Source organism: Adiantum capillus-veneris, chromosome 19 (genome assembly GCF_014529385.1).
Source record: "Adiantum capillus-veneris isolate H3 chromosome 19, ASM1452938v2, whole genome shotgun sequence".
NCBI classification, from domain to species: Eukaryota; Viridiplantae; Streptophyta; class Polypodiopsida; order Polypodiales; family Pteridaceae; genus Adiantum; species Adiantum capillus-veneris.
The window spans coordinates 153,358,394-153,430,482 of NC_140949.1; positions in this window are offsets into that span (position 1 = coordinate 153,358,394).

A 72,089-nucleotide genomic window follows, 5' to 3' on the forward strand; every position below is an offset into this window, starting at 1 on the left:
GAGAGTCAAGACCAAATCACGATGGATTCCAAAACGACTATTAGAAGCCCAAGGCTACTATGATGGAAATGATCAAATTTGGGTACCTAAACGTAAAATGTGTCTTTCCTTATCACCTAAAGAACCATGTGAGTCAAGCCAATGGCAAACCGTGGAAAGGGAAAGATCACAAAATGCTACACACCTATTCCAGAGCTAGTTTGGGTTCCAAGGAAAAACCAAATTATTCCACCTAGCTCAAGAAGGGGGGAGTCCCATGAAGCTTCTAGCTCCTAATGTAATGCATCCATAGAGGTAAAAGCTTCTCCACAGCCTCCATCTACAATAGTGGACCTCCATGAAGCTACAAAGGAATGCACACCTCCCAGTGTTCAAGAATCACCTGATGAACCACTTCAAGTTCGATCGTGGGAGAGTACCATACCACCCTTGCAACTCGATGAGGCACATAAGGTAATAGAAAACTAATGGCAAAAATCCTCACCGATTACCAACTGGAACAATTGGTTTCAAAGGGTGATGAGCACATTTCAAACAGTATGACCTACCCATGGAAGGGGGGAGTCCTCACTCACGTCAATATTTTGGATCCCCATCCTCTTAAATTTTCTTCCTTGACATCTGAACTCTGCAATTGAGGGACTGTATATACATAGCCTTATACTAGTTCTAGCAAACAAACAAAAAAAATAAAAAAACAAAACAAATGGTAAAAGAGCAAGAGCGACTAGCAACGAGAGAGCAGCCTATCAGATCCTACTCATAAGTCCAAATTCGCCATGTCACATCAAACAACACACAAAAACAACTCTTATGTTTTAAAGACCTAACCAAATCTATCTATATTCTCAGAGATGGCTAGTTCACCAGAGGCATGCGCTTCTATTTTTGAAGAAAGGTACCCTTTTTATTTTTCTCAAGTGTTTCACATCTGCTACCCTATTCTTTCTTGTGAATGGGATTTGGTAGAGAGACTTGCATGTGAGAGACATTTTAAGGAGTTAGAATGGCTGATACGTCTATGGATAACTAGTGATCCCTACCCAATAGCAAATTTTTCTCCAGTGTGTGGCACATGCTTATTCTTTTGCACAAGATGAGTATCCACGCATAGCGAGGTTCTTGATTAACATGCTTGCGCAAGAGGATGATGAAGAAGAAATAATAGAGATCGAGGAAGACTATGGCCTCACAAAAAATGATTTTGTTTATCTAGATGATGAGGATAGAGGCCTAGCCTTAGGGATGCCACCCGCTTTATATAATATCCTCTTTCCTTGATTCTAAAAGGGATGACAGATAGGTAGGTTAGGGGTCTGGATTGTGTTTTGAGTTTGTTTTCTAGGAGTTTTAATTTTTTTACACTGACATGCCTCCTCGAGGTATAGTGCCTTGTTGTTTGATATTGTTATGTAGGACTTATATGGATTTCCATCCACATGGCTGAGAACATCTGCTTCGACAAAATGAGCAACTCCATACCTCTAGGTATACTACTTTCGATGATTCATGCTGGTGGATATGTATAATTGCTGATTGTGGTTTTTCATGGTTTGTTTGAGTGCAATAGTTATGTTTGTTATTTGCCATTATAGATGTATAAATTTCTCTTTGCTTAAGTTGATTGAACTAGAGTTTAATCTTATAAATGAGCCTTGAGATTAGGAGACCGTGACTTTAGGTTACTCATTTACTTGACCACTAATCCTAGTTGATAAAATTATCTGAGTGTTTGAGACCTTATAGAGAAGCTTGCTTACTTAAACAACAAAAGACACTAGTGAGAATACCATAAGTGCCAATTTGAAAAATCTTACACTAGAAGAGAAATCTTGGCTTGATTTGGTACTTCACTCACATGTATTGTCTATGGTACTAGAGCCCTAGAGGTTCCCAGTGTGGGTGCTTTTACTTGAGAAGCAAAAGGCCCCAGACATATAAAATAAGCACACACGTCAAATGATTGTGAACAAAAGTAAAAGAATAAAGAAAAAAAATGGCATTTAAAAGACTTCCATTGACCTTACATTAAAATTTCAAGCTTTTGTTGGAGTTGTGAGAGCTAGTTGGCTAATCAAAGTTGAAAAGCACAATTAGGGAATCTTGCATTTAGATAATCTTCTTAGCTTAGCTAGTACTAGAGTAGTTGTTTTAACCTTATTCATAGCTAACTAATTGATAAACTCACCCATAAGCTCAAAACTCTTGATTAATTAATTTCATCAAAGTGAAATTTATTTGTCCTTAATGGCAGTCTAGCATTTCATAAATCTTGCATTTACTCATTTCCACATGTACTTTACATTCCTCTCATGAATTATTGCCATATAATTCTTCTTGCATAAAACAGTGACTTTGTCTTGCAGATTCAAATCTTGAGGCTCTACAACATGGACAAAACGGGATTTCTCTCACTAGCTTCCGAGGGTGGAATCTACATTAGGAAGGGGGGCATGTTACCACTAAGCGACCACCTTTTATGTAGCCATGGGCTGGGTTTGTTGGACCTACTAGTAGTGTATTATGTTATTGGTCGGGCTTGTCAGTTAGGTAGGAATGGTTAAGAGTGATCACCGATGAGAGGCGCACTCTAAAACTAGAACCTACAATGTTTGGGTAAGATTGGCTAAGTGTAAGCACCCAAATGTGAACGGGCAAGCCCATATAAAAGTCAATCTAAACCTAAAATACCTCATTCTCTCATTTGTGCTATGCAAGAAGAGTGCTCTTGCTCCATCTCCTTCTTCGTCTCCTTTGCATACTTGTGTGTGTGCTTGAGAGAGAGAGAGAGAGAGAGAGAGAGAGAGAGAGAGAGAGAGAGAGAGAGAGAGAGAGAGAGAGAGAGAGAGAGAGAGATCGAGCATTGCAGTGATGCAACGGCGGCTCCCTCTTCTTCGCGGGCGAGGAATCCTCCACGACAGCAAGCGTAGAGCGATGAGTGACACACCATTGTCATCTTTATAGGCTAGCTGCATGCTTGGAGCCATCTATGGCTTGCACATAGTGTTAGGCAAGTCCCTTGCTTCGATACGTGTGGCAAAAGCCCACACCTACTTTGTAGGATTCCCACACAGGATTTAAAGCTTGGTAATCAAAGAGTTTAGTCAATTATTTGGACTAGAATACTTTACAGTATCAAAAGTGCTTTAATTTAAAATAAATAAATAAATGACCATAACATATGACCACTTCAAATCTCAAGTTACACTTTAAGAATAACCATAGGTAAACCATACATGTCAAAATTAAACATATATGTCAAAGTTAGGTATAACATGAGATTTATCTACAATATTTAGCACATACATGCAACATCTCTCTCTCTCTCTCTATCACACACACACACACACACACACACACACACACACACACACACACACACACACACACACACACACACACACACACACACACACACACACACACACACACACACACAAACACACACAACTTAAGAACAAATGCCATGGCTTCTAATTTGGATAGAAACTGCACATATAGTCAATTTGTCGAATCGAATGTACTTATATAGAGTTGTATCATCCTACTCAAAGAGACAACTCCTAAAACTAAAAATGTCTCTAAATGATGCTTACAAAATAATACTCATTGGAATTTTATTTTATAGTTTTTTTAATGGCTTTTTTTGCATCATTAACCTAGAGGATTCAGGAACCAACATCTCAATAAAAAGGGGCACCCCAGTCAAGAATGAATCACAATCACTGACCCAAGGCAAGACCACCAAAAAGGAGTATGCATCATAGATAAGTGTATATGCAGAAAGGATTTAACTTCATGTTTGCTCAACGCAGCCCCAAGCTTCTTGGCCTTGGCTCTTGCCCTGTCCACGTCCACACTTAGAATCTTCTCCAATCAATAAACTTTAAGCAACTACATCCCATATATGAAATGCCACAAATTTATCATTTTGTAAAGCCTAAAGTACTATGTTAAGCAACATATTATTAATTTATAAATTACGGTTATGAGAGTTTTGGGGGATACCCGTATTGTATACGTTTATGCACACTTACGAAAATCCCCCCTATTGTACACTCACGTGGTACCATATGAAACACACTAGTGGATCCCCCTGGGTGTCACTAATGCATCAAAAAGTTACTTCTTGAGACCCCAACACTTGATGTTTCCCACATTACACATGTTCTTAAATGCATAATATGCTCTCTTTACCGCTTTCAAATGATGCATAGCACATTTAAGCCACTTGTGATTGGACAGAACCTCAAGGACAAGGTACTTAAAACTCTCAACAACTTCAAGTGTCTCATTGTTTTACACAATGCATGGCTTCTCCTTATGGTTGGTTTTCACAAGCATCACCTTTGTTTTGGATTCATTCACAATCAGCCCACTATGCAAGCAAAAGACCTCAAGGACAACCATAAGCTTTTGTGAATCTTCTAAAGTGTGTGCTAGAAGCACTACATCATCCGCATACAGCAAAATCATGATTACTGCATTGCAAATATTGACCTCTTCAATGCCTTCTTCTTCAAGTACCATGCGTTCCAATTGATCAATGCATAGACCAAAGAGAGTTGGTGAGAACGAAAATCCTTGTTTGACCCCAATAGTGCTTACAATTTTTTTTGAAATTCCTCTTCCCATGCGTAATTGACACATCACCTTCTCATAGATTCGAGAAACCGCAAGCATAAACTCACTTGGCACTTGGAGTTCTTCCATCCTTCTCCACAAATTGTTACATGGAATCATATCAAAAAATTTCTTAAAGTCCACAAAACAACAATAAATTTCTTGTCTTTCAACCGACTTTCCTCCATGAGAACACAAAGAGTGACAGGATGATCAATGGTGCTATGACATCGACAAAAACCCGCTTGTCCTTTTGCACACTTTTCATTCTCTTCAACCCAATCACTCAATATCATCTCCATTATGCACCTAACAACTTTGCCATAAGAGACCCAATAATTATAGTCCGGTAGTTGTTTGCATTCTTTACACCCCCTCCTTTATGCAAAGGCTTAACCCAATTAGTACTCGAATCATAAGGCATACCATGTTGAAATGCAAGATTGAACATATCACACATCCACTCATGGGTAAAATTTCACATCCATTTGATCATCTCCGGCTTGATACCTTGAAGATATCCCACTTTGCGAGTGGCCAACTTTTCAAGTCCACTGTATACATCCTCAATAGTAAAAAAAGATGGCATACATGGGAGTGAACTATAAAATGGTATTTTCTCAGCATTTGGTTGCTCATATAATTGCCTACAATGTGTGAACATATCCACATACTCAAGTTACAAAAATTCTCAACCCGCTTGCCTCTTAAGTTTCTTTAAAATCTTCCACATGCACATACCTTTTCTTGGACTTGAGAAAGTTGTTGCTTTACTTCCCATCTTCTTTGCTTCTTTTGAATCAATGCCTTGTATGTATGCAAATGACTTTGATAGTTTTCTTTGTCCATATTTGCATCAAGCTTTATCAATTTGAGCATCTTGACATTCTTTATCAAACCACCTTTTGCGTGATCTATATTTGTTGATAACATGGAGATGCTTTATGGCAAAGCATTCTTCGGCACAAGAACAAATAACTTTCTAGAAAGCTTCCCATTTAGTTTCCAATGGTGAGTCATATTGAACCTTTGTCATCCATAACTTTTGCTCAATCCATACATAGTGATAACTTCTCTTCCCTTTGGCTGAGATTATCATGCTTAGTTGCTTCTCCACATACAAGGTCAATACATAAGGTTCGATGGTCTGATTCCGGGGTCCATTGGCCAAACATAAAAGTCTTTATGCAATACATGAAGGATTCAGAGAGTAACATATAGTCAATCACACTATCCCCATTATGTTTTCTACATGTAAATCCATTGGTTCCACTCCACAAAGATACACCATTGGCAATGAGCATACTTGTGCTATTACACATGTGTAGAAGTAACTTTCCATAGTGATCCGGCTCTTTCTCATCCATTGAAGTACAATCATACAAGTGAACTTCCTCAAACTCCCTTGAAATGTATGGCATATTAAATTGTTGAGTATCATGTTGCAATGTTTTTGTGCAGAATTCATATCCCCAAATACAATAACATCACCTTCGCCTTTGAAATAAGCAATGTCCTCTTCTAAATAAAAAAATGACTAATCTCTATCTTACGCAAGCATAAAAGGGGAAATCATGATGAGGAATGTAGCAACCGACTACAAAAATGGATGCTCTTTTTAGTGTCATAATTTTATGCCATACATAACATTTGTACTTGTCATCTTTCACAATTGATACAAAATCTTCCAATCCATTCTTAACCATACATGCTACCCCTCCTTGCCCTCTTCGTTGCTTGAGATTCTTTGACCACATCAATGAATGTACATTGTAATATTCCTCCAAGCCATTAATCCTTTGTGTATCATGCTCCCAAGTTTCCACAAGAAGAACAACATCGGCTTTGCTTGTTAGTTCATCAATGCCAACCTCCACATTCCATGGGTATCCATTTGAATTCCAAAAACATAATTTCAATTGTAACTCGGCCTCATAGATCGCGCATCCCTATTTACTCGAGGGACTTGCCTCCTCCATGGGCACATTTTCTTCTCATGAGAGATCTACTTATTTTTCTTATTCTTTTCCTCGTATGTCTTGCGACACATATATTGTTGCTTAATAGTGCAATATTCACATACAAAACATTTTGTATCCCTCAAACAGATCCAACTATTATCAAGGATAATCTTTTGTTTGGTCTCATCAGGCATCGTGCATACAATTGGCCATTCTCCCTAGCGAGGAGCTCCTTGCTTACCTACTCTAGGTGCTCCATAGACCATAACTACGGACATGCCAAACTGGGTTTTGTTGGGGTATAAAGCCTAATGTGGTCGCCCAGGTAAGTGGGCAGGCCGCCAGGTATGTACACATATTCTTTTGTAAAAACCTAATAAGAACTCACTATGCTCTACACATTACAGTAGAGTGAGTTCACCATATCGTCGTGCTCTTCTTCTTGCACTCTCTCTCGCGTCGCACTTTCGTTCGTAATCCTTCAACTGGTATCAGAGCTCAGATCGAGGCTCAGGGCAGCATTTGCAGGTAGCCAGAGTCACCTGCTCACATTGGAGTGAGATTCGACAGGCGAAGACACGGCTCCAAATCCTGTGGGGCAGCCCGAAGGACTTGGTGTTCTCAGAATTTCATTCTGAGGTCATCCTGGCCACTGTTCGGCTTCGACAAAGTTCTGCACGGCCATTTTCAATTACGTGGTCTTGGTGGGTGCAGATCCGACTCTGCAAATTTGGGGTTTCGGCCTACGACTGCAAGTGCTGAGGATATCTGCACTTCCAGAGTGCTGATTTGTGGCTGTCTACACATCGAAGAACCTACACACAGACTGTAGGCGACACCACTAGTTCATCAGGTAGCTTGTGTTTACTGCTTGATATTCCAAATTTCATCCTGAAATTGCAGGTACTTCCACATGGGATGTATTGTCAGAGATGATGTATGTCTGTTGAGGGTTTGCTGGCTGTGAGTCACGTAGCAAACAACCGCCACAACGATTACAGCATATAGTGGAAAATTTGTGGATGTATGACTTTGTGGGAAGTCTATGTATTGTCAGATTTACTGCAGCCTTTGTTGAGGGTCGAGTGAGGTTTTATTGAGCTGGGGGATTCTCGAATGTTGAGATCCTTTCGGTGATACAGGTCTTGGAGCGATCCCTCGAGTACCCTTAGATAGGCAGCTAGGATGTATTGACTGTGAGTTAGACAGTTGGGATTGCATCTTTGCTTTACTGCCGTTGAGGCATTGTCGTAGTTTATGCTTACAGGACAGTGACACGACAGTGAGAGACAGTACAAGTGGAGGACAGGTTTACCCATAGCTTACAGTGTTAGAGAGATAGTGGTTTTTTGAGTTGTTTTTGGTTTGTTTTTTGAGTACACCAGAGCCATTTTACAAAGGAGACTCTGCCGAAATTTATGCAGAATCTGAAGCTTTCTTGGTTCATTTGACAGGTTGATATTGGTTCAGAGGTCAGTTTACAGGGGAAACTCTGCTGAATTTTTCCCAGGAAAGTAAACTACTGTGAAGCGTAGCTATGGCTGGATCACAGGACACTGCTCTTTACAATATCAAGAAGCTGGATGGAACCAATTTCCCATTGTGGAAGAAGCAGATTTGGCACGTGTTGGTACAAAAGAAGCAGATAAAACCTATAAAGCTCAAGGGGATTAAACCAGAACATATGGACGAAGATGAATGGAGCGAAATGGATGAATTGGCACTTTCTACTAGTATGCTGACTTTGGAAGAAAGTGTTTACTTCAATGTAGCAGACGAGATATCGGCTTATGAAGCATGGACAAAGCTGAGTGATCTTTATGAGAAGCAGAGTGCAGCTTCACAGGTATACTAGCTTAAGAAGCTTGTTGACTTGAAGATGAAAGAAGGGACACCTATATCCAATCATCTGAATGAATTCAACACCATCTACAGTCAGTTGTAAGCTCAAGGTGTCAAGTTTGATGAACCTGGTAGAGCTATGTTCGTGTTGATCACATTGCCGGAAATTTGGGACACTTTTCGCACAGCTTTGAGTAATTCTGCACCTCCAGATGGTTTGACCATAGCAGGTGTAGAAGGCAGTCGGCTTATTGAAGAAACCAACAGAAAGACAATGGACAAAGGCAAAGGAACAACCTTAGTTGTCAGGGGAAGGACCAAAGAAAAGTACAAAGGTGGAAAGAGGAATCAGTCTCGTAGCAAGTCCCGCAGTGCTAAAGGCAAGAGTGACATAGAATGCTACCATTGTGGCAAGAAGGGTCACATGAAAAGAGACTGCAGAGAATGGAAAGCAGAAAAAGGCAAAGAGAAAGCTGAAGACCATGGTGAGAAGAACAAGTCCTCACTGAAGATTCAAGAAATAAATGTGACAAACACTGTTGCAGAGGATGACAGTCAAGTGTCAGGAGACATCTACTTCTTGAAGAATACAATGGACTCAGCTCTTCTTACAGCATCTGATGGAAATGAATTGAGTGATTGGATTATAGACTCAGGGGCATCACTTCATGTGTCTCCAAACAAGGAGTGGTTTACCTCTTATGTGACCACTAAAGATCATGTTCAGCTAGGCAATGGGAAGACATGTGAGATCTTAGGTGTTGGAGATGTTCAATTGAAGTTTCAGAATGGCTCTTCTTTCACGTTGAAAAATGTGAGACATGTTCCCGCTATTACAAAGAGCTTGATCAGCACAGGTTTACTTGATGATGCTGGATACGTCACCACTTTTGGACAAAACATGTGGAAGATATCCAAGGGTTCTATGACAGTAGCACATGGAGTAAAGTCTGGAGGACTTTACATGATTATGTATCAAATGTCTCTAAAAATGTAATCAATGTAACCGAGCAGCCGAATGTTTCTTTGTGGCATAGCCGGTTAGGACATATGTCCAAGAAGGGAATGGAAATCTTGTCTCGTTCTGGTTATTTGCGTGGATTTTCATTTAAAGATTTTGAATTCTGTGAACATTGTCTGTATGGTAAGCAAACACAGTAGCCACATAAGCATAGAAGCAGTAGAAGAGATACACAGTTGACACTTGTTCATAGTGATTTGTGTGGACCTATGCCAAATATCATTCTAAACCAGAGAGGGTTGAGGAGATTAGAAGAGTTGTCTTCCAAGAAGATGGACGTGCATGTGCAAGACAAAATGTCAAGGCTCAAGATGAGCAAGGACAGGATAGATTGGAACCACAGGTTGTGGATGAGCCTGAGCCACCTATTTTGCGTAGATCTGGATGTATCCCGTGACCTCCTGATCAGTTTGTTCCATCTATGAACTATGTCATGCTGAATGATTGCAATGAGCTTTCATGTTACAAGAAAGCAGTGCAAATGAAGGACTCCGGGAATTGGCAATTGGCCATGCAGTCAGAGATGACAGCTCTGCATAAAAACCAGACATGGAAGCTAGTTAAATTACCACAGGGCAAAAAGGCTCTACCTTGTAAATGGGTTTACAGGTATAAGATCACCGCTCACGATAGTCAGCCAAAGTACAAAGCAAGGCTTGTTGCCAAGGGCTTTAAGCAAGAACAAGGCATTGACTTTGATGAAGTATTCTCTCCAGTGGTCAAGATGACTACATTGAGATGCTTTCTTGCATTGGTTGCCATATTAGATTTGGTGTTGCACCAAATGGATGTCAAGACAGCGTTCTTGCATGGTGATTTAGATGTGGAAATTTACATGCAGCAGCCAGATGGGTTTGTTGAGAAAGGCAAGGAAGATTTGGTATGCCAGTTGTTAAAGAGTCTTTATGGCTTAAGACGATCACCAAGGGAATGGTACCATAAATTCCACAAGTTTATGCGTTCTCAAGGCTACAAACGTAGTGAGTTCGATCACTGTCTATATACAAAGAAGGCTAAGGATGGCAGTTGGCTGATCCTTATTTTGTATGTGGATGACATGTTGATTGCTGGCAAGCACTTGGAAGAAATTTTAGCTTTGAAGTCAAAGATGGAAAAATCGTTTGACATGAAAGACATGGGGGAGGCAAGTCATATACTTGGTATGCGCATTGAGAGAGACAGATCAAAGAAGTTGATTTGGTTATCTCAAACAGAGTATATTGACAAGGTTTTGCAACGTTTCAATATGGAGAAGGGAAAGGCATTGAGTGTTCCACTGCCACCATATGTGAAACTTAGCAAACAAGATTGTCTTGTGTCTGAGGAAGAACATGCTGAAATGGATAAGATTCCATATGCGTCTGCAGTGGGTAGTTTGATGTATGCAATGATTGCTACTCGCCCAGACATTGCATTTGCAATGGGAGTAGTGAGTCGATACATGTCAAACCCAGGCAAGAAACATTGGGAGGCAGTGAAAGGAATATTGAGATACCTGAAAGCTACAAAGAGTATGCGTATATGCTATGGGAGTCAGGAGCTAAGTGTAAAGGGTTTTACAGACTCAGATTATGCAGGTGACTTAGACAACCGAAGGTCTACGTCAGGGTATGTTTTTAGATTGGCTGGTGGAGCAGTATCATGGCGTTCTAGATTACAAGATTGTGTTACTCAGTCTACTACAGAGGCTGAATATGTTGCAGCATCAGAGGCATGCAAAGAGTCAATTTGGCTTAATCGACTAGTAACAGATTTGGGAATCAAAGAAGAGATGCCTGTGTTATATTGTGATAGTCAGAGTGCTATACAATTGGCTCGCAATCCAGTTTGTCACTCAAAGACAAAGCATGTGGATGTGAAGTATCATTTCATCAGGGAAATGCTCGAGGATAAGGGAATTCAGCTTGTCAAAGTTCACACCACAGAAAATCCTGCTGATCTACTTACAAAAGGACTTCCCTCAGAGAGCTTTGTGCATTTTCGCAAGCAATTAGGTGTAGGGTAGTACATCACTTCTCTACATCTCTTGTATATTAGCTTGTATAGTAGCTTCTCTCACACTTAAAGTACCACATTGGACTTTAAGTGGGAGGTTGTTGGGGTATAAAGCCCAATGTGGTCACCCAGGTAAGTGGGCGGGCCACCAGGTATGTACACATATTCTTTTGTAAAAACCTAATAAGAACTCACTATGCTCTACACATTACAGTAGAGCGAGTTCACCATATCGTCGTGCTCTTCTTCTCGCACTCTCTCTCGCGTCGCACTTCCGCTCGTACTCCTTCAGGTTTGAAGAAATCTTCGATAACAATGGCGAGAGAAGGAGGCATCTCTAACTTCTCTTTGGGAAATCCACGAATAACAATGTTCTTGGAACGTCGCTCCCATTCCTTCAACTCCTCCACATCCACATTCTCAACATTCTTTGTTTGTGCCATTGACGGAGGAATTAGGAATCACATTGTTACCACATACATCAGCCCAAGACTTGTTGGTGCATACATTCCCGGCTCATGGTGTCAAATTTCTCCTCTTTCAATACATGGTCATGCTCTACTTTGCTCATGTGCTCCTTCAAAGCATTCCAGTCCACAAGAGAGCGTTTACATTCCTTGACTTCCTCTTCAAGTTACATCAAACGTGTTGTTTGCATGTCAAGTGTCCTCTTGAGATTCTCATTAGGAAGCACATTGTTACCACATACATCAGCCCAAGACTTGTTGGTGCATACATTCCCGGCTCATGGTGTCAAATTTCTCCTCTTTCAATACATGGTCATGCTCTACTTTTCTCATGTGCTCCTTCAAAGCATTCCAGTCCACAAGAGAGCGTTTACATTCCTTGACTTCCTCTTCAAGTTACATCAAATGTGTTGTTTGCATGTCAAGTGTCCTCTTGAGATTCTCATTAGGAAGCACATTGTTACCACATACATCAGCCCAAGACTTGTTGGTGCATACATTTCCGGCTCATGGTGTCAAATTTCTCCTCTTTCAATACATGGTCATGCTCTACTTTGCTCATGTGCTCCTTCAAAGAATTCCAGTCCACAAGAGAGCGTTTAAATTCCTTGACTTCCTCTTCAAGTTACATCAAACGTGTTGTTTGCATGTCAAGTGTCCTCTTGAGATTCTCATTCTCAACCACAAGTACCCTTAGCGTGTCATTCTCCATTGCAAGTGCCCGTAAGTATGCCATGATCATGGTTTCCGATGTCGTTGGTCAAGTGGTTGTGTTGCTATCTCCACACTTAGGAGATTTGGGATCATTTTTCACAATGGTTGTGGACCTTGTTGAAGAAGAAGAACCATTGCAAGTGCTAAAAGACATTGTATATAAAATAATGATGATTAAAGGCAACTTTCTTGAACCTATTCACTTCAAAAATACTGATACAAAAGCGTCTTCCATAACTCTAAATTTTTTTACCTTTACATTAATTTGTAGACGGCGTCGTGCTCTTTGATTGAGGCTATAGATCACCCAAATCGAAATTTGGATGAAGAAGTTATGATCAAAAGAGTGAACTGTTGTCTACTAGGTCAAAAAACAGCTGCAAGAGAGAGAGAGAGAGAGAGAGAGAGAGAGAGAGAGAGAGAGAGAGAGAGAGAGAGAGAGAGCACATGCAACACCATGCATTGAGTATGCAATACTTTCCCCCTTCCTCCATAGCTACCTCCTCCACCAAGCTTTGATACCAATTTAAGAAACCCAAGAACTCTTGTAAAGGATTCTCTACCCTACCACCGATAATATAGGCCCTTGGCCATCCATAGTTAGAATCCCTTGTCCACAACTAGCAGCTAGCCCTTGGCCTGGGTCCCTAATCCCCCTTGGGTTTGCCCTTGGCATTACACCTTGAGGGAGTGTTTGGGTGTGGTGCAAAGAATCGTGAGGTGGTTTTTGAGAGATATTTCTCCCCAAAGGTCTATGCAAAAATTACAAAATTTATAATTTTATACAATTTAAATATATATCAGAGTTACGGAAGAGTTTGCATAGGGGAGGAGTCCTCAACGCCTGACTTGGAGTTTAAGCCATGAGTCGGAATGCATCCAGAGGTACGTGGCGACTAGTGCTACCCCTTAATGAGTGTTATGAATGGAATGGTACTCCAAAAAATGACCAAGTGGAGGGTGAATCTCTATGTACATTGCATTGGGAGGAGAGAGAGAGAGAGAGAGAGAGAGAGAGAGAGAGAGAGAGAGAGAGAGAGAGAGAGAGAGAGAGAAGGAGAAATAGAATGCTTAGAGACATAGGAGAATGACAAAAGAGAATTTTTAAATGCCCCATCTAAATGAAACAGACAACCATGAATTAATGAAAATAAAAAATTTGGGTATACCATAACTTCAAGAAAATTTAAATGACTAGTAGAAGCACCAAAACCTATGTAGGGATTGACTGGTCTACCCATCCACTTTTGCTTCTTTTATGGACAATGGAATTTTACTTCGGAAGGAGCAAGTCAGAACACCTCCAACTTACCTGAGCCAAATATAAGATGAGGTTGCTTCAACTCCCTCCATGAACACAAGCTTTGAAAGGATTCCAAATACCGACAAGTGGTAGGGAATCAATACCAACCATACCAATTTAGGTGCCAGGCCTCTTTGATGCCCAACGTCGGGTGTTTAGGCAAATCCAAGGCAAAATCCCGGACACATTAACCATATAGTTTGTTCAACCCCTGACACACTAACCATGTAGATGAGCCTAAGAAAAAAGAAGAAGATCTAAGCAACACCCACAATCCAACAAAGCCCCAGGTCATCGACACTTTCAGCTAAGTCTAAACGATGTAGGCCATCCTAATCGTGTAGTGATATTGTCATGAAAAACATAACACATGAGTTCAATCAAAATAGCTTCTTGCATATGCACAAACAATTTTTTCCAGGCAGTTAGACTGTCTAGAAATTCTATCTCTCCACATACACGATAAACCATCAAGACCACATCATAATCCATTCCAAAGTGGAAAAACATAATCCAATCCCACCACCTGGGTGAGCACTCCAGCAAACTCAGGGTGATGCACATCCAACCTGCAAACCACTTTAGCACATAACATTGTTGTAATGTTTTTGGCAACACAACCATATTTATTAAAAAAAAGATCCAAAATCCACGTCAGCTTCCACCATAAAAAAATCACAACCGTAATCCATGAGGAGTCTCAACCCTTTACAATAACCATATTCCTTACTGAGCCAACTCCCACACTTGGAGTTTGACCATACGCATTGCAATCAATCGAGCCAACACACACATGGCCCTTAAAGAGTGAACTTTTTGTGCACAAAATAAGTCTGACCAACAACTAAACATAACTTCAATACCCCCTTTGGATAATGTTTAACCATGCATAAATGACGCAATATGATCGCACCTCATCCCCTAGCACATAGAGCTAGTTTTTGACCTTGGAAGGGTGGAAAACAGTATACACATGCACAAAAGACATTCATATCCATCCATGAGTTTCCATACATCATATGACATTATCCCATCAACACAACCATGATACAAAATAGCCCCACTACTTTGATCAGGCATATGCCATAACATCACATATATGTGAAAAACAACTTTTTACTATTTTGAGTGTGTGTATGACATGTACACAAGTATTTGATCTCAAATCAATGCATCAAATTCAGCCCCATAACATAGAATAACACCTTATCACATCACTTATCCCATATGATACTTATGTGAACAACCGTAACACGAAGGAAAGCCACTTTATTCATATTTTCCTGTACGTTTTCAATTGACTAACCATTACCCCCATAAAAGTTTATGGACATCAAACACGTGAAATCAAACCACCAAAGCAAACTATAAAACATATATGAAGCACCGATCAAACTCATGATGTCATAGGGTACTCCCCCTAGGTAGCAACCCTACACGCGATGATAACCCCGTATAAGGAACGCTTAATAACTCACACTTCAAGAAGTGATACTGGCAATTTAAATACATTTGTCAGCAAGTTTTATCAAGGTTTTAATTTAACTAAGTGGGTTCATTCACCCAATGAATCTATATAGTGGTTCTTCAAGGAGCCTGGTGTATGAATGTGTAGTGGGCAAAAAGCTGTATTTTGACCATAACTCTTTGCTCATGCGGAATTTTCACGTGACACATAAGAGAGAAAATGATCTAAATGATGTGTTTAATCTCTACTTAAAAGGGTTTGACATGATTCATGGTGGTTTTGGAGGTACAATCAAAGCAATGTCCCTATCACATATGTGACGTGAAATAATAAACACTTTTTATGCACCTACGTGACCATTAGCGCACTGTGTCCATGAATCAACGTGCTAAATATGATGAAACAAACATGGAGCATCCTTCTACAAATAAAAAAATCCTATACATGTCCTCATATACAAAAAACAAACCACCAAGAGGATAGTTACTAAGAAACGAAGCAGAGAGAGAAAGAGATGATAGCTATGGAGTTTACAGTTTCTTACTGTGCTTGAGAAGTGATTACGGGTTGTCAAAAGGTTTCTTGCTTTTCCGCAAGAAGTGAGCGATAATGAGATCTATGTAGAGGTTTCTGACACAAAGTCGTTGAAGAGCGCGTATATCGCAAAAAGAGAAGAGAGAATAGTAAGCAAGTAGAGAGAGAGAGAGTGTTCTTCTTATTCTTGTTCCCACAAACAAGAGAGAAGCTCTTATGGAGATGGTAATGGAGAGCTCGCACCACTATATACAATACGTACGTATAACTGTGTGGTAGTACACACAACTGTCGGCACTGAAAATTGAGCACTAAAGCTGCTTATAGGCACTCTGCCAAGCCGGAATGTTGCCCAAGCCAGTAGCTAGTGCCCTCTCTCAGCTTGGAATAGTCCCCCAGCTTTTGGGAAAAGACTCCACTCTTTTGTAAAAACAAGGATTTGCTTTTGGTGGTCAACTCTTCTCATTTTCTTTCAATTTTAACCACAAAATTGATTAAATAAACGATATCCCGGTAACTAATGTGATCGTGATGCCTTATTGATTATGACTTTCCTGTACTGCCTTGACTTAATGGTGCTTCTTTGTAGCTTCTCTTGCATTGTGATGAGACACACTACCTACTTTGTTGTGCTGAATTAATTAACTCTCTCCCTTGTTGCCACTCTCTCTCTCTCTCTCTCTCTCTCTCTCTCTCTCTCTTCCCCCCTAGCATATGTGATACGTTAAACCAAATCACAAAAAGTAAGTGGAGGTTTACGATGCATTCTATGAATGTACTATATTAATAGAATGTGGACATGTGTGAATGCTTGATTTGTTATAGTATTGTGCATGGTGCCAATGGTCCAATAATTAATTGAGTGCACCGTCTATCTCTCTTTCTCTCTCCCAGCCGAGAGAGAGAGAGAGAGAGAGAGAGAGAGAGAGAGAGAGAGAGAGAGAGAGAGAGAGAGAGAGAGAGAGAGAGAGAGAGAGAGAGAGTTAAACGTCTACTAGAGGTAGTGTTGTGGCACACACACACACACACTAATCACACCAAAAGTCAAAGAGAGAGAGAGAGAGAAAGACATCACACCAAGAGTCAAAGAGAGAAAGAAAGAGAGAGATCTTGTGATTGCCTAGGTCTCTCAATCAACTAGACAGTGAACCACACAATCCACAAGATCCCAAAGCCAAAGTTTACGCTATGTCAAGCCCCAAAAAAGGTATTTCTTTCATTCTCTTATACATTTGTTGGTTTTTAGATAATGGGACATTGGGGACACTTTCTTTGAGTCCCTATGCACCTCTGCATGCCATAGGAAGTTTTTTTCTTTGCTTTTCTTTACGGCACACTAGGGACACTTTCCTTGAGTCACTATGCTTCTTCACAGACCATAGGAAGTTTGAAGATTGTCAATGTAATCAATTAGTGAACATTAGTGTGTGTGTGTGTCTGTGTTAACACTAGGTTGGTAACCTAACAGGACATAAAAGTGTCCTTTCATGGTTTTGAAAAAAACCTCCAAAACCATAGTAGATCCACTCATTTTGTAAAATCCTTTCATGAGGTTATAGTTCAAGGCCTACTACACATGTAAAAAATAAGAAACTTGTAAAATTTCTCATCTTTTGGTCACACCAAGCCTCCAAAGTTGATGGACGAGTACATTTTCACTAAAACAGTCATTTCTTATGTTTTGTTGCATAAAAATAAGATTAGGGATTTTTGTAGGACTTGAGATAAATTCCCTAGTTAAATTCAATGGGTTGGTGATCAGAACATATGATTGCTTCTCACTCACTATTTTTCGTTTTGCCAAAAGAAATAGGTACAAAAAAGTTGAATTTTTACGATTCTGCAAACCTATCATCAAAGTTTCTATAGCCATGCTCAATACAAATAATATATGCATGTTTTCTTAGTTCCCTATTGTCCTTTAGGTTCATAAGGAGCCATGGAGCATGTCAAAAGAATAATATATCTCTTACCAAGGGGAATCTTGGGGACAAAGATGAAGTGCTAAATACAGCAAACATGAAAAAACTGGGTTCAACATTATGAGTTGTAAAATCCCATAGAAACTATTCAATATCTAGCCAAATTTGATCCTTATGACTAGATATGGTTACTACCTACAAAATGCATGTAGTTGTCACAAGAAACTAACAATATTGAAAAAGCTATACTTGATATACTAGAATGTTTCGTTTTCTTCTATAATTGAAAATCAACCATCGTTGTCTACTATGCAAAATAGGGTATTAGGTGCCCCAAAACTCAAGGAATATTAGCTTTATGTTACAATATGCAACATAGAAAATCAAAACTGCATTTGGATATCATGAAAGCCACCAAAAAAATCATAGAAGAGCTAAAATTGGCTAAAAAGCAGGATTTGACAATTTTTGTAATTTGGTCATAACTTACAACTTTAACATTTATTTCTCCCTAGAAGCATCAGGACATGTTGAGGACTACTAAAGATAGTTCTCTAGCATTATAGACCTCACAAATATGAATTCTAGAGTGGTATAGTTGCAAAAAGCCAAAAACAGGACCCGTTTTTTCACATAGTTTAGGTTGTGAAATGTTGTGCAAGGACAAGGTAAAAGATGGAATTGATATTGCAAAAAAATGTCAAGTTTTTTTCAGCTCATGAGACAACTTTCTAGACAGATAGAACCTCAAAATATATTTTTAAACTCTTGACATAATTCAAGGAAAATGGTCACTCAACAGGACATAAAAATGTCCCAAGACATAAAAGTGTCCCATTACCAACCTAGTGTTAACAAGGATGATATACATAGTTATATAGTTATAAATGTTACATCCATGTGCCTTTGTGTTTTCATTGTTTCCATTTAGACACAGGTTGAATGGAAATATGTATTTGCTTTACATTTTTGAAAATGATCTTTAATATGATTGCTAGGCAGCTCATACAAGAAGAGATGCAAAATAGACCCAAAGTGTTTGCTTGGGGACTAGCACATAGCTACCTCTTCACGTCAAAAGGTTCATTGAAGAGAAATGTTGACTTCAGTGAGCCTTTATAGATTCTTGGTATGGCAACAGAGGAGCTTGCCATGAGCCCAGATGTGGATGCTGCAGAGATAGAGTCAAGACCTTCTGCAAGTCAAGAGGTCACTGCACCCCCCAAGCTTCAAGTTCTCAACTCACTAAAGAGGAAGGTGGATTTTTCAACCACTTTCTGTGGGCCACCTACAAAGTGCAGCACAAAAGAATAGAGGAAAAGAGACAATTATTGAAGCAGACCCTGCAGTCATCAATGAAAGGATTTTTGACTTTGCAATATCTTCAGCAGAGCTACTGATAAATTTCATAAGGTATGTGATGTCTTTAATGCCACCTTTAATCTTGATGATATTCTAGCTCAACACGGCAACTTCTTAAAGCCTGAAAGAGATAGGTTTGAGATAGAGGTGCAAAAGGGCAGGGTCATCCTTGATAACATGGTGGTTGTTCACTTCAGAGATTGTGATCCTAAAGGACGTTCGTACAAAAAATACACTTAGTTGCCACTGTTAGTTGAAAATTGCAAGACCTATAGAGTAGTATCAACAAACACAGACACAACAACCTGTAGTACCTCTTCAATTGCTAGGGAGACATCAACAAAATGTAGAGCTTCTACTTCAATCACAAAAAATGTTGATCAAGCAGTTGAGAAAATTATATGGAGAATGAATCAAGCTTGCTGACAAAATTCAAACCTACGACAATAATCGTTGTAAGCAGTAAATGTACCAAGAGCATTGAAGTAATGCACAATCGAACAAAAATATACCAACCAAGAGACAAATTCGTGTTTTTACAACCAAAATTACATGAGGGAAAGGCCATATGGACCTCTAAGGGTGCAACCTTTGCCACCACACCGAGGTACCAAATAGGATCGAAAAACACAGCACAAGGGGGAGATAATCCACAAACCGTGTTGGGCCAAAAAATCCCTTTACCTCAAGACAATAGGGCCATTGTTTGTTATACACAACCAGTGGAACCACTCATGAGTCAACATATGTTACCACTAGATTCCTATTATGAAGAGCGGGTGGGAACTCACGAGAAAGAGCATGAAGGAGTGACCTATACCACTGACAACTGTCCTTTTTGGGTTATCCTAGATGAGGCTACAGAAACTTCATATGTGGCTCAAACAACAAAAAACCATTATGTGATGGATGAAAACATGATCATGTTCATAGCGAACCAAAACTACAAACCGAGAGGATATCCTCCTAGGACAGGACAACCAATGGAGGCACCACCAACCGCTCAACCAAAACATCCTTGCTATGAATGTGGAGGCAACCACTGGGCACAAGTTTTTCCATAGAAGGGTGAGAGAACAAAGATATTTGGATTTTGTGAAAGCTGTGGAAAATATCACATGATCCAACACTGTGCAAAGAACCCAGATAACAAGGGAAATGTGACTGTGAATTTCATTGGGGTTTTTCCTTGTTGAAGTGGATCTAAGTCAGAGACAACCATTCCTATCAATGTAATAACTAGAGATCAAGCTCAAGAAGCTGTAAGAAACATGTCGGTAGTAGACGTGCACAAAAATGAAGTAGTATGCATGCTTAGATCAAGTTTGCAGAGACGACGTCTCCCAAACACCAAGTAGAGATTTTCACTCTACTATGGAAGATTGATAGGACTAATGTGCAGACATGCGTGCGGTAGCTTTGGCTCTCAAGCGCCAAATGGACTAGTCATCCATTCTGGAAAGATGTGGTAGGGCAACATAGGGATCCTCTACCCGCTAGGAAAAGGACTAATGAATATGCTTTATCTTCTCTTCCCATAGTCGAGGACGACTATGATTTCAAGAGAGAGTTAATTTCATAATAATCAATATCTAATTCTCCTAAATATTTTTCTCATGTTAAACTGATCATTTAATATGGGGAAGTGCTAGGGGAGAAAAAGCTAGAATATTGGTTAAGCTAGCAGACCGGCCACAGTAGGGATCCGAAGGAGGGAAAATAGGGATCCAAAGGGGGGGGCATTTGCAAAAGAGAAATGTTGCAACATTGGGCTTAAAAGACCCTAAGGTTCAGCCCATTAAGACTTCCAAAATGCTAAGGTTCCAAAATTCAAAGGTTGTGTCCAAAGGTCAAACATTAGGGGAATTGGATGCTTTGAGTGTGTCCCAAAAAGTCTTTGTCAAGCCCTAAATAGGAGAGGCTGAGCCCGAGAAGTAGGGTATGAGAGAGAAACACCCACAAACACTCACAAGCTTCATTTGTACACAAGGGGAAAGAGGGACACATGTTAGCTCCCTAGGCCAGATGCCCAAAAGGTGTACTCAAATCCTATTGGATGGCCATGGATGTGGACCAATGAGAATTAGGCTAGAGTAAATCTAGTTTAATTAATTTAAAAACACTTAAATAAAAGAACCAATAAGAATTATGCTCTCTAGAAGACTATTCAACAATCTCCCAAGGGGACCAATGAGCATTCAGCAGCCCAATGGCTTGCCTGATTCCTATTGGCCAAGAGGAAAAGGGGTCCAATGAGAGTTTAGTTGCATTTATTAATTACCTAAAGCTCTCACAAAAGGGGAAAGGGGGACACATGTCAGAAATCTATCACTTATGCTGCTTAATTTCCATTGGCTGAGGTTGGGGACGTCCAATAGGGCTGTAGCATGAGTAATTAGCAAGGGGGGTCGACCAAGAGAGAGAGGGGGCTGATTTTTGCAAGGCATTATCACACACACACTGACACAATCTCATGTGAGAAGCAAAGAAGACTCTCTATCCTTCTCAAGCTTTAATGGAAATCTTACCACCTACTCCAAGCTTGTGAGAAGGGAGGCCTACACCAACAACTCTTGGCTTTGTGATGCAAATCCAACCAAGGGCCAAGCTTCGATGCATGCTCACCTCCTCTACCATGCTAATTACTAAGCTAAGCTATGCTAATATGAGTGATTATGTGAGGAGATGTACATATTTCTTGTAAGAATACTCCTTCTTCCTCTCAATCTAGTCTCATACCCCACTAGCTCTCACCATCTTCGAAGGTGTGTGAGGTCTTGGGTTTGAGACCGTGAGGGAATTGATGTTGTGTTTGATGAGTGTTTTTCTTAGTGCATGAAGTTTCCATCTTCATTGCACTAGCTAGTATTGAAGGAACACAAAGAATTGTATTGTAAAATGTCTCTCTTGATGGGAGAAACCATAATACAAATCCTTGTGGAGGGGGGACCGGCTCCATGAAAATCTGGTCCTCAACTGTTGTCAATTGCTTAATTTCTCTCTCTTTTGAAGTATTGTTCATGCTATCTAACTAGGTGTTATGCTTTTTGTTTCTCTCTCCACCCAAGAACTCTTGTTAATCTCATTAGGAATCTATTCTAATGAAATGCTCACTATGTTCATGCTATCTTCCGCTATACACAAGTTACTAGGCCATTAAATATTACAATTTGTCTTGGCCAATGCACCTACCACATTCCAGAGGCTAATGAGTCACGCGTTCAAAGAGTATCTAAGACAATTCTTAGAAATTTATATGGATGACTTATGTGTGCATTCCCTCATGAGAAACGACCACGTAGAGCATTTGAAAAAGATCTTTCAGAAGTGCAGAACTTATCAAATTTGCTTATTCCAAAAAAAGGTGTCTTCATGGTAAGACAAGGGAATATTTTATGGCATATTGTGTCAAAAAATGGCATTTCTACAGATCTTTTTACAAGATATAAGTTATTTCAACAATGGCCCAATGGCCCATATTTACTGTTTCTTTCATGTCCACATAGATGCATGGATGCATTCTAGCACAACCTGAAGAAACAATATGGAATTTTCCATATGTTACTCCAGCAAACAACTCAATAGTGCGGAAATAAATCAAATGACCATGAAAAGAGAAGGATTGGGACTATGCCGTTTATACACTACCTTCTCGTGAACAAGTTTGTATTTTTTTTGGACCGTCAAGAACTATTATACTTGGTGAACAAACCATGCCATACAGGACAAATTGTGCAATGATTTATTATATTGCTTTGATTTGATTTCACCATAGTAGTAAAAAAGGAGACTTTGCATCAGAGGGCATACCATTTTTCTCAATTGACTCATAGAGAATCACCTCTTAGGGTTGACAATGATCTACCTGACTTGTATCTATTCAATATTAGGATGGTACAAAGGAAACATGTAATACCATTACTCACCATTAACTCCCTACAGATTAAAAGGCAATCATCAGTCATTAAGCAAACACACTCACTTGTGCTAATACTGGGACGACTATATAAGCATGGTCATGATGGAATACTTAGGCAATGTATAGAGCCGATGGAGAAAAATGTGTACTTGAGGTAGGCTCATGTACAAACGACGGGGATTCACAATGCAAAAATGCAAACATTTTAGAGATTGATAAGATTTGGAGAATACTGGCCTCATATGCAGCGGAGTGTTCATGACTATGTTAGTTCATGTGATGCTTGTGTGATTAAGACACCGGTAGAACATGCTACAATGTTCAGGATATCAACTGCACCCAAGTGGGATAACTATATTGTGGATTACCTAGAAAAAGGAGTCCTACGAGAAAACATAAGTAGATCCATACAAAATCAATCCAGAAGGAAGTGGAAAACTATGTGATAATTGAGAATAACCTTTATCGGAGAGGAAATAATAACCATTTACAAAGTTGTGTCGTGGAAAGCGAGTACCTACCAATCCTTGGGCAAGCACATGCCATATTGATAAGAGTCAGTTTTTTGAGATAAAACTGCAAAAAGAGATACTTCTTGTAGGAATTTGGTTGTCAACCCTGTACATGGATGCAGAACTATGTGAAATGATGTGATGATTACGAGTGTACCAAAGCATCTATGAGATGTAATGAAATTCCATTACAGCCGATTATGGGTGCACGGGCCTTTGCCAAGTGGGGGATAGATTTTGTCGGACCTATTTCACCACATGCTTATAGGACGTACGCTCAATATATCATAGTGGCCACAAATTATTTAACCAAGTGGGTAGAAGCCAAAGCAATGCAATAAAACGATGCCAGAATGACAATGTAGTTCTTATAGGAGAACATCTTCACGAGATATGGGCTTCCGATTGAAATAGTGAGTGATCAAGGGACTCACTTTGTAAACAACATGATTGATCTTCTATTGCAAGAGTTCATGGTGCTCCATTCAAAGTCAACACCATATCACCCTCAAGCAAACACATGACCAGAGAGAACAAACAAAGTTCTATGTACGATGCTCACCAAAATTGTAGATGAGTCAAGAGTAGATTGGAACCAGAAGCTACATTCAACTCTTTGAGTGTATAGGGTAGCATACAAAACAAAACAGGGTACAACACCTTTCAATTTGGTGTTTGGGATCAATGCCATATTGCCCCTAGAATTCTTGGTTCCCACACTATGTTAGGAAATAAGACGTAGCTAAATAGATAATTGAGTATATTACTCAATGGAGAGAGACAAATTTACATACACAAGATTATAGAGTAGAGAGAGAGAGAGAGAGAGAGAGAGAGAGAGAGAGAGAGAGAGAGAGAGAGTACACACGATATACGTGGTTCACCCAATGTGGGCTACGTCCACGGGAAAGAAGCCACTCAATGACTTTAGTACTTCAAAACAAGAAGTAGTTTACAAAGGGATTATACCCTTAATGGAGCTCCCGCCTTGCTTCACTCTCACCACCTCACACTCACATTGTTGCATCAACTTCACACTATATAATGTGTGTAGAAATGGCCTTCTTTTATAGGCCAAAAGGGCTGCCCTCTCTTATGAGAGGAACCCATGTGTAGCCACCCTTGTGTAGATAAGTCCAAATTGGACCCTTCAATCCGCCCATGTGTGGCCGCCCTTGAGAAGACAAGTCCGCTTTTGAATTCGGCCACCGGCCACCGGCCATTGACTTCCGACCACCGGCCACCATCCACCAGCCATTGACTACCGGCCACCGCCAACCGACGGTTGTTTTCCGACCACTTTCCGGCCGCTGTCCGGCCATAATATTCCGGCGAGGGAAAAAAAAAACCAGTTGCCCCTGGTTTTTGACTGTGAAAATTTTGGTTTTCGGTGAGTGATTTACCTTCACGCACGATGGCTTCTCCTCATAATGGGGGCCTTACAAATGTGCGCTTTTACCACAGAAAATTACAAGGGTAAATCAAGCTCCATACTTAACAATCTCCCACTTGGAGACTGATCTCCAAACCAAACCTGTGACTGCTTTCCATCCTGGCTTCTTATCCTTGAATGCTGATTGAAGATGAGCAAAATCTCAAATTCTCCTTGTTGACCACCTTTGTAAACTCGTCTGTAGGATTTTCACTTGTATGCACCTTTCCTAGCTTTAGTTGTCCCTCTTCCAAAAGAGTGCGTATGAAGTGATATCTCACCTCAATGTGCTTTGTCCTTGAATGAAAGGCTGAGTTCTTCGCAAGATGGATAGCGCTTTGGCTATCACTGCACAAGACACAATTGTCTTGTTTGAATCCAAGCTCTTCTAAGAATTTGTGAAGCCACAGAATTTCTTTGCTTGCCTCCGTCATTGCTACATACTTTGCTTCCGTGGTAGAAAGTGAAACCACTTTCTGTAGCTTTGAAGCCCAGCTTACTGCTGTGCCTCAAACCGTGAACACAAAAGAACGAGAAAGAAGTGAGTCTCCTGTCATCTCAAGGAAGATGGCTCCACGAAGACGGTGGGCAAAACACTCTCCAACACCCCCTAAACGGAGAAGACCATCGCACACTTCTCCACACCATAAATCAAAGAGGGATGACAGAAAACAAGAGAAGAAAAAGGTGAGAAAGAGGTCACCCTCTTCTCCATCTTCTTCATCCTCTTCCTCTTATGAAGAAAGTGATGGTGTAGACAAGGAGGAACAAGGGAAGAAAAAGGCAAGAAAGAGGTCATCCTCTTCTCCATCCTCCTCAAATTCTTCCTCCTTTGAAAAAAGTGATTGGTGCAACTTTCGAACCACTTAAAAGAAGAGGCCATAGAAAATTCTATGTGTCAGGACAAGGGTCCTACGGGGCAAGGCCAAACCTAGGGGGTCAGGGACCTAGGCCAAGGTCCGGCTGGACCAGTGGGACTGGGGATCCGCTTAGGGCAAGTGCTAGGAGCTAGCCTATATAAGGGGCAGTAGAGAGGAGGATCCTATGTTCAGTTACCCTAGGTCTTACACTGGTATCAGAGCTAGGGGAGAAGGAGCCATGGAGGACGGGGCAAGGTTGCATGAAGCATGCCACATCTCTCTCTCTCTCTCTCTCTCTCTCTCTCTCTCTCTCTCTCTCTCTCTCTCTCTCTCTTCTTCATCCGAACTCCGATTTGGGTGATCTATAGCCTCAATCGAAGAGCACGAAGTCCTCTACGCATTGATGTAAAGACAGAAATTTTCAGAGTTATGGAAGGCGTTTCTGTAGCAGCATTTCAAAAGTGAACAGGTTCAACAAAATTGATTCTCATCTCCTATTTTACATACAATGTCTTCCGGCACTCGCAAGGGTTCTTCTTCTTCAACAAGGTCCACAACCATTGTGGAAAATGATCCAAAATCTCCTAAGTGTGGAGATAGCAACACAACCACCCAACCAACGACATCGGAAACCATGATCATGGCGTACTTGGTATCATTGAAAGAGACCGTAAACAAACAAGGTGAAGACTTACGAGCACTTGCAATGGAGAATGGCACACTAAGGGTACTTGTGGTTGAGAATGAGAATCTCAAGAGGACACTGGAGATGCAAACAACACGTTTGATGCAACTTGAAGAGGAAGTCAAGGAATGTAAACGCTCTCTTGTGGACTTGAATGCTTTGAAGGAGCGGATGAGCAAAGTAGAGCATGACCATGTATTGAAAGAGGAGAAATTTGACACTATGAGCCGGGATGTATGCGACATGAAAAATGTATGCATAAACAAGTCTTGGGCTGATGTATGTGGTAGCAATGTGGTTTCTAATTCCTCACTCATGCAAGCTATGGTTCAAACAAAGAATGTTGAGAATGTGGATGTGGAGGAGTTGAAGGAACGGGAGCGACGTTCCAAGAACATTGTTATTCGTGGAATTCCCGAAGAGAAGTTAGAGACACCTCCTTCTCTTGCCATTGTTATTGAAGATTTCTTCAAAACCCACTTTGGCATGTCCGGAGTTATGGTCTATGGAGCACATAGAGTGGGGAAGCAAAGAGCTCCTTGCTCGGGAGAACGGCCAATTGTATGCACCATGCCGGATGAGACCAAGCGAAAGATTATCCTTGATAATAGTTGGATCTATTTGAGGGATACAAAATGTTTTGTATGTGAAGATCGCACTATTAAGCAACAAAATATGCGTCGCAAGGCATATGAGGAAAAGAATAATAAAAACAAGGAGATATCTCATAAAGAAAATGTGCCCAAGGAGGAGGCAAGTCTCTCAAGCAAATAGGGATGCGTGACCTATGAGACCGAGTTACAATTGAAAATATGCTTTTGGAATTGTAATGGATACCCATGGAATGCGGGGGTTGGCATTGATGAACTAACAAGCAAAGCCGATGTTGTACTTCTTGTTGAAACTTGGGAGCATGATACACAAAGGATTAACGGCTTGGAGGATTACAATGTACATTCATTGATGTGGTCAAAGAATCTCAAGCAACGAAGAGGACAAGGAGGGTTAGCATGTATGGTTAAGAAAGGATTGGAATATTTTGTATCAATTGTGAAAGATGACAAGTACAAACGTTATGTATGGCTGAAAATTATGACACCAAAAAGAGCACCCATTTTTGTAGCCGGTTGCTACATTCCTCATCATGATTCTCCCTTTTATGCTTGCATGGATAGAGATCAACCATTTTCTGATTTGGAAGAGGACATTGCTTATTTCAAAGGTGAAGGTGATGTTATTGTATTTGGGGATATGAATGCTCGCACAAAAACATTGCAACATGATACTCAACAATTTGATATGCCATACATTTCAAGGGAGTTGGAGGAAGTTCACTTGTATGATCGTACTTCAATGGATGAGAAAGAGCCGGATCACTATGGAAAGTTACTTTTACACATGTGTAATAGTACGGGTATGCTCATTGCCAATGGTGTATCTTTGTGGAGTGGAACCAATGGATTTACATGTAGAAGACATAATGGGGATAGTGTGATTGACTATATGCTACTCTCTGAAGCCATCATGTATCGCATAAAGAGTTTTATGTTTGGTCAATGGACCCCGGAATCCGACCATCGCACCTTATGTATTGACCTTTCATGTGGAGAAGCAACTAAGCATGATAATCTCAGCCAAAGGAAAGAGAAGTTATCACTATGTATGGATTTCAAACGGGGACCAATGTACATTGAAATGGTTGAGCAAAAATTATGGATGACAAAGCTTCAATGTGATGCACCATTGGAAACTAAATGGGAAGCTTTCAAGAAAGCTATTTGTTCTTGTGCGGAAGAATGCTTTGCCATAAAGCATCTCCATGGTATCAACAAAGATAGATCACGCAAAAGGTGGTTTGATAAAGAATGTCAAGATGCTCGAAAGTTCGAGAGTCTGAGTACCACACACTACTAGAGTGCTCAGCTTTTGATCACATCCGAACTTGCTTCTCTCACATTTTCAGCCATAACTTAGACCTACACACTTTCCTCTCCCAGCCAAAGTGTGGGCTCTCCATTGCGACTCTCATCACTACAATTTTGGAGCATCGAGAGTCACTCATCAGCCATACACATACTACATCACATGTAACTTTGGTCCCATAGGTCATATTTGACCTCCGAGGACGATAATAAAATCTATCTATCTCTCTCTCTCTCTCTCTCTCTCTCTCTCTCTCTCTCTCTCTCTCTCTCTCTCTCTCTCTCTCTCTCTCTCTCTCTCTCTCTCTCTCTCTCTCTCTCTCTCTCTCGATCGAGGCATCCATCTCTCCCTCGTTACAGCAGCAAAAACGTGCATGGTCTTGCCTAAGAGTGCAAGCCATGGTGTGCAAGCTGCTAAGCAAGAGGACGGGGTCGAAGTGCAGCCAGGCTTGACAAGCCGAGGTCGAAGACCCATGGGCAAGGGGGCTTGTGTCGAGGAGACGGGCAGCTCGAGGTGCACGAAATTGAAGGGGGCGCGGCTCGTCAGGTTCGCGAGGCCCCAGGCAGTAATTTTCGACACGGGGCTAGGCTCTGGTTTGCCATGCTCCTCCTCGTTTTCTGCTTGCTGCGCCCTGTGCCCTGAACACCATCGCTATGCAGCTATTTTCTACTTTGAATTATTTTGGGTGTTCTCACCTGGCCGCCCACGGTAGGGCAAAGCCCTTGATTAAAAGGGTTAAGGAGGGGTGCCCACGGCCGGCCCCCATCCTCTCCTTCTGTACTTCGTCGCCACTGCCAAGGCGTAGAATTTTTGCAATCTCAGCAAAATCAAAACACATTCACAAATATGCAGCGCTTCAGTCTTGCGCAATCATGAAAGATGACAAAGACTTTGCTGGTGCAGGGGTAGCATGCAAGCATAAGGCAACGACATCTGACCTTGAGGTTTCCTCGGTGTTTCCTTTGATTAGTACGACAATAAAACTGGGCGGCAAGAGCACTTACTGAGGTAAGGAGTATCTTTCAATTTGCCCTTTACTTTCGAATTGGTTATGTCATCGTTTGCATTTTGTTCGGTTTGTGAATACCAATTTATGCCATGATGGCCGCCCAAGGGGTAGGTTGGACTTTATCAAGCAAGGCTTGATTGTCAATCCAACATGGCTAATATTAACTTTAGTCACTTACACTTCTTGGCATGGAAGATTAGCTAATATTCCTGATCATTCATGTACAAAATGCATACGCCTTCAGCATGGGACATATTTATCATTGGAAGGTTTGTTTTATGCATGCCATGTTGCATCCATTATTGGCATAAGACCCATGCTTCCCTTGCCAACTTGAATCAAGCATGGCTTGAGTATGACATGGTTATGATGTTTCTAACAGCAAGGCTGTGTATGGCTTAGGAAGCGTATTCTTCAGATAGAGGAAGTATCACCTCTATTGCATATCTCTACATGCATCACAGAAAGTGCGTCTTCTGCACTCCAAGCACAAGTATGGCCTGTGACAGTTATTTGAAACATTAAATTTTGTGCCTACATTGTTGGTAAAAGCCCAAAGATAAGCTTGAAAACTCGAATCAAGCACGGCTGACTCCCAACCACTTGGCTCCGAAGCACGGCTTCTCAGCGGTTCACTTTGATGCAAAAGCATAGCAAATTCGTGATGCTTTAGAATCTCAAGGAGATGATCGGCACAACCTATTGCTCGACTTGATGAAGGGTGCAAAGTACTCGGCATGGATGACTAATGGTCACTGCTTCTAGAAGTCGACAAAGGAAGCTTGCCACACAACACTAGCCAATTTTGGTTGAAATTTCTCGACAAGGTCGATTTTCCTTTGCTACGACATCTATCTGTTAGCAGGAGTCTCCGTTAGCTATGAGCACAGACACTCCATAAGTGCTTATGTGAAGCAAGGCTTCAATTTCTACATCTTTCATTGAAGCTGGCCACGTTTGGCATATGCTGTGAGCATACACAATGGGGAAGGAATATTCAAGGTGTTTGCAGGTTGATTCAATTTTGCAGGTTATGGCCTTATGTACCAGACGAGTGTATAGGACATACAAGGGCGTCTGTGCAGATATGGCTATGGGCCGTTTTGGAATGAGTTTTTCTCCCAACTTTCATGACAACTGGTTGCAACAACGACGAGGTTAGCCAAGTTTAAGTTTTTCCTATTTCTTCCACCAGTTTAAATTGTGCAAGATACTTACAGTTTTGGTTCTCATGGTTGAGGCCATCACTCTACGCAAGGGCTTACCATTCTTTATGCAAGGCATGCTAGTGACGTGAATTCAATTCTGTCGCTTCATGCATTACGCTTCCGCTAACACACTCGCAACTTTGTCAAGGCCAGAGTATGGATGGATTGTTGGTTGCTATCAACACTCAACAATACTAAAAATCTTCACTGGCAAGGTGCCCTTTCAAGTCATCCTCATACAGTCACGACCCTACACGGTAGATGGTCAAGATTTAACTGGTGTTTTCTGTTGCCTCTCTCGATGAGAGAGTCATATAGACAGATTGTGGAATGCTTATATGATAAGCTGCAAGTCAGGCATAAGATGTTTAAGAGGACATAGCTTGGGCACACACTCTAAAACCTTAAGGCAAGTTCCTCATCCCAGCATGTTCTTCTCTTCGTTCTCTATCTCTGATCTTCTAAGACGCTTTTGATACATGTTTTGCTCATGAGTCAGCTTGAGCCAAGGTGCTCTAACTCACAGCTAGCACGTGGCTAAGATGCTACTCAAATTAGTCTTCATCGGTTCGTCGATTGAACACTATTTTGCCTAAGGGCTATGAGCCAAACAGGCTAAGAGCCGATGTCAGGAGAAGGGTAAGACCCAACTATTGGCATTCTTTGGGTGATTGTTGTCAAGATATACCCAAGGAAGCACACATCGACGTTAATGGACAAGAAAGAGTCTTGTCATTACGGATGTTAAGGGTGTCATTTTTGCACTATATGTTTCTAGTTCGATGCTCAAGTTGAGTTTTTGATACCCTTGCACTTACATCAGCTGATCTATACCATGGAGTCTAGAGGCAGCACACAGTTGAGACATCATGGCTATTAATACGAGCTAGACATCTGACCTATGTGGATTTCTTGCTCTCACTATAGCACTATGGCGTGTCTATGGACATAATTTTTGGGGTAAGACCCGGCGGGTGATTGTTACATCACCCCATAGGCATTAAGGATCACAGTTTGATCTGCATTGAGGATCACAATTGATCTCTCCTAGTTATACTTTCAAGGAAAGAATTCCGCAATCTACCAAACGCGGTAGCGGACAGACACACTTTCCAAGTTTATTCCAATCATTATGTACACGGTTGCCTATGTTAGTTATCGTTACTTGCTAGTTGTGCAGTTCTACAAAGGATCTTACCAGGGCGGTTGACTACGTAGCTTCTACCCAACGGGTTTGGATTGCGAAGGCAACACCCAGGGTTTCTAGTGCAATGTTGCTTGTTTTTTCACATGTGGACGACATGTTCCTCTCCATTTCAATACCGGTAAGTGTACATTACGTTCAAATCTCCAGGTACGCATCTATTGATTTGGTGTTATTCCATTTTTAGTATGCTTTGCTTGGTTTTTCAAGACGTCTAAGTACGCTTGAATGTTACAGAGACATGCCAAGGGCATGTTGGCACAAAGTATTTTGGGCCAAGTGTCCAATCTATCTTTCTGTCTTATGTTGTTACGAACCTACTTGTAGGGTTCAATTTGGCACATGTTGTCACATGGGATACAACATGGTCTAGGAACTCAAGGAGTTCGGTTTAGCCAGTGTGGAGCAAACTAATGAGGGTCCCTCTCTCTCTTGTCGCAGAGTGTTTTGCAGTACCTCCACACACAAGTACATCTTGTACTTGAAGGATGTTCTTTTTTACACATCCTTACATGAGACATATTCCACATGTGGAGAATATGAGTCTCTGGACTGACACTGGCGCCATTATTTCAATTATGTGTCACGACAAAGTCCCTAGGTGCTGGTCACATCTGTTTTCTGGACCATTTTTAGCACGACGTATCAAGAGCAATTTCGTGGCCAGAAATTGTTAGATACTTAGAATGACTTGTTAAGGCACAAGTACTGCTAAACAACATTACAGATGGTTGTTTATACATATATCAAGGCTATAAGGTGTTTTGAAAAAGTTTCATTGTCTGTACCTAGAAGTGATCAATGTTTCACCTTCTACTGTCATTTAGACATTCAGCAAGGCTTGCAAAGGATTGCAACTAAAAGTATTTAGTTTCTTTTCAGAACTATTTACATTCCTTTTAATGCGTGCTAGGTGCATCGCATTTGCCATAAGTATTGGCAAGGATCATTATGGATATACAGGTTAGGGTTGGTTTCTGCTAAATGCATGCACACTAGGTGTTATGGGCCCTAGTGTTTAGCAAAGGCTGATTTGGAACGGCATGCATATTCCTCAGGTTGTTGCTTATGAAGCATTTTTCACTCTGTGTGCACTATCTCTATGAGATTACTTTTGGGTCTACTAATCACCAATAGAGGTCGCGGCTCGGTTTGGGCGTTTGTGGATTTTTTCAGATTAACCATGATTATTTTGAACATTGTTGATTCCTCACAAATGTTATACACTACTGTGATTCCCCGTTTACCAGTCCTCTGGGACGACTGTCTGTAAACTGTGAGGAAAACACAACTCAGTACTGTTACTTTTCCACGGGGATAGGCAGATTACAAAGAGTAATCTTGTGCTAAAGGCTCTGCTAAGAGCATACGTTAGCACGACGCATTTCTAAATAGATGATTTACTCCCTATTCTAGAATTTGCTTAAGTACGGTTTTCGACTTTGAACACCTATTGTGGTGGGGTTGGAGATTGTGTCAATACTTTCATACGTCAAGTACTTACTAGGTGTGCTGACAAAGTATGTTGGCAAGTAACCTTCATGAGGGATGAACATGTAGTTCTTTGTGTTCCAAACTATTCAGAATTCTAACACAAGGACATTCCCTATCTACGGACTTATCAAGATACTCCGACGAGTAGGAAATCTGGCTCACAACTACATGGAAAGTTACGCCAAGGTTTCCTTGCATTATTCCAGTACCTTCAGAAGATCTGAAAACAGGTTATGCCTTTGGACAATTCTTGGTTGTGGTTACTTCTTTACAGTACTCAAGTGAGTTATAAATGGAGTTACCATTTAGACCCAGGTGGTTGCAAACGGACAACAATGTTGAAAATCAAGATGTTGCTCTTGGTTTCATTGAACCTCCTCACTGCACCAATTATCGGTCAGCGGTAGGGAGGAGGATCCTATGTTCAGTTACCCTAGGTCTTACACTATGCCACATGGAAGAGGTCGTCAAAGCTCAAGAAGTTCAAAGAGGGAGGAAAGAACATCTCTTTCCTTACCTATGATGGCAACTTTGGTGCTACGGACAAAGTCTTGGCCTTCATCCAACAATTCGATGTGGAAGTTTGGAGATGAGGGCTTCACGGATTCCTCTAAGCTACACCATGTAGCTATGCATTTTCAAAAGTCCGCTAGGTAATGGTGGTCTAGCCTACGGGCAAACGGTGAAGCCCCACGAACATGGAAAGCTTTAAGAGCTTCCATCATGAAGCAGTTTTTGGCTACCGATGCCAAAGACAATGTACTCGCCAAATGGCGAAGCTTGAAGCTCTCTCTCTACGAATCTATTCACAAATATGTAGACAAGTTTTGGGACTTACATCTCAAAGCCACTGTCTTCAAAAAGATGGATTTTGGAGGGCAAAAACAACAATTTTGTGCGGGTCTAATTGAAGATATGGTGGAGTATGCCAACTCTCTACTTACTCAATTGCAATTAATAATATCAACCATTTATAGTTAGCTTGAGGACCTCCCTTCTTGAGCAAGAAAAGAGAAACCTTGTGCTCTAATAGCAATGTAATTTTTAATAGTCTAGTAACTTGTGTGTAGTGGAAAATCACGTAGACATAGTGATCATTTCATTAGAATAGATTCCTAACGAGCATAGAAAGAGTGCTTGGATGGAGAGAGAAAAAAAAGCATAACACCTAGTTAGATAGCCATGAACAATACTTCAAAAAGAGAGGGAAATTAAGCTATTGACAACAATTGAGGACCGGATTTACATGGAGTCGGTCCCCCCTCCAAAAGCCTTTGTATTATAGGTTTCCCCCATCAAGGGAGACATTTTACAATACAATACTCTTCAATAACTTTCTAGTAAAATGAAGATGGAAGCGTCAAGCACCATGCTCACACTTATAAAACACAACATCAATTTTCTCACGGTCTCAGACCCAAGACCTCACACATCTTCGAAGATGGTGAGATCTAGAAGGGAATAAGAGTAGATTGAGAGAAATAAGGAGTATTCTAATGAGAAAGAAATATATCTCCTCACGTAATGACTCATAATAGCTTAGCATAGCTTAGCAATTAGCATGGTAGAGGAGATGAGCATGCATTGGAGCTTGGCTCTTGGTTGGATTTGCATCACAAATCCAACAGTTGTTGGTGTATACCTCCCTTCTCACAAGCTTGGAGTAGATGATGAGCTTTCCATTAAAGCTTGAGAAGGAGAAAGAGTCTTCTTTGCTTCACACATGAGATTGTGTGAGTGTGTGTGTGATAATGCCTTGCCAAAATCAACCCCCCCTCTTGATTTTTACTCATGATGGCATCCATTGGACCCTGCAAAGCTTAGCCAATGATAAATAAGAAGCATAAGTGATAGCCTTGTGACATGTGTCCCCCTTTCCCCTTTTGTGAGAGATTTAGGTAATTAAACAATGCAATTAAACTATCATTGGACCCCTTTGTCTTCTGGCCAATAGAAATCAGGCAAGCCATTGGGCTGCCGAATGCTCATTGGACCCCTTGCCAATAGTCTTCTAGAGAGCTTAATTTCTATTGGTTCTTCTATCAAGTGTTTTAAAATATATTAGACTAAATGTACTCTAACCTAATTCTCGTTGGTCCACCTCTATGGCCATCCAATAGGATTTGAATGCACCTTGGGGGCAACTGGGCTAGGGAGCTGACATGTGTCCCCTATTCCCTTTGTGTAAAGGGAGCTTGCTAGAGTGTGTGTGTTTCTCTCTCCTCCCCTACAATTTGGGCTCTTGTCCCCTCCTATCTAGGGATATGTGAAGACTTATGGTCTTCACACAAGCATTCAATTTTACCTAGAGTTTGACCATAAGATATAACCTTTGAATTTTGGAACCTTAGCATTTTGGAAGTCTTAATGGGCTGAGCCTTAGGGTCTTTGAAGCCCATTGTTGCACATTGATCTTCTGCAGATGGCCCCCCCTTTGGATCCTTATTTTCCCTCCTTTGGATCCCTACTGTGACCGGTTTGTCAGCTTAACAAATATTCTAGCCTTTTCTCCCCTGGTACTTCCCCATATTAAATGATCAGTTTAACATGAGAAAATCATTTAGGAGAATTAGATATTAGTTGTTATGACACTAGATGCAAAGTCCAAAAAGTGTTTCTTTATTGACTATGGAAAAGGTGACTTTGGGTATCGCCTATGGAATCTTGAAGATGGTAAAATCTTTAGTAGGGATGTAATTTTCAACAAGAAAAATATGTACAAAGATTACTTGGAAAGAAAGCAAACAAAAGAAACAGGTGATGAGTACATGGAGCTTGAGGACGCTGAAGACTCAAGGACTGCAAACGGTGACAACGTGCAACAACGTCAACCAAATGAGGAGCCTCAACCTGTTCCCCGAAGATCCACAAGAGCAATTAGACCTCCAAAAAGGTTCGTTCCTTCCTGCAACCATCTCTTGATCTTAGAGTTTGGAGAGAAAGAATCATAAGAAGAAGTTATGCATCACAAATCCAAAGAAGAATGGATGAAGAGAATGCAAGTGGAGATGGACTCATTACATCACAACCAAACATGGGAGTTGGTTGAGCTGCCTAAAGGTAAGTGGGCATTACAAAACAAATGGTTGTATAAGCTAAAGGAAGAAGGTGGGAAGAAAAGGTACAAGTCTAGGATTGTGGTAAAAGGGTTTTCTCAAAAGAAAGGTATTGACTTCAATGAAATATTTTCTCCTGCTGTAAAAATGAACTCAATTAGGCTTGTCTTAAGCCTTGTGGGCTGCTCATGATTTAAATCTTGAGCAAATGGATGTAAATACAAAATTCCCTCACGGTGAATTAGAGGAGAAAATTTACATGCTTCACCCAAAGAGATATGAAGTAAAAGGTAAGGAGAAAATGTTTTGCAGATTAAAGAAGAGCTTGTATGGTTTAAAGAAAGCATCAAGATAATGGTACTTGAAGTTCAATCGATGGATGTTGGATCATGGATTCAAAAGATGCAACTCAGATCATTGTGTCTACACCAAGAATTTGGGAGATGGGAAGTTCATCATCCTAATGTTGTATGTTGATGACATGCTGATTGCAAGTGCTAACATGCAGGACATCAAAGACCTAAAAGTGGAGCTATCTAAATCTTTTTCAATGAAAGATTTAGGTGTTGTAAAATGGATACTTGGTATGAAGATATCAAGGGATTGGATGAACAAGACAGTAAATCTATCTCAAGAAGATTACATCAAGAAGGCATTAGAAATGTTTGCAATGCAAGATGCAAAATCGATTTCTACACCATTGGTTAATTGCTTTATACTAACCAAGAATATGTGTCCAAAGACACAATAGGAGATATCCTATAAGTCTAAAGTTTCATATACTGCAGTGGTAATTTCTCTAATGTATGCTATGGTCTAGACAAGGCCAAATATTTCACATGCAGTGGGAGTTGTGAGTAGGTTCATGGATAATCCAGGTAAAGAGCATTGGCAAGTTGTGAAGGGGATACTTAGGTATCTAAAGGGGACAACCACAAATGTTTTGTATTTTGAGGCACCGACATTTTCTTCCAAGGGTATGCTAATGTAGATGGCAGATAACAATACAAACCCTGGAAAAGCTCCAAAAACACCAAATGGCACCTTGACCGAGGCGACCAATCCGGCCCAAACCTAGCCCCCAACAAAAGTTCAAAGCTCTATAACTCGGCATCGGGGACCCAGATGCCAATCTAAAAAGACCAACAGGATCCATCATTCAAGCACTACACATCTATCTGCTGATGGACTACTTGGCACCACCTTCCCTGTCCATCTCAAATCTGCAATACACTCTAGCTTCGAACGCCCATATCTTTCATCCTGTAGCTCCGTTTGATGAGCCATCTAGACCCGCTCCTTTAGCACTTCAAGCTCTACATATCGAAGTAAAAAAATAACACCTCAAGAAACCTTCACTTGCCACCATAATTAGCTCATTCTGGAGCTCATCTGGTCTAGGAAACCACATAAAGCATACATTTGTGCTACCACTTGCCTACCTAGGCCTTCCACACCTGATTTAGCACTTTGCCATGCATTTGTTATCATCCCCAGCCTCGCCCACATGCTCCCTCAACCACCCCCTCTCTCTCTCTCGTTCCCGTTGACCCGCTCTCTCTCTCTCTCTCTCTCTCTCTCTCTCTCTCTCACACACACACACACACACACACACACACACACACACACACACACACACACACACACACACACACACACACACACACACACATTCAGTAGGCCAGACTTCAGCAATGCCTGAAGAGAAGACTCCAACAGAAATATCTATGTATGCTCTTTTGTGTGCATGTTAGAGAGGAAAGCAGATAAGGAGATAGAGGATGTGAGAAAAGAAAACCTTGGAGAGACTACAGACATAGTGATCACCATATCTCTATGCATGCTCTATATGGGTCCCCTCTATAGATGTCAATGTTGGTGACCTTGACCTCCTTGGCAATTACAGTGGCAGAAACTAGCACAATCAATGACTAGAAACTTAACATAAAAAGTTAGCAATGTTTAGAATATACCTATTGAGGTACATGTTTTTGTATAGGTCTCTGCACAGCGAGCGTTGCTTTTTCACGAAAAATTATCTTCACAGCATGAGGAATCTCTTGGACACATACTTTAAGCCATATTTAGGAAGAGGGTTGATGGCTTCCATAAACACTTTTTCACAGAGTGGCGGTGGACTCTCATCCCATGAACTCTCACCGCCAAAGATTTTGCACCTTCCTAGCTAGACGGCACACCTTCTAACATGCTTATGGTGAACCTAATGTGAAGCAACTCGGGCGAGGGTTCAAAAAGTTGTTTCCAAAGGTTTCAATACAAATGCTTAATGTTATGGATCAACAAGAGCAACACAACACGCATTTTGATCAAGGTACAATACAAATGTTTCAAGCATTTGCTATGTTTATGCAAAAATAACAAGATGCAAAAAGGAGGGAGGTATCAAGAAAAAATCATTAGACATACACAATTTGGAAAAGAAAAAGATGTAGTAAGGAACGACAATTTCATCTTGAAAACCCATGCCGCAAGGTGTACAGGCTTCACAATGGTATTATCTTCCCGAGATACAATAAGGGGTACCATCATAGCTCCAATGAGCAACAATAATTGTCAATCCGGATGAGCTACGTGGCTAGGGCATGGAAACACTCAACCAATTAGTGAGATAATCATGCAACACGAACGGTGACTCTATGAGGTGAGCTTCTCGGCATATGGAGGAGCTAAGCCACAAAGATTGGCAATCTCCATATCCACTTCTCTTCACCTCAAATCAACCGAATCACACACACTAACGATTGCAATGATGCACACATCACTAATCCCATCATGCAATACATTAATTACAAAAGAACATACATCATTAGGAAAATTTTGAACTCATTTTTGGGCCTTTTAAGAGTGCCACATCATCAAAGTTGTACAAAAGAAAGCAACCCGGTAGACCCCTCTAAATATTGCTTAGAACCCCATGATATGACCTATCATTGGAAAGTTCTTGAAAAATGGATTCTAAAGAGCCAAGGTCCGAAAAGTTTGGATGACTTCTATGAAAGTTATGCCATTTTTTTTCAATCAGCCAGGTCTTGTTACCGTTACGGTAATCTAAAATCACCTTTTTCTAGATCTACATGAAGGCAATGTCCGATACATGCATGCTATATATCAATAGATAGCATTTGAAGAGTAGATTATAAATATCCAACCTCCGACAAGTTTGGATCTTATTTGCAAAAAATTTACCGATCCCCACTTTTTGAAAGCTATGCCACATCAACAATTCTTACAAGGCCCATTTTTGAGTCCAAACTTTTCCTAATGAGATCTATTGAGAATTTTCACTCCAATCAAACCTACAACCACACACAAAGAATAGAGGGCAATCAATCATCATTAACAATCACAAGATAGTATGAGATAGGCATAGTGAAAGAGAATTAAGCATTGATTAGTATTAATCAAGTCACATGAGCAAGGAGAAGCTCAAGGACTCCATAGCCACACACCTCATGAGCTCTCACTAAAGAGTGGTCTCTACAAATGAGCCCTAATTCCATTTACACACTGCCTTATATACCTAGGGTAAAAATATGCAATGTTTGGGCGCCCAGGGCCTTTAGGATTCCACAAATTATTGAATCTGCGACCTAGACACACATACTGAACTATTTTGTACAAGTTGGAACTCTCATTGAGCCCGTAAAATGTTCATATTCTTACAATATCTTGAAATAAATCGAGAAATTACAATACATGGCCATTTTGGGAAAATGTGAAAAATATATAACTTCAAATCTTTCTTGCTTCTTTGTATTCGTCTTTGATGTGCATTTGTAAGGCTTGGGCCTTCAACAACTTTTATTAACTGATTTTCGGCCCAGTTAAAAATACCTTGGGAATAATAGGTGCTGGTGAGAACACGGGGCCATTACCTTGTTGCAACTCTGGAAGAGTATTGCTAACAAAAGCCTCATGCTCTTTAAGGCAATGGAAAGCATATTCATCTTCTACTAATTCTCTTAGATGTAAAAATAGGCATAAAATTAGTACATAATGTTGAAACGCATTTGAGGTCAAGCATGATTAGCTTATAAGAGTAGCGATGATAACCTGTAAAGCTAAAATAGCATCCTTGTTTATTGTGTCAGATTCACTGACACCAAGAACCTAAGAGCTTGTGCATTTGCAATTGATAATAGCTCTGCCCTTCGCTCGGAAGGCATCACTTCAAGATTCCCAATTTTCAACGATTTTTCTAAAATCGTCAAGACATAACTAGGGGAGCCATTTAATCAGATGAAATCTTACCACATTTACCCCTTGGGTTGAGAAGGAAAAAGCAATGGAGAAGGTGTTGACACTAGAAAACATTGGTTTTGCTCTTTTTTCTTTTTTTGCAAAACTCACATTATGTGAGTGGAATGGTTTTTTTTTCACAATCGTGAGAGAATTAGATTAGCAACCCAAAAGAATTACAGATACTAGCTATGCTTGTGTCAAGCCATGACGCCTCCCAACAAACATAGTTACATCGGCAGACCGCGAGGGCATTCGCCCATGTGGCGAAAATTTTTTCTTGTCACAGCGCACGCGTACTGAGCCGAGGCATGGCTGTGAGCCGACCCAGGTAAAGAGCATTGGCAAGCTGTGAAGTGGATACTTAGGTATCTAAAAGGGACAACAACAAATGCTTTGTATTTTGGAGGAACTAATATTTTTCTAGAAGGGTATGCTGATGCAGATATGGCGAGTGACAAAAATACTCGAAGGAGCACTACTGGCGGAGCCATGCTGCTTAGTCCAAATCATACTAATGACTACCAATATTGGACGTAATATGTTGACCCTGGTCATACTAGACCCGTAGATAACTCCTTAAGATTTTACCATCTTCAGGATTCCATAGGCGATACCCAAAGTCACCTTCTCCATAGCCAATGAAGAAACACTTTTTGGACTTTGCATCTAGCTTTGATCTTAGGCTTCTATCTATGTGCATGAAAGCCTCACACCCAAACACTTTGAGAAATGCATAATTCACCGGTTTACCTGTCCATGCCTCTTCTGGAACTCCCCCATCCAATGCCGTTGAGGGTGACCGATTGATTAAGTACACAGACGTACTTACAGCTTCCGCCCAAAGCTCAAGTGGTAGGCCTGCATGTAGCTGCATGCTTCGTACTCGCTCCATGATTGTCTTGTTCATCCTTTCCGAAATCCCATTTTGTTGAGGTGTCCTTGGGGTTGTCCTTTGCCTCCGAATGCCATTGCTAGCACAAAAGCTTTCAAAAGCTTGGCTGCAATATTCACCTCCATTGTCGGATCTGAGGCATTTAACCTTGGTACCTGTTTCATTCTCCACAAAGGCTTTCTACCTTTGAAATATGGAAAATACATCGGATTTATTCTTCATGACATAAACCCATGTTTTTCTAGTCGCATCGCCTATGAATGTTACATAGTACAATGAGCCACCAAGTGATGGTGTACTTGCAGGACCCCAAACATCAGAATGAACCAACTCAAGTTTTTTATTTTTTCTTTCATTTCCTGATTTTTGAAATTTTACCCTCTTTTGTTTACCATAAACACAATCTTCACAGAACTCTAAGTCCACTTCTTCCAAACTTGGTAGAAGCTTCTTTGTTTGAAGGATTTGCATTCCTTTGGCACTCATATACCCAAGTCGATAGTGCCACACTGCACTGTCAACTTCTGTAGTTGCTGCACAAGCTGAAGGTTGTGTGCTAACAGTACACAAGTAAAGTGTACCGACCTTTTCTCCCTTGGCAACCACCAAAGATCCCTTTGAGATCTTTCACCGTCGAATGCAATGTTGTGACCTTCATCGTCCAATTGTCCTGTAGAGATCAAATTTTTGCGAAGAGAAGGAACATGCCTAACATCTTTAAGCTTCCATTCATTTCCGTTAGCAGTTTTGACAAAAACTGTACATTTTCCGACAATCTCACAAGCTTCATCATCTCCCAAGTATACATATCCAAAATTACCTTTGGTGTAGTCTTGGAAATGTTGCTTGTGTGGTGTCGCATGGAATGAAGCCCCGGAATCTACTATCCAAAATTACCTTTGGTGTAGTCTTGGAAATGTTGCTTGTGTGGCGTCGCATGGAATGAAGCCCCGGAATCTACTATCTAGGAATTAGACACATTGTCTAATGAGAGAATTAGAGCATCTTGCTCTACTTTACCTGCCACATTGGCCTCCGATGTTGGCTTGTTGTCTTGAGACTCTGCCTCCTTCTTCTTCTTAGACCAGCAATCCTTCTTAAAGTGGCCCTTCTTGCCGCAGTTCCAACATTCAAGAATTGACTTTGTGTGTGACTTGCTCCGCCTTGAGCGATCACGATCCTTTTGGTTTTTGAACCTCTCCTTAGGCCTTCCTCTTGTTTCCACTAACAGTGCAGCACTTGATGATTCTCCTGTGCTTCTCCTTTGTATTTACTCGCTTAGGAGAACACCCACAACATCATCAAACTTAATAGTATTTGTGCCAGAAATAGAATTACTTACAGCCACCACAAGGCTGTCCCAACTATCCGGTAGCGATGATAGTATAAGGAGAGCTCGCACTTCGTCATCGAAATTGATTTTCACCGATCGAAGTTGACTTATGTTTGTGTTAAAGTCATTTAGGTGTTCTGCAGCTGAACCATTCTCTGCCATCTTTAGATTGAACAAGCGCTTCATAAGAAATACCTTATTGGATGCCGATGGTTTCTTGTAGAAGTTGTCAAGTGACTTCATCAAGTCCTCCGTGGTCTTCATCTCCGAAACATTGAAGGCCACCGTTGATGCCAAGCTTAACCGGATTGTTCCCAGGGCCTTTCGATCAAGGACAATCCATGCTTCATTTGCCATTGTTGCGGGCTTCTTCGCAAGACCGCCTAGTGGCAAATAGAGGTCCTTCTGGTAGAGATAGTCTTCAATCTGCATCTTCCAATGTTGGTAGTTTTTGCCGTTGAACTTCTCAATCTTGAGCTTCCCTTCCTCCGCCATAACTCCCACTCAATTCAAGGAATCCTTTCCTTGAGATAATTTAGCTACGAGCAAACCTTGCTCTGATACCAGTTGTTAGGAAATAAGACGTAGCTAAATAGATAATTGAGTAGATTACTTAATGGAGAGAGACAAATTTACATACACAAGATTATAGAGTAGAGAGAGAGAGAGAGAGAGAGAGAGAGAGAGAGAGAGTACACACGATATACGTGGTTCACCCAATGTGGGCTACGTCCACGGGAAAGCAGCCACTCAATGGCTTTAGTACTTCAAAACAAGAAGTAGTTTACAAAGGGATTATACCCTTAATGGAGCTCCCGCCTTGCTTCACTCTCACCACCTCACACTCACCTTGTTGCATCAACTTCACACTATATAATGTGTGTAGAAATGGCCTCCTTTTATAGCCATGTGTAGCCGCCCTTGTCTAGATAAGTCCAAAGTGGACCCTTCAATCCGCCCATGTGTGGCCGCCCTTGAGAAGACAAGTCCGCTTTTGAATTCGGCCACCGGCCACTGGCCATTGACTTCCGACCACCGGCCACCGGAGATTGACTACCGGCCACCGGCTACCGGCCACCGTCCGGCCATAATATTCCGGAGAAAAGGAATATTCCGGCGAGGGAAAAAAATTCTCGAGGTCTTCCGCCCCCGAGGCCCCTAAAGTTGCCCCTGGTTTTTGACTGTGAAAATTTTGGTTTCCGGTGAGTGATTTACCTTCACGCACGATGGCTTCTCCTCATAATGGGGGCCTTACAAATGTGCGCTTTTACCACAGAAAATTACAAGGGTAAATCAGGCTCCATACTTAACACACTACGTGTAGCTGAAGATTTAGGATGGACCAGACATGAATTGTTGGACAGAGTAGTCCAACTAACCAAGTTAGATGAATTGTGACTCAAAGGTGTTGCAACCATTTATGTGCAAAAATGACAAATGAAAGCGTTTCACGACCAGTAATGATCAATAAGGAGTTCCAAAAGGAGACTATGTATTAGTCTATACCTTGAAACAACACTCCAAAAAACTAAAATAGAAAAATAATGGCCCATTTGTTGTTGGGGTATAAAGCCCAATGTGGTCGCCCAGGTAAGTGGACGGGCCGCCAGGTATGTACACATATTCTTTTGTAAAAACCTAATAAGAACTCACTATGCTCTACACATTACAGTAGAGCGAGTTCACCATATCGTCGTGCTCTTCTTCTCGCACTCTCTCTCGTGTCGCACTTCCGCTTGTACTCCTTCAACTGGTATCAGAGCTCAGATCGAGGCTCGGGGCAGCATTTGCAGGTAGCCAGAGTCACCTGCTCAGATTGGAGTTAGATTCGATAGGCAAAGACACGGCCCCAAATCCTGCAGGCGAGCCCAAAGCGCTCCGTGTTCTCAGAATTTCATTCTGAGGTCATCTCGGCCACCGTTCGGCTTCGACAAAGTTCTGCGCAGGCCATTTTCGACTACGTGGTCTCGGCGGGTGCAGATCCGACTTTGCAAATTTGGGGTTTCGGCCTACGACTGTAGGTGCTGAGGATGTTGGCACTCCCAAAGTGCTGATTTGTGGCTGTCTACACATCAAAGGACAGCTCACAGTTCTTGGAGGCGTGACACATACGACACGGGCGCATCTACACACAGACTGTAGGCGACATCCACTAGTTCATCAAGTAGCTTGTGTTTGCTGCTTGATATTCGAGATTTCATCCTGACATTGCAGGTACTTCCACATGGGATGTATTGTCAGAGATGATGTATGTCTGTTGAGGGTTTGCTGGCTATGAGTCACGCAACACACAACCGCCGCAGTGGTTACAACATACAGTGGGAAATTTGTGGATGTATGACTTTGTGGGAAGTCTATGTACTATCAGATTTACTGCAGCCTTTGTTGAGGGTCGAGTGAGGTTTTATTGAGCTGGGGGATTCTCGAATGTTGAGATCCTTTCGGTGATACAGGTCTTGGAGCGATCCCTCGAGCACCCTTAGATAGGCAGCTAGGATGTATTGACTGTGAGTTAGACAGTTGGGATTGCATCTTTGCTTTACTGCCGTTGAGGCATTGTTGCAGTCTATGCTTACAGGACAGTGAGAGACAGTACAGGTGCAGGACAGGTTTACCCACAGCTTACAGTGTTAGAGAGACAATGGTTTTTTGAGCTGTTTTTGGTTTGTTTTTTTAGTACACCAGAGCCATTTTACAAAGGAGACTCTGCCAAAATTTCTGCAGAATCTGAAGCTTTCTTGGTTCATTTGACAGGTTGATATTGGTTCAAAGGTCAGTTTACAGGGGAAACTCTGCTGAATTTTTCCTAGGAAAGTAAACTACTGTGAAGCGTAGCTATGGCTGGATCACAGGACACTGCTCTTTACAATACCAAGAAGCTGGATAGAACCAATTTCCCATTGTGGAAGAAGCAAATTTGGCACGTGTTGGTACAAAAGAAGCAAATAAAACCTATAAAGCTCAAGGGGATTAAACCAGAAGATATGGACGAAGATGAATGGAGCGAAATGGATGAATTGGCACTTTCTACTAGTATGCTGACTTTGGCAGAAAGTGTTTACTTCAATGTAGCAGACGAGATATCGGCTTATGAAGCATGGACAAAGCTGAGTGATCTTTATGAGAAGCAGAGTGCAGCTTCACAGGTATACTGGCTAAGAAGCTTGCTGACTTGAAGATGAAAGAAGGGACAACTATCTCCAATCATCTGAATGAATTCAACACCATCTACAGTCAGTTGTCAGCTCAAGGTGTCAAGTTTGATGAACCTGGTAGATCTATGTTCGTGTTGATCACATTGCCGGAAATTTGGGACACTTTCCGCACAGCTTTGAGTAATTCTGCACCTCCAGATGGTTTGACCATAGCAGGTGTAGAAGGCAGTCGGCTTACTGAAGAAACCAACAGAAAGACAATGGACAAAGGCAACGGAACAACCTTAGTTGTCAGGGGAAGGACCAAAGAAAAGTACAAAGGTGGAAAGAGGAATCAGTCTCGTAGCAAGTCCCGCAGTGCTAAAGGCAAGAGTGACATAGAATGCTACCATTGTGGCAAGAAGGGTCACATGAAAAGAGACTGCAGAGAATGGAAAGCAGAAAAAGGCAAAGAGAAAGCTGAAGACCATGGTGAGAAGAAAAAGTCCTCAGTGAAGATTCAAGAAATAAATGTGACAAACACTGTTGCAGAGGACGACAGTCAAGTGTAGGGAGACATCTACTTCTTGAAGAATACAATGGACTCAGCTCTTCTTACAGCATCTCATTGGAAATGCACTGAGTGACTGGATTATAGACTCAGGGGCATCACTTCATGTGTCTCCAAACAAGGAGTGGTTTACCTCTTATGTGACCACTAAAGATCATGTTCGGCTAGGCAATGGGCAGACATGTGAGATCTTAGGTGTTGGAGATGTTCAATTGAAGTTTTAGAATGGCTCTTCTTTCACGCTGAAGAATGTAAGACATGTTCCCGCAATTACAAAGAGCTTGATCAGCACAGGTTTACTCGATGATGCTGGCTACGTCACCACTTTTGGACAGAACATGTGGAAGATATCCAAGGGTTCTATGACAGTAGCACATGGAGTAAAGTCTGGAGGACTTTACATGATTTATGTATCAAATGTCTCTAAAAATGTAATCAATGTAACCGATCAACCGAACGTTTCTTTGTGGCATAGCCGGTTAGGACATATGTCCAAGAAGGGAATGGAAATCTTGTCTCGTTCTGGTTATTTGCCTGGCTTGTCATTTAATGATTTTGAATTCTGTGAACATTGTCTGTATGGTAAGCAAACATAGCAGCCACATAAGCATAGAAGCAGTAGAAGCGATACATTGTTGGCACTTGTTCATAGTGATTTGTGTGGACCTATGCCTAACCTATCTCTAGGGGGAGCTTCTTACTTTATGACATTTATAGATGATTACTCGAGGAAAGTATGGGTTTACTTTCTCAAGCACAAGGATGAAGCATTTAGTGTTTTCAAAATGTTTGTGACACTTGTGGAGAATCAGACTGGCAAGAAGCTTAAATGCTTACGCACTGACAATGGTGGAGAGTATGTTTCAAAGGCCTTTCAGGACTTTTGTGAGTCAAAATGTATAAAACGTGAACTTACTGCTCCTTACAATCCTCCTCAAAATGGTGTTGTTGAGAGGATGAATAGGACCATACAAGAGAAGGTCAAAAGTATGTTGTCTAATGCACAGCTGCCAAATGGGTTTTGGGCTGAAGCTGTATCAACAGCTGTTCATCTTATAAATAGATCTCCTAGCAAGGTTTTGCAGAAGGATTTAGTGGCAGAGATGGTATGGTCAGGCAAGGTGCCCTCATACAAGCATCTCAGAGTCTTTGGCTGTGAGGCATATACTCACGTTGCAAAGGAATTTAGGAACAAACTTGAGCCAAAGAGTAGAAAGTGCATCTTTCTAAGCTATGGTAATTCTGGTGAGATGGGGTACAGACTTTGGGATCCCGAATCCAGAAAGGTTATCCGCAGCAATGATGTTCACTTTAATGAAGCCAAATATCATTCGAAACCAGAGAGGGTTGAGGAGATTAGAAGAGTTGTCTTCCAAGAAGATGGATCTGCACGTGCAAGACAAAATGTCAGGGCTCAAGAGGAGCAAGGACAGGATAGAGTGGAACCACAGGTTGTGGCTGAGCCTGAGCCACCTATTGTGCGTAGATCTGGACGTATCACGCGACCTCTTGATAGGTTTGTTCCATCTATGAACTATGTCATGTTGACTGATTGCAATGAGCCTTCATGTTACAAGGAAGCAGTGCAAATGAAGGACTCCGGGAATTGGCAATTGGCCATGCAGTCAGAGATGACAGCTCTACATAAAAACCAGACATGGAAGCTAGTTAAATTACCACAGTGCGAAAAGGCTCTACCTTGTAAATTGGTTTACAGGTATAAGATCACCGCTCATGATAGTCAGCCAAAGTACAAAGCAAGGCTTGTTGCCAAGGGCTTTAAGCAAGAACAAGGCATTGACTTTGATGAAGTCTTCTCTTCGGTGGTCAAGATGACTACATTGAGATGCTTTCTTGCATTGGTTGCCATATTAGATTTGGTGTTGCACCAAATGGATGTCAAGACAACGTTCTTGCATGGTGATTTAGATGTGGAAATTTACATGCAGCAGCCAGAAGGGTTTGTTGAGAAAGGCAAGGAAGATTAGGTATGCCAGTTGTTAAAGATACTTTATGGCTTAAAACAATCACCGAGGGCATGGTACCATAAATTCCACAAGTTTATGCTTTCTCAAGGCTACAACGTAGTGAGTTCGATCACTCTCTATATACAAAGAAGGCTAAGGATGGTAGTTGGCTAATCCTTATTTTGTATGTGGATGACGTGTTGATTGCTGGCAAGCACTTGGAAGAAATTTCAGCTTTGAAGTCAAAGATGGCAAAATCGTTTGACATGAAAGACATGGGTGAGGCAAGTCATATACTTGGTATGCGCATTGAGAGAGACAGATCAAAGAAGTTGATTTGGTTATCTCAAACAGAGTATATTGACAAGGTTTTGCAATGTTTCAATATGGAGAAGGGAAAGCCATTGAGTGTTCCATTTCCACCATATGTGAAACTTAGCAAACAAGATTGTCCTGTGTCTGAGGAAGAACAGGCTGAAATGGATAAGATTCCATATGCGTCTGCAGTGGGTAGTTTGATGTATGCAATGATTGCTACTCGCCCAGACATTGCATTTGCAGTGGGAGTAGTAAGTCGATACATGTCAAACCCAGGCAAGAAACATTGGGAGGAAGTGAAAGGAATATTGAGATACCTGAAAGCTACAAAGAGTATGCGCATATGCTATGGGAGTCAGGAGCTAAGTGTAAAGGGTTTTACAGACTCAGATTATGCAGGTGACTTAGACAACCGAAGGTCTACGTTAGGGTATGTCTTTACATTGGCTGGTGGAGCAGTATCATGGCGTTCTAGATTACAAGATTGTGTTACTCAGTCTACTACAGAGGATGAATATGTTGCAGCATCAGAGGCATGCAAAGAGTCAATTTGGCTTAATCGACTAGTAACAGATTTGGGAATCAAAGAAGAAATGCATGTGTTATATTGTGATAGTCAAAGTGCTATACAATTGGCTCGCAATTCAGTTTATCACTCAAAGACAAAGCATGTGGATGTGAAGTATCATTTCATCAGGGAAATGCTCGAGGATAAGCAACTTCAGCTTGTCAAAGTTCACACCACAAAAAATCCTGTTGATCTACTTACAAAAGGACTTCCCTCAGAGAGCTTTGTGCATTTTCGCAAGCAGTTAGGTGTAGGGTAGTACATCACTTCTCTACATCTCTTGTATATTAGCTTGTATAGTAGCTTCTCTCACACTTAAAGTACCACATTGGACTTTAAGTGGGAGGTTGTTGGGGTATAAAGCGCAATGTGGTCGCCCAGGTAAGTGGCGGGCCGCCAGGTATGTACACATATTCTTTTGTAAAAACCTAATAAGAACTCACTATGCTCTACACATTACAATAGAGCGAGTTCACCATATCGTCGTGCTCTTCTTCTCGCACTCTCTCTCGCATCGCACTTCCGCTCATACTCCTTCATTTGTGACCAATGAAATATCACCTAGTGGCATCGTAAAACTTGCGACATTAGAGGAAGAGGAGATGCCTAACCGGATCAATGGTTGCAAATTGAAGAAATGCCATTTACCTCTCATTGCAGACATGCTAGACAAGATTCATCAAGCAAAGGAATGGAAGCACAAAGCTCTAGCTATCCAAGACCATGTCAAGGAGGAAGCCAAGTTGCAAATTTTGAAGTGCAAAGAACGACAAATCACAACTCCAATTTTACAAATGGAAAAACCATCTTCTCCTATTGAAGCAATTCAGATCATGCCAGATTAGCTTGGAGGTATGGATGTACAAATCAATATCCAAATTACAGATGGAACAATGGAAAGAGCACTTGTGGATATTGGTGTATGAGTCAATCCCACAAAAAATTCAATTGTAATTCAAGCTGTATCTCAGGCTGTCAGATGAAATAGTGACGCCAAATAAAGTTGAGATCAGAGTAGTCAACAAGGGGGTGATGGTAAGCTTAGGACAAGCCAATGTATCAATCAACATTGATTGCAATCAATTTCACGTCATGACTGACACTGAATTTAACAAAGCAATCATCTTAGAAGTCTCATGGCTGTGAACTTATGAAGCTGATCTAGATTGGCAAGATGACACTTTGAAGTACAACCTTCAGGGCAACTCGTGTGTCACTCCCTTAGCACAAACATATCATATATGGCATGTACAGCTAGCACAAACATAAGCACAACTTGCAATTAAACCCAAACCATCTACACAAACCCATGGAAAACAAACACCAAATCTACAAAGTAAGAGCTTCAAGCATGTCAAGTTTGGAAGAATTTAGCACATGTCACAATTCGGGCCAACTTATGACATACTAGAATTGCAAAATCAAGGGAAATGAATGATCGGGCATTCAAATGATGAGCCATCTGGGCCGCAGGTAGTATGCCATGGAAAATGTGAGCAAACAAGGTAAGTATACATTCAACACTTGGAGTAGGTTGGCAGACATATATAGGCAACATTGGGCAAGCTAGACCTCACTTGCAATCATTCAGAGAGAGAGAGAGAGAGAGAGAGAGAGAGAGAGAGAGAGAGAGAGAGAGAGAGAGAGAGAGAGAGAGAGAGAGAGAGCTTGTGTGATCTAGAGCTGTGTGCCAAATTTTTGCCTACTACGCGGACACTCAAGACCCTCTTACCCCACCAGATTTCACAGGTATGAACCTTACCTATGCAAGATCAATTGTATATGGTCAAATCTGCACAAACACCATCACATTAACTGCATTAATCAAATCAATCCAAGAATTCCTCAAACTATAAGAGGTTGAGTGGGGCACCAAATGGAGACAAAAACTTAAAAAACAATTTCATCAATGGACTTCTCATATAGGGTAGAACCCACCCATGTGATAATAATTGCAAAAGGTGGTGGAACATGGATCGCGATCCATGTCTTCCACCTCCAAATCCAAAAATTTGTGGTGCAAAACTATCTTGTTAAAAGTGTCTTCACACTGATCTAATCATAGACAAAAAAATGTTGCTTAACATGGATTTCGATCCATGTAAAGTGTACACACATTTGGATATGACCTAGGGGGATGTGCCCAACAAATTTAGGAGAAAGTGGATCCATGACCACCCAAAAACTGTACATAAAAGCAGTTTGCAAATAGTCATTTTTACCCATGAAGTGTAAAAATTGATACAAATTTAGAAATAAGTTGACCAATAGCCTAGGGAACATGCCCAGATCCATCCCTTAAAGTTTGGTCCAATTTGGTCATCAAACGTGGATCGCAATCCATGTACCCTCATAGTAGATTTGGCAAGAATTGGTTGCAAATTGGTTGTACAAGTCAATTATAAAAGAACTTGTCAGTTTTTCATTTGGATGCATAAAGTGGTTCATGTGGCAAAGTTAAGCAATTTTAGAGTACAGGTGCCAAAATCTGTGAATTTGGTCAATGTATTGAAGGAGTTGGTATGCTCAGTGTATACAAGATAGTGCAAAAAATGCTTGCAAAATGGACCAAACTTGCCAATAGGCCTGGGATGTTCAAACAAATCCCAACAATTGTGAAAATGGACGGACAGATGGAATTGTGACTTAACTTCAGCTTCAAATCATCTCATTTGCAAAATCTTAAACAATACAACCACAGGGAGATGTCAAAGATGGGATCAAAAATCCAACATGTCAAAGTCAGATCGAATCGGGCCATAAACTAGGAAATTGGGTAAATCTAAGAAAACTTGTTCAAATTTGAAAATATTTCATCAGTGTACTAGGATAGGCTATAGGAACATGTGTACCAAGTTTCATCCCAAAAGGCAGTCAAACATGGATCACGATCCACGTACCTTTTCCACTTTTCTAGACCAAACCCTCACCATCAGGTCCTAATTGCCAAGAAAAGCTTAACCCTCAAGTACCAAGTCATTTGGATTCCAAAACCCCAAAGTACCAAAAGTCTCTAAGTCTGCAAAAATTCTCCAAGAATTGGCATATATCTCAGACCAATGATCCAAATCCAAAAAGTTTTGGACCATAGCACTCCCATGTCATACTCTATCAGATGGTATCATTAAAAGTTCCCAAAAGTAAAGACCACAATCTTTCTAAGGGAGTTGTTACCAACAAAGAGAGGTGCTTGAGGCTTCTTCAGATGTCCATAGATTGACACATTCTTTTGACTTCCACCATGGGGCACCGACTTCTAGAGAGCCCATGAGCTCATGAACTCCATCCGATACAACAAAGAAGCTACATTGACTGAAAAGACGGTGCAACCGTCAAATTCATAATCATTGATGAATTGATCAATCAAGCACTTCACATACCAGTTGGGAACCACAATCTGCTCCATAAAACCAAAGCCATCAAAAATGACAAAGCCTTTATCAAGCAGCAAGGGCACAAGTTCACCTACAAGGACTTGATCTACACAGATACAGGGCTGCCTTTAAGGCTAATCTCTCATCACCTCAAGGTCCAAAATCCACCCTGGTACATCAAGCCAAACTTGCACGTAGAGGTGGTCATGGCCATGGGACTCGCAGATCAAAGGGTCATCCGATGCGACCTCAAAAATTACATCTTAGAAAATCTAGTCAAAGTAAATTTGAAAGGCAGTGAGAAGAACAAGACATACATGAATGCAAGTCCTGTACTCACAAGGATTGCATACCAAGCTCTAGGTATGATTGACCAGCTGCCACCAACAAAGTCGCAACTGGATCTGCTGCATAAAGTCAATCACTCAGTCCACTCAGTTTAAAGTTCCTCTATCACACCAACCAAAAGACAGACGAGAGGACAAAGCTCCAGGGCAAAGACTCCTAATAGTGAAGCTACCCAATTAAGCGGAGAGATCAAGTTAGGAAATAGAGATACTTCATCAAAATTCCACTCCACAGTAATTGATGAGGAGGAGGATGACATCATAGTTCCCATAGTGAGAAACAGACATAAACCAGCCAAGCAAATCCCAAAAACATCTACTCAGAGGTTTATGGAGGAGGCTCAATGGTTGCAGGAAGAGAGGCTTGCAAAGATTGCAATAGAAAATAAGAAGATGGACGAAACGGGCTTCGATGCTGATGATGAAGATAATCTTGAGCTTGATAAGAAGCTATACAAAAGGAAAGCGAAGTAGATGGAAAAATTAAAGAAATACCAATGAAGGAAAACTACTGAAGATGTTGAATTAGCTAGAACATTCAGAGAGTACATTCATGATGTGCTCAAAGCGGAGCAACAAAAAGTGAAGGAGTCAAACATGCAAAAATTAGATGATTTGGAATCTCTAGTGGACTCTCTCAAAGTCCATCACACTACTCAAGAAGAACCATCAAGAAATGATGCTACTGCAGATCAACAACAAGAAGATTATACAAAGATTGATTAACAAGTCTCACCCAAGCCTGTAACACCACCTCCTGATAATGAAGGGAAAGAGAAGACATAAATAAATCAAGAGAGCCAAGAGAAAGCTAAAGTAAATCAACAACACGCTTAGATAGAAAAAGAATCTATAAACAACCACGATCAAACAGAAGAAGAACATGAGGATGCAACTGGCCAGTTGGAGAGAAAAAAGTCAGTCCAGGGACCTTTCGGCAACAAATGACTAAAGATAGAGGTCCAATTTTGTCACATTCAAGAGCCACCATTGAAAAAGACGACATGCTTATCTGATAATTTGATCTAGAAGATCATCTAGAATGCATAAGAATCTAGTTCCAATGCCAATGGACTGTGTCCTAGCTGAGAGAATTAGATGCTCAAGATGCTAAGGAGGAAACAAAAGCAGCACTTAGAGAAAATGCAAGGCTGCAAGAACAAATCGACACTCTCCATGGAGACAAGAAAAATCTCCAAGATGCACTCAAACAAGAAAAAAGAGAATCGGAAGGCTTCTAGCGAGCTCTACAAGATTAAATTGCAGCCAATAATGAGATGCATGTGGACCAAAAATGCTTGGAAGAAGAGGTGGCATGAGTGCAACAAAAAGAAATTCCAATCTAAGCGACTCATATGATGTCATGAAGCACACACTTTCAAGATCTTAGCAATGCAAGATATGCCTACTCTGCCTCCACTTCTCAAGCACCACCAGTCATTCTAGAAGAGATCAAAGCATTAAAGGCAGAGCTGGCACATGAAAAGTATGACCGACAAGTGACGATAGTCGGCCACATGGTCATTCAAAATCAGAAGGATCAAGAAATTAGAGAGCTGAAAGAACAGCTGGCCAAGGCTCAAACAGCTTTAAGGACACAAGTTGAACATCATGCATAGGAGATACAAAGTGAAGAGCTGGCAATCAGTTCCATCAAGGCTAAATCAATGATACCTGCTCAGCAAGTAATAGTACCAGCCATAGAGGCTAAAAGAGTATACCTACCCCCATTGGAAATACCAAGTACATCAATTGAGGGTGGTCTACCAGAATTTGAAGAAGCTACGGAGATGACAAATGCATGAGAAGAGCTAAAGAAGTGGATTGCAGACATCCCAAACCCCTCTCACAAAGACCTCATGTTGTATGACCTCATGTTGTGCTAGAATCTGTAACCTTATTTATGATCAAGCCAAATGAAGTAGTCAAAAATTTTGGCCACAAAGATGAATTCACTTCCGCTGATGAAGCAAGAGGCTATTTTATGGAAGGAAAATATAGTGCCAACACTTGATCCAAATCAAAAAGGAGATTACAAACATGTACCCATCATGGTTGATCAAGTGCTCACAATACTAGAGAATCAACCACTCTGGTGAAAGAAATGTTTTGAGAAAAGGCCACAAGATGAGACAACATACCAAAGTGTGCCTCAACATCTTAGTATTGACCCTACCTTTTGCCCAATCCCTTGACGACAATCATAGGATAGTTACTACACATGGAGAAGCTGTCGACCCTCAGTGCCTAATTACCCGTGCTCTCCAAGCCACTAAATAACTACAGGACAAAGGAATCATACATGGTGCACACCATGCAGGCGGTCATCACTCAAATGCGGGATGTAGCATGCCAAATGCTCACAACAATAGCCAAAATGAATATTATATGCATATAAACTTTTGAAGACATAGAGGCATCAGAACACCCATGGCACGTCTTCCTTGAAGGCAGACAGGGCATTCCCCGGAATCTAGAGACAAAGGTCCCCAGCAAAAATATTGTTATGGGAATGTATGTGCGGATCATTTTTCTACCCTCACACTACATGTAGACATTCAAAGAGGCGTTCATGACCAGATTCTTTGAAATGGAGTCCAAAATATTCAACCCTCTTACGAAGGACCTGAAGTGCATCATATTGCCTATCAAAGTGTGGTCCTCAACAACCCTTTCAAAGACCTAACTATTGAAGCAGACGTGGTGGCTTGAGCAAAAAATTTCAGAATGACTGGAAAGATGCCGGAGAAAAGAACCTTCAACTATTGAAGCCAGATTCAAAGCTTGCACAAGGGCATGCAACAATTAGGAAGGGGGGAATTTTTGCAGATGTACCCAACGGCTTGACCTGTTGGAATTAGGGTTGTAGAGAAACGCATACAGCTTGGAGAAGACGAAGGAAGTTCAAGACACACAATAGAGAGTGTGTTTCTTAGTATGCAATGGAAAGATAGATAGCCCTAGAGTGATGGGCGTATATACAATGCTCGGGGGAAAAAACCTCCTAAAGAGGGAAAAAATGCCCCGGCGGTCCTAGTGTGTTCACACACATCACTACCACATGTATATGGTAACAAATCCCCCTTGGAGTGATGCGATGAACGATAGTTGGCACATGAGTAAAGGGAAGTGCCATGCCCTGAGGACATGATCAGTCCACAAAGGGGAGTAAGCCCAAAGCTTTGCAAAAAGCTTCAAGCTTCTCACGAGACAATGCCTTTGTGAAAAGATCTGCAAGGTTGTCCTGTGTTGGCACATAAGCCAAGCTGATCTCTCCTGCTAAGAGCCTCTCCCTGACATAGTGGTAATGCACCTCAATGTGCTTTGTGCGAGCATGAAAAACTGGGTTCCTCGCAACTGCCAATGAGCTCTGACTGTCAATGTAGATAGTGTTGGCAGTGTCTTGTCCAACACCCAAATCAGCCATAAGGCGTCTGAGCCATACACACTCAACCGTAGCTGTGAAGACTGCCCTGTACTGAGCCTCACAACTTGAAGTGGCCACAGTAGGTGTGAAACAAAAACCACTTGTGGACACTCGCGTGTCAAAACAACCGGCCCAATCTGAGTCCGAAAAAGCATGTAAGTCTGGCGGCAATGATCCCCCCTTGGGATAAAACCTCGGGGGGTTCACCATTTAGTATCCCCCTATATAACGTGCGTTCGTGGGGTATTAAAAAAACCCCTCTTTTAACATGTTTGAATGAATATTAAAACCCCACATTTTAATGTATCTCTGTTAATTTGCCTAAAATTTGTGCATTTTAAAACCCCTCCTTTCGAACTCACGTTATACATTAACATGATTACATAGTGCACCCCCCGAGGATAAAACAAGCCAAGATGTAAAGTGCCACTAAGGTAGCGGAAAATCCTCTTGACAGCCTACCAATGCTTAGACCCTGGGCTATGCATAAATCTGTTGACCTGTGAGACTGCAAATTGAATATCTGGCCTCGTGTTGCATACATAAATGAGGCAGCCAACAGCAGTTTGGTAAAGAGTGACATCAGCAGGATCACCAGCATCATGTAGACTCAAGTTCAAACCTGTTTCCATGGGAGTGGCAATAGGTTTGCAATCCTCAAGTCCAAACTTACATAGCATTGTCTCTATGTAACTTTTCTGACACAAGGCAATACCACCATCACACTGCTTAAACTGTATACCCAAGTAGTGATGCAACAGCCCCAAATGTTTCATCTTGAAAGTAGCATCCAAATCAGCCTTAAATTCAGCAATATGTCTCTCTTTTGGTCTAGTGATCAGCAAATCATCGACATAAAGAACCACAATGAGAAGTACATCACCCTCACGCTTTACATAATGTGCTTTCTGTTGGACTGTTACAAAAGCCTCGTTTAACCAAATGAGTGTCAGCTTTCTCATACCAAGCACGAGGAGATTGCTTCAACTCATACAAAGCCTTCTTACATCTGCACACTTTGTCCTCTTGTCCTTTTATGACAAAACCGCGAGGCTGTGTTACATAAACTTCCGCAAATATGTCACCATTCAATAAAGCAGTAACAATGTCTGATTGATGTACATCCCAACCAAAATGAGCTGCCAATGCACATAGAAAACGCACAGTAGTCATACGACAAGTGGGAGCAAAAGTCTCTTCATAATCTATGCCTTTTTGCTGTGCATAACCCTTTGCAACAAGTCGAGCCTTATAGCGATCGTCATACGACAAGTGGGAGCAAAAGTCTCTTCATAATCTATGCCTTTTTGTTGTGCATAACCCTTTGCAACAAGTCGAGCCTTATAGCGATCTCACCATCCGGCTTGCGTTTCAACTTGTAAACCCACTTCGTACCAATGGTCTTTTTGCCAGGAGGCAAATCACATAAAGTCCATGTGTCATTTTCGATAAGTGCATCATATTCTGATTGCATGGAAGCCATCCAATTTTTTGAATTATGTGCTTCATCAAAAGACAGAGGCTCCTCAACATCATATAAGCTAGACACAGCCAAAGCATAACAATGTGATGCATAAGATGCATGGCGAGAGCCTGAACGAGTACGACTAGACAAAGGTGCATCCAATTTACTGTCACGCAAAGTGTGCCCCAGCCATTTTGGCATACCTCTAGCATGCTCATTTTCAGCCCTTTCCTCATCAAGTACATCATGTACATCTGCATCAGTAATAGGCTGATCTGTAACATTTTCAGAAACCCCCATAGGCTGTACATTTGCCTCATTGGAACTTACATTCATATTTCCATCAGTGAAAAGAGGTAACAAAGTATCATAAATGTCCTGTGAGCTTACATTACTATCTCTAGTACATGACAGCAAGGGCTGAACAGAATCTTCAACAAACACTACAGCCCGTGAAACCAGAATATTCTTTGTTTGCGGCTGATATAACCTGTAACCTTTGCTTTCAGCACTATAACCAACAAAAATACATTTGACAGCCATATCATCCAATTTTCTACGCTGTATTTGTGGCACCAAAGCATATGCCAAACAGCCAAAAATACGCATGTGCTGAATAGAAGGCTTTCTATCATGCCATGCTTCATATGGAGTAATAGAATGCAAAGCTTTTGTATGACACGTGTTAAGTACATAAGTGGCACACATGATGGCCTCAAGCCAAAAAGAATGCGGCAAAGCTTGACTTTTGACCATACATCGTGCCATTTCCATCAGTGACCTGTTTTTCCTCTGAGCAACACCATTTTGCTGAGGTGTATAAGGCACTGTACATTGGTGTTTTATCCCACGACTAGCGAGAAATGCATTAAATTCATGAGACATATACTCCCCCCCTCGATCGAATTGGAGGGTGCCCATAGTACATTTCGAGACATTTTCAGCCATAGCTAGAAATTGTTTGAAGCACATAAAACTTCAAACTTCGCTTTAAGCGGAAATACCCATGCATGCCTGGAGTAATCATCAATGAAAGTCACGAAGTAAAGGTAATTGCCCAAGGACGGAGTTTGCATGGGCCCACAAACATCACTATGCACAAGCTGCAACCTGCATGTGGCCCGAATTGAACCATCCTTTGGAAACTTAGAACGCTGCATCTTACCCAAAATTTAGCCTTCACAAACATGTTTGACAGGTGCTTCAAGAGGCGGCAAAGAAGCAACCATATCAGATTTCTGCAAACGCAACAAACTAGCAAAATTCAGATGACCAAAACGTGCATGCCAAAGTTTTGCATCTGAAATAGCCCTTGAATCTGCAACATCATTTGCAAAATTTTGTCCACACTTGTCATACAAAGTCTAGCAAGTGCGGATACAGACAAGAGATTCTTCTTGATCCCAGGTACATAAAGTGCATCAACAAGTGTGAAGGAACTGGCATTTGCAGTAGTAAGCACAATCTTTCCAAATCCTTAAACTGGATAAGAGGCATTGTTGGCACAAGTGATTGAATTCCCATGAGGGACAGACTCAAGAGAGGTAAACAATTCATGATGTGAGGTAATATGATTTGTAGCACCACTGTCGAAATACCACACATGTGAATCTACAGCAACTGAGAAGCATGCATCCTGGACAACACGATTGTAAGTGCAATCTGCGCTAAAAGCCCATTCTGCATCAACATCAGCAACACAGTCTCCTTCACAGAAGACTCAACAATGGCTGCATTTGTAGTGGAACCAGCATTTGCAATGGAACCACCCTCTTTCTTCTTAGCCTCTTTGGCCTTCAACTTAGGACACGACTTGATCAAGTGATCGTTAGCTTTACAATAATGGAAATGCATCTTCTTTTTTCCCTTATCACCAGAATTTCCAGACGAATTGCTGCCCAGCAAAAGCATTAGGAACAGAAGTTTTGCCACTCACAGCAAAACCATAAGAAGTGGTCGCATTGCTGTTACTACCCTTTCTTTGAGAAGCAATAAAAGCCTGTTCAACTGCACACTGCCTAGTCCTGTTTTTTCTGGAAAGGGACTCTTGCAACAGCAATGTGCATAATGCATCAAACTTGAAAACTTCAGGATTTTCTTGTGTCATAAGTCTCCAAGTACTAGCAAAAGTCTGGTAAGAATCTGGTAAGGCATCAAGAACAGTCTGCACAAGGGAACTGTCGGAAATGATTTCACCTGCAGAAATAAGTTGCTCATTGATATCCTTGACACTAGCATTGAAAGTGTCCATATCATCTTCCTCATGCATAATCTTTGACTCCAGTTCTTTACGCAGCAAAGCAATTTTAGCCTCATTGCGGCTTGCATAAAGACCTGCTAGAATATCCCAAGCCTGTTTTGCAGATTTTGCTGAACAAATGTGAGGAACAATGGTGCGCTTCATAGACAACATGATCAATGCATGAGCCTGCGCATCCTTTACATCCCAACGAGCTTGTTCTGCCGTAGGCAAACCAACTCTAATAGCAGCAATCCTTGCAGCAAGACCTGCAACATCCTCAACATCGCCTACATCCTCAGAACCAGGACGTACATCAATGCCCTGCACAATGTTCCAGACGCCCTTTGACACAAGAACATGGTGCATCATATAAGCCCACATAGGGTAGTTGTCCCCATCCAACCTGTCCTCAGCAGCAAACATCTTGAACACATCTGTGTTGTTGTCAGCCATGGTAAATGTTGCACCTGATGTGAAAACAGCCCAAAAATAGGAGAAACGGAGCGGGAACAACACGTGCTATATAGCACAAACCGTAAAAGACTATGAGGCACCTGTTATGCAGAAAATGGCACTGACATAAATTTTGCACAAAATGACAAACTAGCCTGTGTAGTACTGCCTGTAGTGGAAACGGAGGCCGAAATGAGCCCGAATAAAAAATCTGAGCAGACTGAGCTCTATGAGCTTGCCCGAAATTTTTGTCGACCTACGAACACTTTCCAAAGCTCACTGAAATTGGAGAAAGTGAGCAGGCGTGTGCTGGAGCAGCTGGTGACTAAGCCCGGGAGGACGCAACCTGGTCTGATACCAATTGTTGGAATTAGGGTTGCAGAGAAACACACACAGCTTGGAGAAGACGAAGGAAGCTCAAGGCACACAATAGAGAGTGTGTTTCTTAGTATGCAATGGAAAGATAGATAGCCCTAGAGTGATGGGCGTATATACAATGCTCGGGGGGAAAAACCTCCTAAAGAGGGAAAAAATGCCCCGGCGATCCTAGTGTGTTCACACACATCACTACCACATGTATATGGTAACTTGACCTAGCTATTCAAGCAGACATGGTGGCTTGAGGAAAAAAATTCAGAACGATTAGAAAGATGCTGGAAAAAAAACCTTCAATTACTGAAGCCATTGCCAAAGCTTGCACAAGGACGTGCAACAATTAGGAAGGGGGGAATGTTAGCAGATGTACCCAATGGTCCCTCCTAGTTGGCACATCATCACAGGGCCAATATCTTTTGTAATCTTTTTTTTTTTCAGAAATCCTTGTAAAAAAGAGGACTTATGATTCTTGAGCCAGATGATCATCGAACAACATCATTGTAAACACTAAGTTGTAACATTTTTGTGCTGAACTAAAATCCTTGTAAGCCAGCCATTGGTCAATTGAGCCCTAGGTATAAAGTTCAAATTTTCAAGTTTGAACAAAACCTTTTGTACCTTATCTAAAGTTTTGAAAAGCTCTAAGCGTACGACTGAGAGCGTCTACTTTGAACCACATTGTAATCCATTTTTCTCAAGCTCTGGTAATTAGATTTTGGTTTATACAAGTACATTGTGTTCCTTTTCTTTTGCTCTTTAAGTGTAATCATTCTCAATTTCACTGTGGTTTGTGAATGCTTGTCCGTGAGCTAAATCTATTCTTTTGAGTGCAAAGCTGATTGTTTTTTGACGTTTCGACCATAGGAGAGTGTTCCTAGACCATAGGGTGATCTTTTTGAATAGTTTTGTTATTGTTTTTAGGACCTTGATCATGATATATCATGATTTTGATACCTTTCTAGATTGTGACCGAATTGTGTAGGATAGTGCCCTTAGTCCTATTATACCTTCTTATAAAGTTTCTTTGCATTTTGAGTTTGTTACAGTGACAAAATGGCGTGACGACTGAGAGCGGTGAGATAGGACATAGGGCTGATTTTCTTGAGTGGAGAGTAATAGATTTTCTAGTGCTAATGATAGCTTAGTTTAGTAGGTTCACTTCTTGAGTTTGAAACCCTCAAAGATTCTTCATGCCCCACCCTAGTCGCTTCCCTAAGTATTAACATTATGTTAGTACCAGACAACTATGTTGCAGATATCCAATCACGAAAACCCGCTAACACTAAGGGTCTGTGTGGAATAGTGGAAGTTGAATGCTTAGAGCATTAAGGCCATTTCTACTTCCGTTCACTAGTATGATTCTAGACAATATTTTTGGCCCCACGAGATGTACAATTTCATGGATGGACATGGTGGCTACAATCAACTAAGGACAACATTAAAGGATAGATCCAAAACAACATTCATCACTAAATGGGGAGCATTCATGTACTTAGTTATGCCCTTTGGATTATGCAATGCTCCAATAACTTTTCAATGATGCATGATGGAAACACTCAATGATTTTATGCACAAGTTCGTGGCTACACTTTTGGATGATAAATTAATTTGTTTTCAACTGAGGATATGCATCTCCTACTTTTGGAAATGGTGGTTGAAAGATGCTGAGAAAAATGGATCTATCTGAATTCTTTTAAGTCATTCTTTTTAGTCTAGAAGGGGTAGCTTCTAGGGCATATTGTATCTAGAAATGGCATCGAGATAGCTGAAGACTAAGTCTGATGTGTCTAGCATATGCCCGAGCCAGATCCAGAATGGTAGGATGTATATGATTTACTCCAGTTTGAAGGATTTCTAGAGGATGGGTCCTAATCCAGTAAGAAAGCACTAATCATTAAGAGTCTTAAGTCATAGGTGGATCATTATATAGGCTAGGAATCAATGGAGTCACTTAAGAAGATGTGTGCCTATGCAAGGTAGAATGCACGTGATTCCCGAGGCTCACTGTGGGAGCTTAGGCTCTCCATCATTGTCTAAATCCTCATGTTGGGACCTTGCCAAACCTCTCAAATTTCATTTAGCAACACAAATCTCATCCTCTTTGTAGATTTGTTGCGCTAGTTCATGGTTGAGATAGGGATCCTTGTTTGCATTTTGATTGTCTTGAGGTAGCATGACATCATGCTTAGATGGTATGTCATCATGTTGAGGTAATATGTCATCATACTAAGGTACGTTTTTCATCTGTACATAGCAAGAAGTACATGTTAGTGACATAAAATATGTATGCCTTTCAAATCTTTAGGTTTTTCAAAAAAGTATTTAAAATTGAACTTGAAATTATTTAAATCTTGCACTTAATTTTTTTCAAAGACCCAACTTGAAAAAACATTACACAATTGAACCAATAGCACAAACCTTATGATTCATTAATCATCAATTGGCCATAGGCCAAAGTAAGTTACAATATGTAGCCAGCATTATGGGATCCATTCATACAAAAAAATAAATCCCAAGCCTTAAGTCTATTTAAGGGATTCCTCTCTTTTCATTGGGCAATATGTTGCAACAATTGCACAAAAAGATTATTTCTCATGTTCAGAAGGTTGTGGAATACACAAAATCAAGAGTCTAAGAATCCAACATAAGTTATATACATCAAAGGATTTAGTGAAAGGAGAGGGTTTGTGCTAATGTTTTTAGGAGCTATCCATGGATAATGTCTCTCTTGTTGTGCTCTTGCTTCTAGAGATAGCTATAACAAGGGAGGAAATGTCTCTTTGGTGTTTGGTTGATCCCCAATTAGTGATGTCGGAACTATACATCTTTGGTGCCAAAGTGTATCAATATGTCATAGATCATTGTGTATGAAGTCATGGATGTGCAAAATATTCAGTGTCTATAAGAGGGCATTGGTGATTGGCAAGATGTTCTCAATAAACTGCTCCAAAGTTCCATAGGTGTTATAGAAGTCTCTTATAGCTGGTTTTCTTCCATCATGGTGGCAAGCTTGTATCTAGTGCTCTAGGTGACCAGCATCCCACATTCTGATAATAAGAATTGGCTTAGCACCATGATATACAAGGCCTTTGGCAAGGATTATTCCACGTTGCTAAATAGACATGGTAGTACCCTCTTGTAGTGCCATCTGTATGGGGGATTTTCCGTGTGGCATGAGCTTGTAGATCTTGGTTGTGTACACTTCATCCTTCAATTTTGTGCGCGTCACTCTAACCTCCTTCACAATAGAAAAGAAACTTCCACCAAGTTGGGGAGCGTGTAGGTGAAAATTTTATATTTCACCAAGCCTAGTGGAAGATTGGGGGTGTTAGGCTTTCATTTAAAGCAATTGCCTCTGTGGTAGAGGGACATGTAGAAGATGTGACTACTACTGGAGTTTGGGATACAGATTGAACAATTGCTTCATGAGTAGCTGGTCCTTCCTCTTCAATCCTTGGACGTCTAGAAGAGTCTTCTTACCTGTTTTTTCCCTTGAGCTCTAAATGTAGCTATGAAATAAGTTGCATCTGATTTAGAATGTCTAAAGCACTCTTGATCTTAGGATGTTGGATGCTCTTGAACGTCCTGACAGTCTTCCCTAAGAGCTACTTGATCAGTATATGCATGACTCCATTTGTCATCATGATTGGGTCAAATTGCGTGAAAGAAATGAGGCTTCTAGCTTGGTAAAATAGTGTCTTGCAAGCTCTGTGATGAAGTCCTTAAACTTTGACACAAGCGGATTGAATTCTCATTGTACATGATCCTCTATAACATGATATATGTAAAACATAAGAGCATCAATAACAACTTTATGATGAGCACCTGACATCTTTGTCTCTACCATGGCTGGAATACTATAAAGAAAATTAGAGAAGCGAATCAAAACGCTAATGCATGAAAATTTCATGATAACTATTAGTGAATAACAAAAATTGATGACAAGAGACATGAATAGAAAAAGATCTAATTAATGCAAGAAAGTTAAAATGAATACCCTAAGACATGACAACCCTCCCTACAGTGCAACGCAGAGGTCTGCACTATCAAGGACAAGGTGTATATTAAAATCACGGTCCTCTCTACAGTACGACACGGTGGTGTGCACAATCAGGGATAAGATAAACATATACACTTATTTGGACTCTGAATTAAAGTATGTGACCTAGTCCAAAATGATCCATCACAAACTTAGTTAGAAATAAAAGATGTGTATATGTGTCGATTGTGTACACCTATCATGATTGAAAATGCACACAAATCTGCTTAAAGTGATGCATAATTGGTTAAGAAACCCTTTAAGCAAGCTTGTGTGTGTATCCAAATATGACAGATGTGTACATTGTGCACAACTTTTATTTCTCACCAATTTTGTAATGAATTGTTTTGGATGAGTAATCAATTACTTCACCGTAGATAAGGAAGTGTGTATCACTCTTTAAGCCCTCTTTGAAGTGCAACACATATTATCTCAACCCCTAATAGATGATAGGCATAATAAGTGGGATGCTTTCATTCAAAATTTTCAACCCAACATTCAATATCTACTTGGTATAGAAAATGTTGTGGTTGATGCCTTGAGTTGAAGACCTCTCCTAATGATCTTTCAACCATTACTTCATAGAAAATTACACACAAAATGATGATTTCAAAACCACATAGCTGCATACAATTGACAATTATGTGCACACATTTCTAAAATACACCATACTAGAAAATTTTCTTTATTTCAAACAAAAACTGTCACAAAACACTCCCTATTTTATTCATTGAAGAATTACATAAACCACCTTATGCTGAACATAGAAGATTTGTTGCTACTTTTAAAATTTGATACTACCTTATAAATCCTCTATGCATGACATCGAGAATTTGATGCTACTTTTTATATTTTATTTTATGATTATTATTGGCCTACTATAAAAAGTCGTGTTAAATAGTATGTTATATCTTGTCTGATTTGCCAAAAAATTAAAACAACAACATGTAAGGAATTAGGCCCTTTATACCCTCTCCCCATTCTTGAAAGACCTTGGGAACACATTTCTATGGATTTTGTTATTAGTTTTCCACTCATTGGTCACAGGAATGATATGATTTGGACTATTATTGATCATTTTTCTAAGCAATCATACTTCATTCCATGCAAGAAAAATTTCACAACACATCAAATTACACTTATCTTCCTTAAAACTGTCTTTTCTCATCATGGTTTACCAAGACTAATCATATCTGATATCGATTCCAAATTTTGTAGTGCTTTTTGGACTACAATTTTTAAAAATCTTGATACTACACTTGATTTTACTTCTGCATTCCATCCTAAGTCTAAGGGAAAGTCACACAAACGCACCATTATTACTTTCCATGCCAGAAAACTCTCACAACACATCAAACTGCACTTATCTTTCTTAAAACTGTCTTTTCTCATCATGGTTTGCCAAAAGTAATCATATCTGATATAGATTCCAAATTTTGTAGTGCTTTTTGGATAACAGTTTTTAAAAATCTTGGTATTACACTTGATTTTACTTCTACATTCCATCCTGAGTCTAATGGAAAAGTCACTAAACGCACCATTATTACTTCATTAAAAGCTTATGTATTTTTCCAACCAAAGAAATAGCATGATTACCACCATATTTCACAATTATCTTATAGCAATACCACTCATTCTGTTACAGTTGAATCTTCATTTGAGATTGTGTATGGTCACTCTCTTTCTACTTCTACTTCACGACTTTCTATTACTCTGCCTACCTTTGATACTTTTACTATAAATTTTCATGACATTTTTGAAAGTGTTCACTTTACCAAGTATTCACAAGAACTTTACACTAAGCATGTTAATAAGCACCACAAAGCACATGAATTTAAGGAAGGATATTATGTTATGTTTTGAATTGAAAAACGAACAATCAAAATTGTTGATACAAATGTTTTTTGTAAAACTCGCTCTTCGTCTTTATGGTCTATTCAAGATTTCTGTTGTAATAAATGATGTTTCATTTTGTTTAGAATTACCTTCACAGTGGCACATTCACAATAATGCATTTCACATTAGTCTATCACGACCTTTTTGAAAACTTCTACCGACACATTACATTTATGAGGATCCACCTATACTTGTAGATCAAGAAGAGCCTGAAACTCATCCCTGACCAAATAGTTTAATCATGAGACTACCACTACACGAACTGACACGGTTTATAACTGCTATCTTTTGACTTTTAAAGACCACCCTAGAGAAGATGCTAAATGGATGCTTGAAAATTGTTTTTGAAACTTTCTAGACCTTCTCCACACTTTTCATCACTCACGATCCGGTTGATTCTCTATTGAGCAACTGGGGATAGTTGCTATCCCTGGTGGGAGGATGTTTTGAGTTTAGGCACCCTCTTGTTGTATGTGGTTAGCATTACAATTGGGATACCTGGCATGTAATGGTTAATTATGATGTTGTTCTTTTATTTTTACTAACAATGACATTTGATGTTGTGTGAATTGGAATTTTGGAAACTGAAGAGAAGATGCCAAATGATATCTCTCGACCATTTATACTTTCACAATGTTTTAGTTTCAATGTATATATCTAGTGAGAACTCACTCTATAAAGGGTCATGTAAGAAGTAATATCCAGCACTCATGGACTAAAATGTAAAGAGGGGCTTCAAATACTTGGCACCTAAAATAGGTTTCATAATAAAAGTTAAATACTCAATTCCACAAGAGGTTCCGTAGAGTTTGGGGGCTAGGATTTTAGGGCATTCTTGTACAAGATTCTCCTCTCTCACTCTTATGCTAAGTGTATGTGAAAAAATCATTTGTATGTCTCCTTCTCTTACATGCTTCACTATCTAGTCTATTCTGTGTGTGTGTGTGTGTGTGTGTGTGTGTGTGTGTGTGTGTGTGTCCTTACCTAGTTGTATGTAATTGGGTTTCGAGAGAGATGGCGAGAGATTGATGGTTATATGTGTGAGAAAATATTCAATGGTTCTATCTTTTGTTCTCTTGAAAACACAACAAACTACCATTCACAGCAATTAGCACAATCTTTCCAACTCCCTTGACCGAATAAGAGGCATTGTTGGGAATTCCCATGAGGGACAACCTTGAGAGAGGTAAACAAGTCATGATGCGAAGTAATGTGCTTTGTAGTATCACTATCAAAGTACCAAACATTTGACTCTATAGCAACATGTATCATGGACAGAAGGTTTATAAGCACAGTTTGCACTAAATGCCCATTCTACATCTACATCAACACCACAATATCCATTTAAAAAGATTTTTCAATAGTTGCACTGGTAGAAGATCCGACCTCTTTCTTTTTGGCTTCTTTGGCTTTAAACTTAAGAAATTACTTGATCAAGTGATCATTAGCTTTGCACAATGACAATGCATCTCTTCTTGGTTTTTTCACTAGAATTCCTAAAGAGTGCGTGTATGCGGATGCATGCGTGCGTGGTGTGGTGTGCGTGTGGAAGGAGAGAGTACACAGTGTGTGGGTAGAGCAAGACTCTAGTATGAGTTTCCCCTTATTCTTTGTATATATACACAAGAATAAGGTATCAATGGGCCGGTGCCCATAGCCTGAGCGACTGGGCAAGACACAGACACTTGTATCCCAACAACCTCCCACTTAAAGGCGAATGTGTCGATAGGTGGTCCTACTAACTAAACTACTAGTATATACAAGAAAACAAGTGAGAGACTCTCTCAACCTACGTCTACTGGCTCGCTTAGTCAATCTACATGTAGTTATATCGGCCCTCTTGGTAGACGGGCGTGCGTAGCTACGCTAGAGCCTATATGTAAATCTCGCAAACTACTCTGTATGGTATGCAAAACTCCACTATGCATCATGCTAGTGTCAATTATCGCACGACTGATAATCCCTACTGCAAATGCTCCCGCTGCAGGTCAGCCTTGACACTAACACGCCGTACATGAGACGTCCGAACGATGACATAATGTGTGCAAACCTGGTTGTACTCGCCTCCCTTGCGCATGTGCATACTTTGCATCATCAAGACTAGCTGTCACAAATGGATATGTCGACTCTGACTCCTGGAGGACCACCTCCCCCTCATCCATAGGGACTCGATGCGTGTGTCCTAATATCACCTCATCAGCCTCTAGCAGGAGCATATAAGAAAAGTCCATATCTATCATCTCTACCTGTGTCTCTAGGGAGCATACCTGCTCTACCTCTGCCAACACAAACTCTGACAACACCTGTTATGTCTCACTAGAGCACTGTCGTTCTACCACTGTCTCTACAGAGTCTACATGCACGTCTTGCACAACTAAATTCTCTGTCTCATGAGCATGGTGGAGCTCACCTGCGAAGGAGACAAGTCTCATCTCTCACTCAAAGCACATTTGGTAGCGTGTATGATGCACCATTGATCAATGACAAACAAACATCTCTTGCACCCTCTTATGTCACATGTTGAATCATCAGCAAGTCACACGCAACGAAGTCTCCCACTAGAAAATGTGATAAACCACTCATGACATGGTGTGACGTGGAAAGCAACATCGCTATCTAATAACCACTGTGGAGAAAGTGTGCTATCCATAGACATATCTATAAGAGGTACACTCGAGGCAAGCATGACATCACCGTCACTGGCACAGACTGCCACTGTAACTGCCTTTCTAACCTGTATCAAATTCGTATTTGTATCATGCATACATCTCCGTTGTTCTCTCATATGTCTGAAACAATGACGCCTAATGTGTCCTGTGTGACCACAATGCAAACATCGTACGTATTGGCAAGAACAAAATCGCCGCCTCTCACTCACACATGTCTGCTGCCATAAGTGAATGCCAAAATGGAAACAAAGTGGGAGATCACTCGACCACTACACACAATCATGAAAACCATGACCATCGCATCAAAAACTGATACTCACCTATATGCATAAAACAACTCCACAATCTGCAAACTGGAAGCGTATAATCTGGGACAAACTGCTCAATCGAGTGTAAAGCGCATAACCTTATATGCAAGTAGAGAGCAAATTAGCTTAAAATGCATCCCACAAGAGAAACTACCTGCAAAAGTCTACAAAAAACCTGTGAAACTTGTGACTGGAAAAGTCTATAGCCACACTAGCATACACAATCTTCACTCCTGCAAGAGCGGGTACAAGAACACCAAACTATGTCCAAGCTAACAAAACCTATCAAAGTGGGAGTAAATACTCGATCACTATCAAAGTAGGAATATATCGACCACTGTAGAAGATGGCATAACACTGTAAACTTTTATAGCGAGAAGACGGCAAAAAACGAACATGATTTCCTTTGCAAAATGAGTCAAAACTCAACGCAAATTGTAAGCCAAAAAATTGCATATAATTGTCAGTGGAAGTCAACTCGATCACTAAACCATCAAAAAGTAAACTGTGAATACGTGCAAAACATGGCGAGAATGTGAAAAAAAATCGACATTTTTCCCTAAAAACTGAGCAAAAACTCACCAAAAACTCTATGAAAAGAAAACACTCAATGTCTTAGTAAGCAGATCCCCAAATAGTCTACATGTACTGCCAAAAGCCTGGAAAACTCGCTCACTCTTGAACGAGTGGCTCTATCGATGTGTACCTGTCCAAAAACGTTGCAAACCTATAAACATGCTACTTGCGAGCTACACCTAGCTTAAGTGGTATCCACAAAATGCATACATAGCATAAAACTGCAAAAAATTGAGCTTAAAAGAGCTCTTTGGAATGCCCCACACAGTCATACAATGCGCATAAAACTGCATCCGGATGTGTAAAGATCCGAAAGTCACATCCCAAAGCATCACTTGTATATGTAAAAAAAAGGTTAATTCTCTCTCAAATAGCACTACAATGTGCCATACATAGCCATAGATGCAAACCGTATCACTCTCTACAATGTATGAATCAAACTGCAAAACTTTGATATGTCGAGTTGTTGACAGGCTGCTACAAAAAATTCAGCGCTCAAAATTTCAAAATTTTGATATGACCGCCGCGTCTGGAATGTGCCAAAATCTCAAGGTAGACTCTAGATCATATATATCTGACTCTGGGTGTGAGAGATATGCCAAAAACATCCGTTTTCAATCAAAAAACGAAGCATAAACTTATTGATGTTGTACCTGCTGTAATTTTGTTCAAAATTTCAAAAAATAGACGTCACCATCGCGTCTGAAATGTGTCAAAACCCCAACCTAGACGCATGGATCATGTCCATCCAACTCCGAGTGACGTAGATATGCAAAAAACACTGTTTCGGGAGCCAAAAACAACAAAAACGAGCTGCAATACTTCTTGTTTATGTTGTTTCTCTACAAAATTCAGAAATGGCTTGCTACACAAGCTCTATACAAGCTGAATATACATGCCTAAGCTCATATCTGACGCCGTCGAGCTGTATCCACCGCCGTCGAGCTCAAGCCGCCATAGCAAAGCTCCGTCGCTTCCCTCTCGCCCGGCAAGCCATCGGCAAAGCTCTGATACTAGTTGAAGAGTGCATGTATGCGGATACATGCTTGCGCAGTGCGGTGTACGTGTGGAAAGAGGAGAAGGAGAGAGTACACAGTGTGTGGGGGCAGCAAAACTCTAGTATGAGCTGTCCCTTATTCTTTGTATATATACACAAGAATAAGGTATCATTGGACGGGCACCCATAGCCTGAGCAACTAGACAAGGCACAGATGCTTGTATCCCAACAATTCCTAGACGAATTAGTGCTAGTAGAAGCACTAGACACAGTTGACCAGCTACTCATAGAAGAATCTCAAGGAGTGGATGCGTTAATGTTATCTCTTCCTCTTTGGGAAACATCAAAAGCATGTTCAACT